The sequence below is a fragment of the Heteronotia binoei genome, chromosome 21, assembly GCF_032191835.1.
Source record: "Heteronotia binoei isolate CCM8104 ecotype False Entrance Well chromosome 21, APGP_CSIRO_Hbin_v1, whole genome shotgun sequence".
NCBI lineage: Eukaryota > Metazoa > Chordata > Lepidosauria > Squamata > Gekkonidae > Heteronotia > Heteronotia binoei.
The window spans coordinates 176,858,757-176,919,998 of record NC_083243.1 but is presented as its reverse complement, the minus strand read 5'-3'; the positions used below and the strand labels follow the sequence as shown (position 1 = coordinate 176,919,998).

At 46.0% G+C, this 61,242-nt stretch overlaps 2 protein-coding genes across 2 annotated transcripts; one reads left to right on the top strand and one right to left on the bottom strand.

The window, feature by feature from the left end:
- The first annotated feature begins 5,665 nt into the window (after nucleotides 1-5,665).
- On the top strand, nucleotides 5,666-25,239 carry LOC132589893 (sterol 26-hydroxylase, mitochondrial). Its single transcript, XM_060262678.1, has 9 exons — nucleotides 5,666-5,913; nucleotides 6,978-7,168; nucleotides 10,933-11,132; nucleotides 12,282-12,479; nucleotides 13,273-13,436; nucleotides 16,279-16,445; nucleotides 17,312-17,390; nucleotides 22,255-22,458; nucleotides 24,153-25,239. The coding sequence occupies exons 1-9, from the start codon at nucleotides 5,692-5,694 to the stop codon at nucleotides 24,294-24,296; spliced, it is 1,569 nt and encodes a 522-aa protein (XP_060118661.1). The 5' UTR covers nucleotides 5,666-5,691; the 3' UTR covers nucleotides 24,297-25,239.
- Nucleotides 25,240-43,697: 18,458 nt separating this feature from the next.
- Nucleotides 43,698-56,975, bottom strand: LOC132589715 (olfactomedin-like). Its single transcript, XM_060262442.1, has 4 exons — nucleotides 56,797-56,975; nucleotides 51,632-51,841; nucleotides 48,924-49,095; nucleotides 43,698-44,605 (listed from the first exon to the last, which is right to left on the bottom strand). Exons 1-4 carry the CDS (start codon nucleotides 56,860-56,862, stop codon nucleotides 43,698-43,700), a joined length of 1,356 nt encoding a protein of 451 aa, XP_060118425.1. The 5' UTR covers nucleotides 56,863-56,975.
- Between the last annotated feature and the right edge of the window lie 4,267 nt (nucleotides 56,976-61,242).

The window sequence follows — 61,242 nt, the reverse complement described above, 5'->3', positions numbered from 1 at the left end:
GAGAGTAGTTTAAACTTTCTTTAATGCTTCCATGCATAAACGGGCTTTACCAATTAATTCCTACGCTAGATCCTAACAACCAAACAGGATTCCAGCCAGACCAGCCAGCCCTTTTCCAATAGACAAAGTCTGCTCATTGCCAGAGACAAGCCTATCAAATGGCTACTCTGATCTGTCGGAAGTAGAGCCAAACTATTCTGCCACACTACCAAGCAGAGCTACCTTTCCCTCTATCTGCTCTTTTCCTGAGCCAGACCTGAACTCTCACTGCTCTCTCTCCCTGAGACAGAACTGAACTTCTACTCCTGCTGTGTTTCCCTCCAATATGTCAAAGGTAATTAGATGCTGAAGCAGCACTCCCTTAGGCTTAAGTGAGTGGCTGTTTTCCCCTTCAGGGGCGCGAAAGCCTTCTGTCCATCACAGTGACAAATTCCACAGTAAAACCCAAGAGGGATTCAGGCTGTTGGGGGGTCAGAGAGCAATTCAGATGATCCCCCCTCCCCACTGGAAGTCTTGCAGAATAAACTCATGCGTTGCCTTCTGTGCTACTTTATAGAGATTCCTTGACTGTCACAAATTTGGATTGCAGCTGGAGGGGGAAAGCAAAAAGTGCCTTCTCCACTCAAAAATCATAAGAACATAAGAGAAGCCATGTTGGATCAGGCCAATGGCCCATCCAGTCCAACGCTCTGTGTCACATAAGAACATAAGAGAAGCCATGTTGGATCAGGCCAATGGCCCATCCAGTCCAACGCTCTGTGTCACATAAGAACATAAGAGAAGCCATGTTAGATCAGGCCAATGGCCCATCCAGTCCAACGCTCTGTGTCACGTAAGAACCTAAGAGAAGCCATGTTGGATCAGGCCAGTGGCCCCTCCAGTCCAACACTCTGTGTCACATAAGAGAAGCCATGTTAGATCAGGCCAGTGGCCCATCCAGTCCAACACTCTGTGTCACATAAGAGAAGCCATGTTAGATCAGGCCAATGGCCCATCCAGTCCAACGCTCTGTGTCACATAAGAACATAAGAGAAGCCATGTTGGATCAGGCCAATGGCCCATCCAGTCCAACGCTCTGTGTCACATAAGAACATAAGAGAAGCCATGTTGGATCAGGCCAATGGCCCATCCAGTCCAACACTCTGTGTCACATAAGAACATAAGAGAAGCCATGTTGGATCAGGCCAATGGCCCATCCAGTCCAACGCTCTGTGTCACATAAGAACATAAGAGAAGCCATGTTGGATCAGGCCAATGGCCCATCCAGTCCAACACTCTGTGTCACATAAGAACATAAGAGAAGCCATGTTGGATCAGGCCAGTGGCCCCTCCAGTCCAACACTCTGTGTCACGTAAGAACCTAAGAGAAGCCATGTTGGATCAGGCCAGTGGCCCCTCCAGTCCAACACTCTGTGTCACATAAGAGAAGCCATGTTAGATCAGGCCAGTGGCCCATCCAGTCCAACACTCTGTGTCACATAAGAGAAGCCATGTTAGATCAGGCCAATGGCCCATCCAGTCCAACGCTCTGTGTCACATAAGAACATAAGAGAAGCCATGTTGGATCAGGCCAATGGCCCATCCAGTCCAACGCTCTGTGTCACATAAGAACATAAGAGAAGCCATGTTGGATCAGGCCAATGGCCCATCCAGTCCAACACTCTGTGTCACATAAGAACATAAGAGAAGCCATGTTGGATCAGGCCAATGGCCCATCCAGTCCAACACTCTGTGTCACGTAAGAACCTAAGAGAAGCCATGTTGGATCAGGCCAGTGGCCCCTCCAGTCCAACACTCTGTGTCACATTAGAGAAGCCATGTTGGATCAGGCCAATGGCCCATCCAGTCCAACACTCTGTGTCACGTAAGAACCTAAGAGAAGCCATGTTGGATCAGGCCAGTGGCCCCTCCAGTCCAACACTCTGTGTCACATAAGAGAAGCCATGTTAGATCAGGCCAGTGGCCCATCCAGTCCAACACTCTGTGTCACATAAGAGAAGCCATGTTAGATCAGGCCAATGGCCCATCCAGTCCAACGCTCTGTGTCACATAAGAACATAAGAGAAGCCATGTTGGATCAGGCCAATGGCCCATCCAGTCCAACGCTCTGTGTCACATAAGAACATAAGAGAAGCCATGTTGGATCAGGCCAATGGCCCATCCAGTCCAACACTCTGTGTCACATAAGAACATAAGAGAAGCCATGTTGGATCAGGCCAATGGCCCATCCAGTCCAACACTCTGTGTCACGTAAGAACCTAAGAGAAGCCATGTTGGATCAGGCCAGTGGCCCCTCCAGTCCAACACTCTGTGTCACATTAGAGAAGCCATGTTAGATCAGGCCAGTGGCCCATCCAGTCCAACACTCTGTGTCACATAAGAGAAGCCATGTTAGATCAGGCCAATGGCCCATCCAGTCCAACGCTCTGTGTCACACAGTGGCAAAATTTATATATATATATATATATATATATACACACACACACACACACACACACATACACACTGTGGCTAATAGCCACTGATGGACCTCTGCTCCATATTTTTATCTAAACCCCTCTTGAAGGTGGCTATGCTTGTGGCCGCCACCACCTCCTGTGGCAGTGAATTCCATATGTTGTTGGATCCAAGCACTACAGGGAGGAGAAGGGAGATCAGCAGAACCTGTGATGTGTTTCATCAATGGTAGCGAGAACCACATTGTGCTGTGCTGATGGAATCTGTCCACCAGGTTTAGGGGTGAGACTCAATAAGGTTGCAGGGCTTGGTAGATAAGCAGGTGGAAAAGAGGACATTTGGTTTGTGCCCCACACATGCCATTAATTGGTCACTGGAAACTAGAAGCCTAGATATGAACAAGCCTAGATATTTGACCCTGCCAGGTACCTAAGACAACTAGGGAAGATGAGCTCTCAATTTCCATCCTCCAGAGAACTGCTTTGGTATGCCAATATGTATGCCAGTTTGTTTTATGAACTGGGGTATGAACTGACCAGGAGGATAGATCTTTGAGTTGTACATAACTCACTGAAGATATTGACTCCGTGTACAAGTGCAATAAAAAAAGGCAAATGCTATGGGGATTATTAGGAAGGGGATTGAAAACCAGTATCAAAATGTCCCTGCATAAATGGATGGTGCAGTCTCATATTTAGAATATTGCATACAGTTCTGCTTATCATATCTCAAAAAAGATATTATAGCATTGGAAGAAGCGCAGGATTAGGCAACTAAAATGATTAAGGGGATGGAACACTTTCCATATGAAAAAATGTCAGAACTTGAAGAACTTCAAACGAGGCTCATAACTCTGGTTAAAGTCTAAGCGTTTATTGAGAACTGTGTTCAGGTAGAAGATGAGTTGATTCTGATAACGGGTTGAGCAGTGGTTAGATTCTTTAAGCTATTCTAGTTACAATAACAAACTGGTTCCCACCCTTCAGGAGGCCCTGTTCAGTTTCCAAGGCTCCTTATCGTTGGGAGAGGAGAGGGGGAGGCAGAGCTTCAAAGGGTACTGGCAGATGTTTCCCAAGGACTCCCCGTCACCCTCCGGTGATCACAGTTCACTTGGAATGCAAAGCATTTGGGCACGATGCTAGATACAGAGCTGGCTATTTCTTAACAGTTACAATATGGATTCAGCTAGGCTAAGCAGGCACAACAGTCAATAGGTTCAACAATTACAAGTTCTGACATACTGCCCCCCCTAGGCCCTCGCCCGGGGCTTGTGTGGATACAGTAGGTGGAATTTTTTAAGCAGTTGTGGGGCAGACACATCACTGGCTTTGACCCATTCATCGCAACTAGGGGGGAAGCGTTTCCACCATATCAGATAGTACAACCCCACGTTGGACCCTGGAGTCTAGGATTTCCTGCACCTCATGATGGCTCTGGCCCTTCATGCGGGTAGGGGGTGGTTCTGGAGGGCGCGGGTGCCAGGATGTGGCCCCAGGGTCTTTGCGAAGAAGGCTGCAATGAAACACCGGGTGTAATTACAGTTACAATTATAAAATCATCATTAAATCATTAACAACTTATATTAAAAAAGGTTTAAAAGGTTAGGGCTCTTTAGCTTGATGATGATAATAACAATAATAATAATAATAATAATAATAATAATAATAATAATAATAATAATAATAATATTTTTTATTTGTATCCCGCCCTCCCCGCGAGGGCAGGCTCAGGGCGGCTCACAGCATACGAATATAAAATACAATAAAACCATACATAGTAATTACAGTTACAATTATAAAATCATCATTAAATCATTAACAACTTACATTAAAATTAACATTGTGGTGCTATAACTTAGGTCTTTAATAAAATTCAGCGGCTAAAACATGTCCAGCGAGACTTTCTTGACTCGGTATTAGGTGAAGGCTATTTTGAAGAGGTAGGTCTTACAGGCCCTGCGGAATTGGTCTAAACATTGCAGGGCCCATACCTCCTCCGGGAGTTGATTCCACAGCAGTGGGGCTGCAATGGAGAAGGCCCGATCCCAGGTGGTCTTCAATCTGGCCTCCCTTGGCCCAGGGATATTCAGCTGGTTCTTTCCAGCTGACTTCAGCACTCTCTGACAACTGAGGGTGAGGGTTTAGAAGGGGGCGGTAGAAGTTTACAAACTCATGCATGGGATAGAGGAGGTAGAGAAAGAAGCATTTTTCCCTTTCTCACAATACAAGAACTTGTGGGCACACAAATTATTGGTGCCCACAAGTTTAGGTTTAGAAAGGATAAAAGGAAACGCTTTCTTACCCAAAGAATAATTAACAGGTGGAATTCTCTGTCACACAACATGGTGGCAGCTAGAAGCATTGACAGCTTCAAGAGGGGATTGGATAAAAAAATATGGAGCAGCCGCCTGTCAGTGGCTATTAGCCACAAGGTAAAGATGGAACACTGTGTTTGGGGCACTGTTTCTCTGTATTCTTGAAGCTTAGGGGGCTGTGGGGGGCTTCTGGAGTTCTGTCCCCACTGGTGGACCTCCTGAAAGCACCTGGGTTTTGGCCACTGTGTTACTGAGTTTGGGACTAGATGGGGCTACCGGCCTGATCCGACATGGCTTCTCTTATGTTCTTATGAAGGTGCTGTGATTCTCTAGTTATTAATTCCTAATTTTAATAACTAGAGGAAGAATTGAGGAAGAATCGCACCAACCCTAAATCAGACTTTTCCCTGCAGCCACTGTGGCCGGACCTGCCTGTCCCGCATTGGTCTTGTCAGCCACCAGCGAGCCTGCAGCAGACGTGGACTGTTGCACCCTTCTTAAATCTTCATTCGCAAAGCCAAGCCGAGAGAGAGAATTCCTAATTTAAAGACCAATATAGTATCCTTGGAAAGGAAGCTAGGATGAAGTAGGTTTAGGTTTTTAATGCAGATCTCCCTCAGTGGTACTGTAGCCTCGGGAACAGACTTGGGGAATAGAGACGAGGAAACAGGGGAAACCCATTTGATGGGTTTTTTGTTTTTTTTTCATTCTCATCCTGCCTGCTAAACGTCTGAGCGAGCGTTTCATGTCCCCTATTAAAGAACCAGGAGCTCTCAGACTCAAAAAGATAACTACATCCTGCAAGGAAGGTGTTAATTTTCTCAGCAGGCCAGTAGGAGGGGCTCCAGGGTTAGTCGTTTGAGTTGACTGGGGGAAGAGAGAGAGAGAGAGAGAGAGAAATCTCTTGCTCCGTTCTTGTGATGAGTGTTTTGAGCCGCGGGGTCCTTGGGTGGGCTAGATGGAGATCGTCGCGACCCAAATGGACCGAGATCTGTTTCCAGAGGAAGGAGGCCACTGTGGGATCCACAATGGCTGGCGCAACAAGGCTCAAGACTTTCCAAGAACTGCCTGGCGCCGGGTTCTGGAGCTTCGTATACTGGAGCCTTTTTAGGGGCTATATTCTGCACACGCACGAGTTACAGGTATTCGGGACTTTGGGAAACGACGCAGTCGGGACTAGAAGTCTGACTGATAAACGTCACAAGCTGCTGGATCGCAAGGGGTGCTGCCAGAACCCGGAGTGGCAGGTGGAAGTAAAAAGGTTAAGGTAATCCCGGTGCAAGCACCGGTCGTTTCCGACGTTGCTTTCACAACGTTTTAATGGCAGGCTTTTTTACAGGGTGGTTTGCCATTGCCTTCCCCAGTCATCTACACTTCCCCCCCCCCCCCCCCCAGCCAAAGCTGGGTGCTCATTTTACTGACCTCGGAAGGCTGAGTCAACCTCCAGGCTGCTACCTGAACCCAGTTTCCATCGGATCCAACTCAGGTCCTGAGCAGAGCTTGGACTGCAGTACCGCAGCTTTACCATTCTGCGCCACAGGACATTTTACATTAGGGTTGCCAAGTCCAATTCAAGAAATATCTGGGGACTTTGGGGGTGTAGCCAGAAGACTTTGGGGGTGGAGTCAGGAGATGTTAGGGGTGGAGCCAAGATCAAGGCTGTGACAAGCATAATTGAACTCCAAAGGGAGTTCTGGCCATCGCATTTAAAGGGACGGCACACTTTTTCAATTCCTTCCTTCCGTAGGAAATAATGAAGGATAGGGGCATCTTCTTTTGGGGCTCATAGAATTGGACCCCCTGGTCCAATCTTTTTGAAACTTCGGGGGTATTTTAGGGAGAGGCACTAGATGCAATACTGAAAATTTGGTGCCTCTACCTCCAAAAACAGCCCCCCCCCAGAGCCCCAGATACCCGTGGATCATTTCTCCATGATTTTCTATGGGAATAAATCTCCATAGAGAATAATAGAGTTCCCAGCAGACATTTCCTTCCCCTCCCCCCGCTTTCTGACGACCCTGAAGCGGGGGGAGGGCCTCCAAACCAGGGGATCCCCTGCCCCCACCTGGGGATTGGCAACCCTAATTCCTAGAGATTAACCCATGCATTCATAAAACCAGAAGCAGATGGGATTTGTTTCTAATCACATGCAAGGGAGTTTATCCAATTGGTTACAGTTCTGCCTCATACTTGTGGTTCATTCCAGGTGATATATAAGAAGCTATATGGACCCATGTGGAAACTTGCAGTAGGCAGAGAGAAATCTGTTAGCATCGCATCCCCTAAAATCATGGAGAAGATGATGCGACAAGAGGGGAAATACCCTATGAGGTGTGACATGGCTGAGTGGAAGGAGCACCGGGACTTGAGGGGTCTAGCATATGGGCCTCTGACAGAGTGAGTACTGGGGCAGCCAGACTATAAATGGATTTAGTCTTCTGTCCACATTGATGGTAGCATTAGTTCTGAAGAGAGATCTGTCGTGGGAGTTCCTGTCTTTGGGGTTAAAGTCTCTCAGGTTCACAGCCTCTGAACATTTCTGGGTTGATTTCTGAAGGGGGAACCCCAAGTGTGAAGGGGAGAAAGGAATATTTTAAGCAGTTCCATGTGATGTAAGAACTCTGACTCTTTTCATCAGATGGAGACTTGTGGTGTATGGGATACCTTCTTAGGTTCAAGGAGGCACTATGGTGGACTGTCCATGAAAATTGTTGAGAATCATCAGTTGCAGCAGCATATGGCTTCTAATTAAATTGGAACACTGGGAGAATATTCTGCTAGTGCTTGCGTGCTTTCCTATTGCAAGCATAACACAAGGCTCTTTTTTAAAAATATGAAGTCCTAGCTTATTCGGCATCATTTCTTCACTGTTATTCCATTAGGATTTTGAAGCTACAGCTCCCCCTTCCTTGGTCTTTGGTATGTTATGGGAACATTTTAAGACTGCAGTTTGGGCTGGCTTGGTTTTTAATTTATGAACATATATAAAGCTGCCTTATATTGAAACAGGCCATGTCCATCAAGGTCAGTGTGAAGAGGGGCTGTGGCTTAGTGGAAAAGCATCTGCTTTGTATGCAGAAGGCCCCAGGTTCAATCCCCAGCATCTCCAGTCGAAAATATATGAAAGACCTCAGCCTGAGGAGGTGATGTGAAACCTCAGCCCGAGACTCTGCCAGTTCGAGTAGGCAGTACTGATATGGATGGACTGAAGGGCTGATTCAGTATAAGACAGCTTTATATGTTCGTAATTATGTTTGTTTGTTTGTCTTGTAATGGGATTTCCTAATTGCACAGTCAGGATACAGCATCGTATCACCAAATAATGCATATCTTGCTGTAAAAGAAAAAAAAGACAGTAGATTCATGTGGGCAGTAGTGTCCCCTCTAAGCTGCATTAGCGTGAGCTAGCTCACAGATTTTTAGCCTTCAGCTCACACATTTTTGTCTTAGCTCAGGAGGGATGACCCCAGAACACGCTAATTTATGCAGTAGCTCACAACTTTAATGCCAGTCGCTCACAAAGTAGGATTTTTGCTCATAAGACTCTGCAGCTTAGAGGGAACATTGGTGGGCAGATGTGTTGGTCTGAAGCAACAGAGCAAAGTTTGAGTCCAGGGGGCACCTTGAAGACCATCACAGTTTAATTTTCAGTACAAGCTTTCATGTGCATGCACACTTTATCCAATGTGCATTTGGTATCTGATGAAGTGTGCGTGCATACAAAAGCTTATACTGAGAATGAAACGTTGTTGGTCTTAAAGGTGCCACTGGACTCACTGTATGGGTATTTAAGGCTCTTCCAGTGCAATCCTAAGCATATATCAAAATCCACTGATTTCAGTAGACTTAAAAGGGTGATGAGACCACGTCATCCACTTTGAAAGAACTGAAGTCCTTTCTACGGCCTCACATTATCACACCCGCCTGAACAGAGAAGCTATTGAGATTTACAAACACCAGCACAACTTTAACAGAAAGGAAGAAGGCATTTCCATCCACCAATCTTGGTACCCAGCTCTGCAAAACACCCTACAGACTATAAATTGCAGAAATTCACAGAACAACCAGCACAACTTTAACAGAAAGGAAGAAGGCATTTCCATCCACCAATCTTGGTACCCAGCTCTGCAAAACACCCTATAGACTATAAATTGCAGAAATTCACAGAACAGCCAGCACATTCCACGGAACAATCAGCACAGTCAACAACCATCTTACTTTTCTTCACACCCCTTCCAACCCTCCCAGCAATTAACACAGAACAATGGTCACATTCAACAGCCAGTTTCCTTATTACTACCCTTCCAGGAAGCCCCACCAAACAATGGGCACATCCACAATCCTATTGCCCTTTCACCACATCCCCTCCAGCCTAGAAATAGCAGCTCTCCAGCAGCCCTGGCCTCACTCAATGCACAGCAGCCAAGAAGGTCAGAGCGCCTGCTCCGGCTGCAATGCCACTGAGGATGTTCTCCGCAGCCAAGAACGAAACGTCTGGAAGAAAAACTCTCTCCAGTAGAACACGGCACCTGAGCCCAAAAGATTCTACAAACCCTAATGATGTTACCAGCCGTGAAAACCTGAAATCTTTGATAGAACTGCTTTGCTCACAAAGCCTTTACAATGGCTGCTGGAAGCTGGCATGAAATTCAGCATCTCTGCAAATTGCATAAATTTTCAGTTTCGTGCCTCTCCTGTCCTGGGATGGCTGCTTTTGAGGTTATTAAAATTTTACTTGACATATATGTTGAGGAGACAAACAGTTATTATTATTGACAAAAATAGGCATATCACATGAGCCTATTCAATTCTTCTTGATAGGTTAGATATGCTTGAGAGGCTTGGACATCAGATCATGTGTGTTCATTATACTATGTAACACAAAGAATCCTGCAGATGCATAACTGCTAGACATGTTAGCTGGATGATATTGTATTATTGTTGTTGTTGTTATTCATAGACTCATAGAATTGGAAGGGACCTCCAGGGTCATCTAATTCAACCCCCTGCACAATGCAGGAAATTCACAAATATCTCCCTCTAAATTTACAGGATCTGCATTGTTGTCTGATGGCCATGTAAATTGTTTAAAAACCTCAAAGGAAGAAGAGCCCACCACCTCCCAAGGAAGCCCATTCCACTGAGGAACTGCTCTGTCAGGAAGTTCTTCCTAATGTTGAGCTGGAAACTCTTCTGATTTAATTTCAACCCACTGGTTCTGGTCTTCTTCTTCTTCTCATTATTACTGCTATTACTATTATTACTATTATTTCAATTTAATGAATCACCTCATCCCAGCTAGCGCCAGGCTGTAGGCAATGTACAACAATAAAATACGTGCAATAATCAGCAAAGTCAGTGCTGATATGCAAAGGAGCTCCTGCTACAAAAAAAAGCCCTGACTGTAATGCAGAAACAACAGTGAGCAACATTAATGGTAATTCACAGAAACACAGCAGTGCTGGAGTGCCAGCTAATATCCTGTTTCAAAATCTTCTTCGAACTGTGTCCTTGTACTATGTAGTTTTTCAGCCAAACTGAGCAAAAAATGTCCTGTATGCAATACAAGTTTTAGGTTACATTAACAGCAAAATTGAAGAGGTGGTTCTGTGTACAATACGTGTAACTTGTACACAGGACAATCGTTTCAGTTTGGCTGTTAATGTAAGCTGCAGCTCATATCACATATAGGACTTTTTTTTTTGCAGTTTGGATGTAAGCGACAAAGCATAAGGTCACAGTTTGAAAAATAAGATTTCGAAACGGGATATTAGCTGGCATTCTGTCACTGCTGGTTTTGTGCATTACCGTTAATGTTGCTCACTGTTGTGTGTGCATTACAATGAATGTCTCTGTACAATGTTCTGTTTTCATGTGCTGTAATTCACATTTTTTGCTTATGTATAAATTATTAATTGCCTTATAAACGTTTATGACCTCTGGTGCTTTGCACATCCTTTTCTCTTCTCCATTCAGAGGTTTCTCCTTTTTTGTGTTTCTGTTTGTTTGGACGTGGGGGACCTTGAAACTGTGGCATATGGAAGAGGGGGACATCATGACATAGCTCAGCCCACCTTTCCCAAGCTGCCAGAGAGAAGCTTTCCCTCTTTGGTCTGGTTTTGCCTGACCTAGCGCCTAAGTAAGATGACCTCTCTCCACAGGGAAGGGGAACGCTGGTATCACTTACGCCAGGTACTGAACAAGAGGATGCTGAAACCGTCAGAGGCCATGTTGTATGCAGATGCCATCAATGAAGTGGTCTCTGACCTGATGGTGCACCTGAAGAATGAGAGGGAGAAGAGTCCTTGTGGGGTGGTAGTTCAGGATGTTGCCAACCAGCTCTACCGATTTGCCCTGGAAGGTATTTTCGAATGAGAAATTAGGTGGGTGTGGCAAGTTGGGGGAAAGCACTGATGTGGTGGTACCACTGCTCCAAATGATCCACGTAGCTAGTGGTAGCTGGCTGAACGACCACCAGATTCTGGACCTATTATGATTCACACAACAAGAAATCACAAATCTTTGTTTTACTTTTCTATAAGGAGAGCCAGTTTGGTGTAGTGGTTAGGTGTGCGGACTCTTATCTGGGAGAACCGGGTTTGATTCCCCACTCCTCCACTTGCGCCTGCTAGCACGGCCTTGGGTCAGCCATAGCTCTGGCAGCGGTTGTCCTTGAAAGGGCAGCTTCCGTGAGAGCCCTCTCCAGCCCCACCCACCTCACAGGGTGTCTGTTGTGGGGGAGGAAGGGAAAGGAGATTGTAGGCCGCTCTGAGCCTCTGTCCTTGAAAGGGCAGCTGCTGTAAGAGCCCTCTCCAACCCCACCCACCTCACAGGGTGTCTGTTGTGGGGGAGGAAGGTAAAGGAGATTGTGAGCCGCTCTGAGCCTCTTCGGAGTGGAGGGCGGGATATAAATCCAATATCTTCATCTACCTCACAGGGTGTCTGTTGTGGGGGAGGAAGGGAAAGGAGATTGTAGGCCGCTCTGAGCCTCTTCGGAGTGGAGGGCGGGATATAAATCCAATATCTTCATCTACCTCACAGGGTGTCTGTTGTGGGGGAGGAAGGGAAAGGAGATTGTAGGCCGCTCTGAGCCTCTTCGGAGTGGAGGGCGGGATATAAATCCAATATCTTCATCTACCTCACAGGGTGTCTGTTGTGGGAGAGGAAGGTAAAGGAGATTGTGAGCCGCTCTGAGACTCTTCAGAGTGGAGGGCGGGATATAAATCCAATATCTTCATCTACCTCACAGGGTGTCTGTTGTGGGGGAGGAAGGTAAAGGAGATTGTGAGCCGCTCTGAGACTCTTCGGAGTGGAGGGCGGGATATAAATCCAATATCTTCATCTACCTCACAGGGTGTCTGTTGTGGGGAAGGAAGGTAAAGGAGATTGTGAGCCGCTCTGAGACTCTTCGGAGTAGAGGGCGGGATATAAACCCAATATCATCTTCTTCTTCTTCTTCTTCAGATAGTGGCTCAACTGTTCCCTTCTCTCATTTCCCCCTCCTCGGCAGGCATTTCATACATTCTCTTTGAGACCCGCATTGGCTGCTTGCAAAAGGAGGTGCCCGCAAAAACACAGGATTTCATAAATTCCATTGGTCTCATGTTTAAGAATTTCGTTTTTGTCAATGCTCTGCCCAAGTGGACCCGGGAGATGCTGCCTTTCTGGAACCGCTATCTGGAGAGCTGGGACACCATCTTTGCTTTTGGTAAGAGAAGTCCCAAATCTACTGAAGGCCTTGCTCCACATCCTGCCCTTTTTCGGAATGCAAGGATTCCTCCAAGCGGCACCCATGCTAGGGAACGCTTTCCCTTATAAAGTGCGTTGAGTCCCCCTTCACTGCTGATATTTCAGCATCGTGCGAAAACCCTTTCCCCCCCAAAAAAAGTGTTTGTTTCCTTTTCACTGTTTTTTAATGTGTGCTTTTATCTCAATATATAAAATCCCAGAAAGCTAATATATCCATGCTATGGAAGTCAAGGAAGCCGACAGTTTGAAACATGGTGTACAGTCCCTGTCCCTTCCTATCACCTGTGTCAAGTCGGCTGAATTCAATAACGAGTCTCTTGCTGAAACAGAGTAACAAGTTTATTGTAAACAGAACTAGAGACCATGGCAGAGATTGAAGGACTGAAATACACAGGCACTAAACCAGCATTTAAGGTATGGATCAAAGGAATTCCTACGGTGGGGGTAATCTATGCAACACATTTTCGCACTAGGATGCTACTCCCTTCATTCCCAGGCCGAAGCCTTGACGCCCCATCCTCCCACAGAGAACAAGGCTGGGAAGGCGCCATTATCTTATTCACATGTTAGCATTTCAAGGCAGACTACACAACAAAGGCCTCTCTAGTGAGGGGGCAGGAAAGTGAGCTAGCAGCAATCGGTGTACACTGTAAAGTACCCAGACTCCTTCACTTCAGAACCAAACTTAATACAGGTATTGAGTAACTCATAGCAGACTTGACAAACTGGTTCCAAAAATGCTTGGTTCCTAGGGCAAAAACTAATTGACAAACGAATGGAGGAAATCGCAGCCCAGCTAGAAGAAGGAGAAAAGCCTAAAGGTGAATATCTAACCTATCTGCTGTCAAGTGGGAAAGTAACCATCAAGGAAGTATCTGGAAGTGTGGCCGAGTTACTCATGGCTGGTGTAGACACAGTACGTTCCTTCTTTTTTATTTTTATTTTCTTTTGTAGCACTGTGGCTGGAAACCAGATTCCGAGGGCTTATTCCAAGGACATGCTTTAGCTGCCTATTGGCAGTAATCCATTTACAGTGGCATTGCAAAGACAGGGATTAACTAGTGGAAGCCCTGGCTACAAATGCAATGCACTTGGCTTCAAACCACAGATCTTCAGAGGTTTCTAGGGCAAACTGCAGAAGTGGCACTGCGCAGAGGAACAGCAATTAGAAAGGGCCTGTACATTATTTTGCCATGTGCTGCAGAAATCCATTGGAGGTTGTTTTTTTCTGATTCTTGCTTTCCAGCCAGTCATCCTTATCGAAGGGCATTTTGAATAATCTCTTTGGTTTTCTTCCTTTTCACAATCCTTCCAACAGGTCTGCTACAAAGTCCATATCACTGTAATGCTGACATGCCCCTCTGACTCCCCTGGAAGTCAGCATTGTATACGCATTATGTAATCCGTGTGCAGATCATCATACAGATATGCCATCAGAAGCCACCAATACATATACATCCTGTAATCAGTGTACTGAACAGTTTACAGGTCTGCTAATATGTAATCCCTGCATTAAATGCTCCCATAACCTTTCTCCAGTAGATGAGAAGATTCACACCCTCCCATCCATGGATCTCACTGATCTGATGATCTAGAACTGTCCAGCAAGGAATCATGGCTTTTAACCAGTTTCCATAGCGTATAATCTCCCTCTCCAAGGTGGTGCCACTTTCTACAGTCTATCCATGAGAAAATCACTAGATAATACTAATTTGAGGAAGAACTTCTTTATCTTCCATACTGGAGATTATTGGTCCAGCAACCTCCCTCATTTTTTATATATTCGTTTGTTAAAATATTTATACGTGCCTTTTTCCCAAGGAGTCAAAGCAGTTTACAAAGCACCAGCAAATTGCAAGAAAAATTAAAGAATAATTAAAATAAAAATAAAACCAACAGCATAATTCAAAATTATCCATAAATAATTGGAATAGTTTTCAAATTCTCAATAGTCCTCTGTAGCCCTTTACCAGAGTGCTCTATCACTTCTTTAACCTCCAAAGAATGTTCTCTGGAATAGGGGACTGTAGCATGCAAAGTTGCCATCCTTACCTTTTCAGGCAAACTTCTCCAAAGCACTGAAAATGCTCTTATCCAAGCCATTGAAGAGCAATCTGGTTTGAGAGAGGCAAAGAGGAGGCCGTCTACGGAACTCTGTTAAGACAAGCCTGTTTGGGGAGATGTGATCCATTAGGTATCAATGTCTCACTTTAAAACAGGCAAAATGCCAATGTGTATGGTTACAGCAGAGGTCACCAGTGTGGTGCCTCTCCTAGTACCCACCAAATTGTTAGAAAGTGAGTGGGTCCAGATGGGCTTTTCTCCACAAGGCTTCTGATTGGCTACTTGGGATTTGATTGGCTGGGCAGATTTTTAAAAACAAGTGTCACCACAGCACAAGAATCTTCACTGTCTCACTGAAAGTAAGCCATCTTTGTTGTTGGCTCTGCTTTCTGCAGCAGCTGTCTTCTGGCAGCCATTTTGTGGCTGCACCCACCATACTGTGTCAGAATTCCAAAGGGGCCCACAGACTCAAAACAGTTGTGGATCCTTGGGTTATTGTGTTGGACTACAGTCTTGAAAACCTAGGTTTGACTTACCATTCTGCCATGGGTAACCTTGGAACAGTGACTCTCTCAGACTATCTCACTGGGTTGTGAGAATGAAATAGAAGAGGGGAGAATGTTGTTTTAAACCACTTTGAATCCCCACTGGTGGAAAGCAGAGTATAAATATATAAGCAATAACAGGCAGACAACCCTTATTGGCATATCTATAAACATATAAACAAGTGCACAGCATCCAAAAAGTTAACCTGTGCTCAGGAAAAACATCATTTTGAAAGCTAAGAATCTGTCTTTCATAAGGGAGATGTAAATACAGAGCTAGAGAAGATGTAACCCACCATGCAAAGAGCTGGAAGATGCACGTCTTTCTCCAAAATGGTTCAGCCTCTTAAAAACTCCTTGTCTACTGGAAGAAAGGGCATACTGAGATGGCGGAAGCAACTTGTAATTTAATGGCTGCTGGACAAGCCTGAACCTGGGCCAAAGTGTTCTCTATCTGTTACAATCACTTTCCCAGTTTGCTGGCCAAAGTAGTCTTTTCCTGCAGCTGTTCTCTTGAAAAATCCATTGCCCTTGATGAAGAAAAGGGAAGCTCTGCAACTCAACACAGAAGCTAGCTTGTCACTTCACTCTGCATACAGGCTTACTACAGCTGCCTTCTACAGAGTCAGACAACTGGTCCATCTAGTTCAATTGTCTTCAGTTTGTAGATTGTGGCCTCAGATGGTGTGTGCATCTCCACTTTGTAGTGCTGCGTTTTTTGCTTTTTGTAAGAACCTGTGGCTTGTTTGATGCTTTACAAGTAGCATATACATTAGCACCACCTTGAAATATGATGGGCTGCATTCTACGATGCCCTTCCGCCAGGCCTTCCATCAACAAAGAAAGGCTTTTCTCCATCTGAGTAAGCCTTTCCACATCACAAAATGTCACATACCATTAGAAGAAGGCTTTTTCCTTTGAAGGAAAACTTAGCAGAAATCAATCATAGGATCCAGCATAGTAGAAGAGAGTCACAGGATTAGACTGTATCATATGCAGGTTTGTTTAAGGGGCAGAGTAAGTGGAAGCAGAAAAGCAAAAACCCTTGATCCTACCTTTTGGACTAATGCTTCATCCCTGCTGTGCACTTTCCTAAATAAGGTTCTCCGTTACTTTGCTTTTTATTCCTACTTAATTTTCTGCTCATAGACATCCAACACATTAGCCTGGACTCTCTACCATCTTGCTAAGGACACTGAGATTCAGGGTGCCTTATTCCAAGAAGTCGTGGGTGTGGTATCCAAAGAACAGATCCCCACTACTGAAGATTTGACCAGGATGCCCCTGCTGAAGGCTGTCATCAAGGAAACACTGAGGTAGTTTCCTTTTCTGTATCATGAAAAGTACACATGTAAAACCTAGGAAGAAAGTGATGTTGTGGAGTTTTCACCAGGTCAATATAAAGGCAGAAAGGAAGTGGCGAACAGTGGATGTTAAGAACCTTTTAAAAGAACTGGAAGGAAATGGCAGTGGCAGGAGAGCAGAGAGAAGAAATAGCTGAGGGAAAATTGTTGAGGAAAGAGAGAAGCAGACCCAACAGTGAAAAACGTATCAGCTGACCAGCATCTCAAACTGACCAGCATCCCAGAATAAGAATGGCATGTAACTCTGGGTTTAGGTTTATTTGATTTGTATCCTGATATAAATTAACTTAGATTTACAGTACTGATGATTAGACTAATCAATTTTTACGTTCACTCTCCAGGATGATGTGATGTTTTGTTTTATTATTGTATTGTTTATATTTTTTTATTTGTGTAGTACCCTGTATTGTCCTTGGTTGTTTGTATAGTGGTTTTGCATTGTGTGTATTGAATTGTTAATAAAACGAAAATTTTCATTAAAAAAAAAAAAGCACTCAAATAGTGACATCCGTGACGGTAAGCAAGCTGCTACCTTCAGAGTGGTAGAATATTTTCATTGCTCAGAAATATTAAGAGGCCTGGATGCAGTGCAATGTAAACACAAACAGGTTATCAAACAGACTCCATTTCCTTCCCTAGTTCTCTTTGTGGGAGTAGTTTGATGACAGAACGTATTTCGAGTTGGGCAGATAAATGTATTGATTTATTTTAAATGCCCAGATTCTTTGAAGGGGCAAAGGTGCAAACCTGTAAGGTAATGAGCTGCTTACTTTAAGGAAGGGGAGACTGCTGGCTCAGTGTGTCTGTTTCGTTTTTAGGCTGTACCCTGTGGTGCCTATCAATTCCCGAGTGGCAGTGAAGGATGTCATCATAGAAGGTTACCATTTCCCCAAAGGGGTAAGCCAGCATAATAACTTCGTTTAACTGTCCCTGAACAACCTTGAGATCTTGCTGCCATTTAAGAAATCGTCAGGTTTGATCAGTATCAATCAGACTTTTCTGAGATGTGCAGAAAAACTTTAATAAGAACATAAGAGAAGCCATGTTGGATCAGGCCAATGGCCCATCCAGTCCAACACTCTGTGTCACATAAGAACATGAGAGAAGCCATGTTGGATCAGGCCAATGGCCCATCCAGTCCAACACTCTGTGTCACATAAGAACATAAGAGAAGCCATGTTGGATCAGGCCAATGGCCCATCCAGTCCAACACTCTGTGTCACATAAGAACATAAGAGAAGCCATGTTGGATCAGGCCAATGGCCCATCCAGTCCAACACTCTGTGTCACACAGTGGCCAAACCACCATCCCCAAGTGCCATCAGAAGGTTCACAAGTGAGTCTAGAAGCCCTTCCACTTTGCCCCCCCGCCAAAGCACCAAGAATACAGAGCATCACTGCCCCAGACAGTTCCAATAGTATACTGTGACTAATAGCCACTGATGGACCTCTGCTCCATATTTTTATCCAGTCCCCTCTTGAAGCTGTCTATGCTTGTAGCCGCCACCACCTCCTGTGGCAGTGAATTCCACATGTTAATCACCCTTTGGGTGAAGAAATACTTCCTTTTATCCGTTCTAACCCGACTGCTCAGCAATTTCATTGAATGCCCACGAGTTCTTGTACTGTGAGAAAGGGAGAAAAGTACTTCTTTCTCTACTTTCTCTATCCCATGCATAATCTTGTAAACCTCTATCATGCCACCCCGCAGTCGACGTTTCTCCAAGCTAAAGAGCCCTAAACGTTTTAATCTTTCTTCATAGGGAAAGTGTTCCAAACCTTTAATCATTCTAGTTGCCCTTTTCTGGACTTTTTCCAGTGCTATAATATCCTTTTTGAGGTGTGGTGACCAAAATTGTACACAGTATTCCAAATGAGACTGCACCATTGATTTATACAGGGGCATTATGATACTGGCTGATTTGTTTTCAATTCCCTTCCTAATAATTCCCAGCATGGCGTTGGCCTTTTTTATTGCAACCACATACTGTCTTGACATTTTCAGTGAGTTATCTACCATGTGTAGGAATGAAGACTCTTGACACGTATTGAGGGTAGAATGCGTCTGCCTCGCCCCTTTGAGCAAGGGTTTATTTATATTGCTGCCTCAATGTGCCAGAAATAAAAAACAGCTTACAGCATCGAACAGACAAAAAGCCCTGACAGGAAGTCATATGTCCATGAAGTCATGTCTTCAAAACCCCCAAGATTTGACACAGCCAGCAATTTATCAAGAATACATGTGTCAGCAAAAGGAAGGAAGAATACGAGTGTAAGATGCCCTTTTAGCCTTTCAGACACAACGTGGGCGGCTCAGGCCGATATGCCAAATGCATGATCCACCCATATTTCTGTCTTCAGGCTTTGTGGGGTCTGGGGCTCAAGCGCGTGAGCCCCACAACCATGACCTCAAGATCTCTCTCTTGGTCAGTCTCTGCCAGTTCACACCCATCAACTTGTATTTGTAGCTGGGATTTTTGGCCCCAATGTGCATTACTTTGCACTTGGCCACATTGAACCTCATCTCATAATGAAGATCAGAAGCAATGAAAAAACATTGGGCATTTTCCCACAGAGCTTACCTCGGAGCGACGTCCCTCTTCACGGCGCAGCGTCTGCGCGGATTTCGCACCAACTGCTCCGCATAACCAGGAAGAGCCGCGGCTTTTGCGTTGCTAACGTAAACTGGTTTTTAGCAGTTTACATCTGCAATGCAAAAGGTCCGGCACTTCCTAGTTAGGCGGAGCAGTTGGTGAGAAATCCGCGCAGACGCTGCGCGGTGAAGAGGGACGTCGCTCCGAGGTAAGCTCTGTGGGAAAACGCCCTTTAATGAAAGATCAGAAGCAAACACTGGTGGCAAGTTACTTTGACAGAACTGACCTTATCAAAACTACGTAGGTATTTACGGGCAGATAAAATGCTTCTGTGTTACGCACCCAAACTTTGTACGCTGTACGCATTTAAAACAATTCCCAAGCCTTCACAGTATTTAGTTCAAGTTCATGCTCAAATCAAGGTTAGTTCTCAGTAGGCAGGAGCATCTCTCCGTACCAGCCCAGTTCATTTCCATGGATACCAGATAATGACATTAGTTATAATACTCTGAAACTGACACTCTGCAAACCCTTCATTATGAAACAATTCCAGAACTTCAAAACAGAAATCTGGTCACATGATAACTATAAGATGAATAACATATCTAGTGAATATGAGATAAAAATATACAGGGCTTTTTTTGTAGAAAAAGCCCAGCAAGGATCATTTGCATATTAGGCCATACCCCCCTGATGCCAAGCCAGTCGGAACTGCATTCCTGTGCGTTCCTTCTTAAAAAAAGCCCTGGATATATACCGTATATGAATAGAACATTGATATAAAAATAAACGTGACAACAACCGTATGTGAAACAAGTAAAGACACGATTAATAAGCAATGACAATAACATGAGGATTAGTCCCTCCACTTTCCCCAGAATCATAGCCCATAAAAACTCATGACAGCAATCCAGTTGCTGACAGAAATCTATCCAGCCACCTGAACTCTTGCTGACAAATTTATAAATAATCTAGCGGTTAATCTAATTAATTTTTCTCTGTGCCAACATTTTAATGCAGGGGTCCTCAAACTTTTTAAATAGGGGGCCAGTTCACTGTCCCTCAGACTGTTGGAGGGCCGGACTGCCGTTACTGTACAAGGCTGCGGGCTGTCAGTTCTCCGTCTTCTGCATCTCTCTCCCTTCCTCACACCACACACCCCGGCCTGGGAACTCACCTCACCTCGGTATCACCTCACACTCTGTCTCCGCCGCCTCAGCCCAGTGCCGGAAGTGTGCGTTGCTAACGCGAGTTTAGGTCGAACGTCACTTCCGGTCTGATTTTGCCATAACCCGGCGAGCCGCATAAACGTCCTCAGCGGGCCGTAGTTTGAGGACCCCTGTTTTAATGCATCAGAAGAGTCAGGAGCCCCATGTGAGAGAATGGAAGGTTCCTTAGTGAATCCAGAACTGTTTGGATAATTCTGAAACATTCATACGATTGAGAAATAAAGCCAAAGGGTGTTATGTAAATAAGCCAGATAATACAGCTAGTTTTCTCACAGGATAACATTACTTTCTAAGTGGAAATGACCATTCCTGTGAGCGAGGTGGACTGAGGTTTTGGCTTTATGTTCCAGATATCCCTGGTTTCTAACTACCAGAAGGTGTTACCAGGCGCAACAGAACTTTACAGTAGTTTTCGTGTTTCTCCTTGAAGTAATCAGCATTGGCCACTAATCTGCACTACTGTACTGAGAAAGACCATTGGGTTATTTCTGACAATGACGCTATTGTTATTTAATGCTGGTAAATTCAGCCTTAGTTCTGCAGGCTTAGAATAGGTTGCCAGGTCCAACCCAGGAAATATCTGGGGACTTTTGGAGCGGAGCCAGGAGCAAGACTGTGACAAGCGTGATTGAACTCCGATGGGAATTTGGTCATCACATTTAAGGGGACTGCACTTCTTTTAAATGCTTTCCCTTCATTGGAAATAATGGGGGAAATGGTCATCTTTTTTTGCGGGGGGGGTGGCTCATAGAATGGACCCTCTGGTCCAATCTTTTTGAAACTTGGGGGGAGGGTTAGGAGAGACATGCTGTGCTGAAAATTCAATGCCTCTACCTCAAAAAACAGCCCCCTCCTGAGTCCCAGATTGATTGTCCATTATACCCTATGGGGACCAATCTCTATAGGGTATTATGCCGTGCCTGGTGGACATCCCCCACCCCACTTTCTGCTAACCCTGAAGCAGGGGGAGACCCTCCAAATGAGGGGATCACCTGCCTGCAACTGGAATCAGCAACCTTATAAAATCCACTCTCAAGTATATCAGGGATGGCCAACGGTAGCTCTCCAGATGTTTTTTGCCTACAACTCCCATCCGCCCTATCCAGCATGGCCAATGGCTGGGGCTGATGGGAGTTATAGGCAAAAAACATCTGGAGAGCTACCATTGGGCACCCCTGAACGGCAGAGCTCTGACTGCTCCACATTCTTTACCATGTATGGTTTAACTTGCTTAGTGCAAGCGTTCTGGGTTCCGTTATGTGGTAGACATTGTACTTTGAATTTTAACTGCTTGATGTACAAATGTGAACTATTCAGACTTTTCTAGTTTTTTGGCCTACACCTTTTAGCTTTGTGGGTTCTGTGTGCTGAACCAGAAAAAGCGTTATGGTTTCCAGTAGACAGCCAAAGGCATATAAAATGTATAACACTTGATCACTGAGGGCATGGCACAGAAATGTGATTGTTTCTGAACTCCTGACTGAGTACGATCTATCCTGTTTTTCCCGGTTTTTATTTCTGTTCAGTAAATAAGGGCTAAAAACTTGCTTTTGCAATTAAATGACTACAGCATTTAGCACCTATTTTATTATATATTTAACTTTTAAATAATTTTACTGTAATTGATATTTAAAATTGTTTATGTTGTTTTATGATTCATGGGATTCCCATGCCTGTCAGCCGCCCTGAGCCCGCCTCGGCGGGGAGGGCGGGATATAAAAATAAAATATTATTATTATTATTATTATTATTATTATTATTATTATTATTATTATTATTAAATAAATAGGAAAAAAAAAGAGATTCACAGGCTTGTAAATATGTCATCACATTTGTGCTGGAGTATAAAATCTCAGTCTTGCAGATGGACTCAACCAGCTCTGTCATAGTAAACTGATTGTTTGCTTTGCTCTGCATTCTTGTTGGTTCTGTCTCTAGACATTGTTCTCTTTCTGTCATTTTGCGCTTTCTCGCGATGAGGCCAACTTCCCAGAGCCCAACAAATTTGTGCCGCAACGCTGGCTACGAGAAGAGCACACTTCAGCCCATCACCCCTTCAGCTCCATCCCCTTCGGCTATGGGATCCGAGGCTGTGTGGGACGTCGCATTGCTGAATTAGAGATGCATTTGGCTCTTGCCAGGGTGAGTAACTGAGATGGATGATGGTGCGAAACCCAAGCTGCAAAGGGAACTACTTAACCCAAGCTGCAAAGGGAACTCCTAGTCTTTGGGAATTTTCCAGTATAAAGAACCAGCAATGCTCCTTGCTTTTGAAAGCAGTAACAATGAAAGTTACACAGAGAATTGTTGCCCTTAATAATCAGCTTAAGGGGACTTCTGTGTGGATATTTTGTTCCATTGCTCTGAAACTGGAGCAGTGCTTTTATTTGGGGGCAGTTGAAGTATCTATGCAGCATTGCCTTCTATTTGTCACTTTCAAGGGTTTTCCTTGCTTTGTTGTGATGTTTCCCAAACATGTTTTGGTGTGGTCTTTTCTGAAAGATAACTGTCTGAATTTGCATACCACAAAGAATGGAAGGTGTGCATCTTTCAACTGCTTGCCCATACTGGTGCCATTTTACTACCCTCATCTTAGCTGTTGCATTAATGAAGGCAGTTTATGACCCCTGCATCCAACTCATGTTGAGGCTTGGCTTCAATGTCCTCATGCCCTAAGACTCTTGCTTAAAATATGTCCCCCTCCCTGACTGGATAGGGTCAAGGGTGGAATTCTAGCAGGAGCTCCTTTGCATATTAGGCCACACCACCATAATGTAGCCAATCCTCCAAGAGCTTACAAAAAAGAGCCTTGTAAGCTCTTGGAGGATGGGCTACATCAGGGATGTGTGGCCTAATATGCAAAGGAGCTCCTGCTAGAATTAGGGGTCCCAAATCCCCTGGTAGGCCTGGAGACCCCCGATTTGGAGCCTCCTCCCCCCGCTGGCCATAAAAGGGAAAGCGGGGGAGGGGAGGAGGAGAACGGCAGCCCTTCCCACCCAGCCCCGATCGCAGCAGCCAGAGCTCTTCCGTTTTCTCAGGCTGCTTCCCGCCCCCAGTCAGCTGGCCGGTGAAGGGAGGGGAGCCCAGCCACGCCCCCAAAGGACCATGTGCCTTTGCACCTCCGGAGGTGAGTGAGTTCTGTCTCCTGCATCAGATTTCCCAGAAAGGGGGGGGGGCGGGGTGGAGGGGGGTGGAGAGGGAAACGTCTTCTCATAGGGTATAATGGGGAATTGATCTGGAGGTTTCGGGGGCTCTGGGGGAGCTGTTTTTTGAGGTAGAGGCACCAAATTTTCAATATAGTATCTAGTGCCTCTCCCCAAAGTATCCCCCAAATTTCAAAACGATTGGACCAGGGGGTCCAATTCTATGAGCCCCAAAAGAAGGTGCCCTTATCCTTCATTATTTCCTATGGAAGGAAGACATTTAAAAAGGTGTGCTGTCCCTTTAAATGTGATGGCCAGAACTCTCTTGGAGTTCAATTATGCTTGTCACACTCTTGTTCCTGGCTCCGCCCCAATGTCTCCTGGCTCCACCCCCAAAGTCTCCTGGCTCCACCCCCAAAGTCCCCAGATATTTCTTGAATTGGACTTGGCAACCCTAGCTAGAATTCCACCCCTGGATAGGGTATTTTTCAATGCCTATTCATGTAGTATGAAAAATGTTCCTGATCGCTGCTTGTTGCTCTAGTACATTTACTCAAGGATTGTGCTAGCCTTTCATGTTGCAACATTATGCTGGGGAAGTTATGGAAACTTGAATTCCTCAGAAACCAGCAGTGGCTTCTTCTGTCTTGGAGCTGACAACATTGTGTCTAAATCTCAACCTTCCTGCTGCAGATCATCCAGAAATATGAAATAAGACCTGATCCCCAAGGAGGTGAAGTTAAACCCTTAGCCCGTGTAGTCTTGGTGGCAGACAGACCCATCAACCTTCAATTCCTGGACAGACAAACAGACGATTCTTCACATGCCTTTGGATAGACAGCAGAAAGGATCTCTCCTACAGCTTTAGGGTGCCTAAATTCCTATCTTGTGTGTGTTCTGTTCCTGATCTAGTGACTTTCTTCCTTGAGTTTGTAACCATGGAAATGTCTTTTCACAAATGATATATAGCCATGCTGAGAGCTTTGAGGGGAAATAAAAGGATAGGATGTCCATTTTAAAATAAACTGTATTCCTACTAAATACTTTTAAGCTTTAAGAAAATGAAGAAACTACAGTCTTTGGACTTTGCCATCATGCTTTAAAAATTACCGTATTTTTTGCTCCGTAAGACGCACTCCCTCCCCCCCAAAAAGTGGGGGGGAAAGTGTGTGCATCTTAAGGAGCGAATACTGCAAAAAATTCACACAAACGCCTCTAAAAACTAGGTGCGTCTTATGGTCAGGTGCGTCTTATGGAGCGAAAAATACGGTAATTGTTCTGCCTTCCTTCTCTTTGTACTTAACATCCAGCCTGATGAAGAGTTCAGGAGAACTCAAGAACTGCTCACTTTTTTGCATTTTTTGTTTGGTCCTAATAAAAGGCAATACACTACTGTTGTCTTTGGCATTTTCCTGTGGACCAGGGGATTTACCTACAGTCTTTCTTAACACTGTGTCAAGTTCCCTTGCCATTGTTTTCTTGTTTCCAAATGTGCCTAAGAAATGTATGCTTAGCTTTGTCTCTGAGAAACCGAAAGTTATATGCCTCCTGCGAAAGAGCCTGGCACTCAAGGTGTTTCACAGAATGCTTTGTAGTGTGAGAACACTTGAATTGTAACAAATGCTTTTGAATTAATCTTGCGCCCGAGCCAAAAAGGCACGCCTGTAACAGTCATTGTGATAGTGTATAACTAACCCACCTGAACCTATATACCAGTTTCGGCACTGGACCTGTCCAGTGTCATCTTTTGCTATCTTACAATAAACACTAATCTTGAGAATGGAGAGTCGTTATTATTGAAGATAGACCCAGCTCTGACACACTGGTAACTGTGGTTGTGTTTTCTGAAACTTTTTCCTGTCTGATAATGAAACCAACTTGAACGTAGTATACTGCTGTGCATAAAACCACAACAATGGACTGCTTATTTGTTTATTCATAATCAGCCTTTCTTACTGAGTCTCAAGGCAGATTCCACAGTTTAAGTCAATAGGATGAAAGACACCTAATAAGCAGTGCAGTAGGACTAAGACTGCATAAATCTGAAACAAGCAGAAATCCAGAACAAAGCATAAATATTAAATATGACGTTAAACAGAATGCAGAAAAGGATATTACATAAATAGAAGCACAATGCAGCGAGAGCACCAGAATATACACAGCAACAGATAATGCATACTATATGCAGTAGTATATTCCACAGCTACTTCCTGAACTATTCTAGTATAATATAGCCCTGTTACCTTTACAAAAATACCCTCCTGACCAATTCTGTATGTGGAATGACAGAAGTATGGAAGCCTTCCTGACCTCCTCAGGAAAAACATTTCACAAGGCAGCTGCCTTTACCTAAAGCAAGTAACAAGCAGCTAGGCAAAAAAAAAAAAATGATCAAAAATGTTATCTCCAGACCCATATCCTTCTACCATTATGCATACATTCACTGATCTCATAACTTTTGCAATGAATTTACAATATCTAGGTGTTATGTTCCAACTGTGTTGACTTAATGGGTAGCATTGGGCTTCCAACATCCTACTGGGCAATCCACATTTAATAATGGGCAGTATGGTTTCTTCCAGACTTCAGCTCTGCTGCTGCTGGGTCTTATGCTATTTGATAGCATTGTTTTATCTCATGTGATCTGTAAAGAAATGTATTTTTTTCCTTTGGAGGTTTGAAATGAGCAAAGCCTTCACTCTGATTTTTAAAGGGTTTTCTCTCTCTCTTTGGACAGAGAACTTGCAGGAAGGGGAAGGGAGTCAGTTCAATTGCTTTCCAGACTTACCTCAACCTACCTTCATACAAATGCTAATAGGTCTAGAAAATGGGATGGTCAAGTCCCCCCCCCCCCCAATCCCCAAGCAGGGAACAGAGATTTGGAGGAATTAAGACTAGAAAGTCTTTAGGAAGAAACTTCTAGAGACTTCAGGAAAAGCTTCTTTGTCCTGGCCTGACCATGTCAGTGGGAGAGGAAAGAAAGAAATTAAAACTTTTGGAAGCAAGGAGGAATCTCTTTTTGGGTGTTGAGTCCATCAGAGCCAACAGAACTCTTAACTGAGGTCCGGAGGAGGCAGCCATTGCCATGTGCTGGCCTGGACAGCTAAAGGAAGCTGCACGGTAGTGGAAATCTGTAGAGATCTATAACATCCTAAGCTAATAAACCTGTCCTATATTTCACATCTGATAGGTCACATATAGAGAGAGGAGCAAAGGGATTGCGTTTTACCCATTTCTTTTGAATCCCTTGCCTAGTCTCATGCTTGTAAACATTTCCTTTTTAATAAATCCTTTATAACTTTTTATTCTGGTAGTGGTTCTCTGTACCACATAGACCTCCACTGTCTTATGCTATTTTAAAAGGAACACCAGAGGGAAGGCAGTCAGTTGGCAAGTGGTTATTCCTCCAGGGGTCACAAGGCAGTAAATTGTCTCTGTTGTGACCAGATGCTGGGCAGTGGGAGCCATAGAGGCAAGGCCTCAGAACTTAGAAGGAGGCTGGGAGCCTATAAGGGTCAGGTGATGGTGGCAGGTTAAAGCCACAAGCAATAAAGCAAGAAGGGGGAGGGGAAAAGAATAACAGAGCCAACATACCTTGGTCCCCCTGATATTTCACAGACCAGCTTTACGGGGGACCCTAAAACAATTAATTACCAGTGGAATTCTACCATGCTTGACAGATGTTGGGAAAACCTTGGAGGGAAGCTAGAACAGTGCCTGCAGGATTGTTCCTTCACATGATCTGCTGAGAAAGGTGGGCTATAAATAAAAGTGAATAAATAAAGCCTAGGTGTTGGGGGGGTGGGGGAGCAGAAGCATGTTCAGAATGAAATCTAGTTGCAAGAACAGTTCAGACCTTTGTAGGTAAAGTCTTTACTCCAATTGTATTTCAGGTCTAATTTACTTGAGTAAGAAGCATAGTGGCAGATTTAAGGAGTGCTGAAGACCTTATCAGTATAATTCTGATTATATAAAGCGCAGGCATCTGTTACTGGGAGGGGAGTTGTCGGAGGTTTTATTTTGTTGGTTTAAATTGTATTGATTTAATTGTGACTTGTTAGTGTCAAGCATGGTAGAATTCCACTGGTAATTAATTGTTTTAGGGTCCCCCATAAAGCTGGTCTGTGAAATATCAGGGGGACCAAGGTATGTTGGCTCTGTTATTCTTTCCCCCTCCCCCTTCTTGCTTTATTGCTTGTGAAGTAGAGTAGAGAGAAATGAAACTGACTTGAGAAGAAGCAATCGGCACCTTCCCATACATTCCTTTTTGGGAGTGTGAAACATCTGGGGAAAGCAAGGACGAGATACTGATAACATTGTGAGAATGTAGACATTTACGATAGTTTATGTGTTAGCGCCTCGCTTTCCCCCACCCTTGGGAATCCTTTGAAGTATGTCTTAAAAGTAATATAGCAATGTATTTTTGGCATTACTCTCAAGAACCTGTATCGAGAACATATCAGTCTATCAATAAACGTAGTTTTGTATCCACTTGACTCGTCATTGAAAACTGCATGCTTGACAGTTAGACACCTAGGACCACGAGGAAAGGCAGGATATAAATATTTTAATAATAAATCCTAGGCAGAGTTACACCCTTCTAAACTGGCTGACATCAGTGGATTTAAAAGCATGTAACTGTTTAGGATTGCACTCTTGCTCCTCTTGCTCTTGTGCTATGGATGATAAACCTTGACTTCAGGATGTGAGACTGAGAGAAGATGAGATAGTTCCTGATTTAGTAAAGCTGGTGGAATGCCAGCCTGGCAGTGTTGGAAACCTGGGCCTCCAGGATCACCCCCTGACTCTGGGCAGAAAGTGCTAGGATTTGGGGCTTCTAATCAGAATCTCCCTGACTCAGCCATAGAACCTCCATCTTAGAAGGATTTAGTCTCAACTGGCTCCGCTTTAGCCACCTCACCACAGTCGCCAGTCCCTCAACCAGATTAGCTGGGATGTATCTGGCTTGTCGGCCAACAGCAAATACACTTGGGTGTGTCATTGGTGTATTGATGGCAACCCAGTCCGAAGCTTTGTGCCAGTTGGGTGAGGGGGTACCTGTAGATGTTAAATAACATCGGGGAGAGGGTGGCTCCCTTAGGCACACCACAAATCAGGAGGTGCCTAGGGGACACCCTCTGTTCCATACCATCCTCTGTCCGCAACCTTGAAGAAATGAGGAGAGTCACTTCAGGAGAGTCCTGTGAACTCCTACACTGGCAAAGTGGTGGGCCAAAAGATTGTGGTCAACTGTGTCAAACACTGCTGTGTGGCCAAGCAACAATAGCAATGCCAACATTGAAGTCCCCAAGTACTGTTAGTGTCAGGAACTCTAAGGCCAGCTGGCTACCACCTCCAGCAGACTGAGCAGGCTATCTGCTGGCGCGCTAGGCAGTTGGTACATCAGACAAATGGCCAGACTGTCCTCAGAGTCCCACACCAGGTCAACACAATCAATACTGGCAGTCCATACCATACCAAACCTTTAATGGCATAATAGATTCAGATAAAAATACACAGAATATAAACATTTAAACATTGGAGATAAAATCAAGATAAAACCGAGCTTACAGATGCATTCAAACATGGTCAGAATTAAATTTAAGGATGTCACAGCCTCACTAACCACCCCCTCAGTATCACTCAATAAATAATAACAGGGTGGCAGAATAGACAAATCTGGAGAAAAAGAAAGCTTGCCAAATAAATCTTTACAGAGGTTATGGTATAAAGAACACTCAAGCAATATATGCTGGATTGAGTCAGGGGTATTTGCTCCACAGGAGCAAAGTCTGTCGGCTAAAGGGACTCGCTGATATCTCCCTTGTAAAACTTTGGAGGGAAACACGTTTAGTCTAGCCAACATAAATGCCCTGCGATGACTTGGAGTGGTTAGGTCTGATAGATAATTGGGCATTTTGCCACAAAAAGCATAAAAACCTAAGGAAGCTGGAGAGCAAATATAAGGGTCAGTTGGCCGTAATTTCGTATCCTCCGATTCCCATAGTCTCAGTTTAATACATCTGAAGATATATGACTCATCAGCGGTAGAAAAATCATCTACCTCTAACCCCAATTGATTGAGTTTAGACAGAAGCACTGCTGTCCAGGATGAAATATATGGGTCTCTTTTCATACAATCAAGAAGGCTGTTGGGATCTGTTCTAAAATGAATTTTGAGCCAATACTGGCAGTCTTTGGGACAAGGAGAGCCCTGAAGGAGTAACCCTTTCAAATAAGTATAGCTACCACCACCCTTCAGTTTGAGACTGATGAAGAACTAAGAAACCTAGCAAGGTCAGTTCTTTCAGGGCAACAGCCCAGGTCTCATTCACGCAAGCCAAGTCCATTTCATGCACTGCAAAGTAATCATGCAGTGCAGCTGTCTAATTATTAACAGACCTGGCTTTGCACAACATAAGAACTGAAGGATGGGGCACACCTAGCTCCACCCCAATGTATCTCAGAATGGGACAAAGGTTGGAGCAGGATTGAGCATAACCATATCTCTGTCTCCTTCCTTTTCCATAGCAACAAACACTTTCTCCCACCGCCATACCTCCCTCTACCCCCAGTTACTGGGATCCCCAGCACAATAGAGCCACTCACACCTAACCCTTGGAGTCATTTAGCTCTCTTCCCCACACCTGCACCCACAACCCAGCAGCCCACAGCAAATGCAGTTTAAAACGCAATGCAGTTCAAACAGCAGATTACGACAGTAAAGCTAGCTAAATAAATCCCCAACACTAAAAAAAAAAAAATTAAAAAATCCCCCCACTCCCCTCCCAGTCACATTAATGCAGTACAAGTTCACACTATGTACAAATCAGACGGAGTCATCTCCAATTGTGTTGGGAAAGGTAAAAACTAATTACTAAAAAAACTGGGTGATGGGTTAGCTATTAATACCCAGAATCGAAAGGGAGAAATCAAGGCCATCTCCGTCATCCCAAGCCAGAAACTTAAGGTGGAATTCCTGTTTTCTAAATCCCCAACAGAACTAGTAGCCGCCCTGAGCCTGCTTCGGCGGGGGAGGGCGGGGTACAAATAAAATTTATTATTATTATTATTATTATTATTATTATTAGTTCTTAAATCTAGCAGCAGCCTTTTAGCGCAGGGTGTCGAACCCATGAGGGCAGGATCTGAGATAAATGAGATCTTGTTGGGCTGGCCCTAGGGTTGCCAAGTCCAATTCAAGAAATATCTGGGGACTTTGGGGGTGGAGCCAGGAGACACTGGGGTGGAGCCAAGATCAAGGCTGTGACAAGCATAATTGAACTCCAAAGGGAGAGCTGGCCATCACATTTAAAGGGACAGCACACCTTTTCAATTCCTTCCTTCCATAGGAAATAATGGATGGGGCACCTTCTTTTGGGGCTCATAGAATTGGACCCCCTGGTCCAATATTTTTGAAACTTGGGGGGTATTTTGGGGAGAGGCACTAGATGCTATACTGAAAATTTGGTGCCTCTGCCCCAAAAAACAGCCCCCCCCCGTGCCCCAGATACCCGCAGATCAATTCTTCATGATTTTCTATGGGAATAAATCTCCATAGGGAATAATAAGAGTTCCCAGCAGACATTTCCCTCCCCTCCCCCCACTTTCTGACGACCCTGAAGCGGGGGGAGGGTGTCCAAACCGGGGGATCCCCTGCCCCTACCTGGGGATTGGCAACCCTAGCTGGCCCTCAGCAGCTGAGCATAGCTACAATATGTTCCTTGCTCTTTGTTTCCTCTCTTCCCCCATTCTACCTCTGAGGTCTCAAGGAGGCACAGTGGAATCCCCTCTTACCACCCCATCCCCACCAACATCACTAAAGTTGTGAAGTGGGCCAGGTTGAGTGACTGGCCCTGGGTGACCCAGATGACAGGTCCTGGCTCAGAAGCAATGTTTCCTCTAAACTCCACAGAGTTGTGAGCAGACATTTTGCTCTGTGCGTGCAAAAAAGCTAGTAGCATTAAAGTTGTGAGTCTGCATTTGACTGTCATCTAAATTAGGTTTTTTTTAGAAAATTGCTTCCATAACCTTGTAAAAATCTCAAAATCTTTTAAATTATATTTAAACTATATTTTAAGGGTAATTTAAACATTATAAGAGAAAACAGAATAAAGTCAGATTTCACCCCACCTCCCCTTTCCCACTGTATTTGTAGAATTGTCTCTCTGGAGACACTACATTGGTTAACCTGGCCTCCAGAAAACAGGTCTACCTACCCCATGCCACTATATTGGTAGCAGAGGTGGATCTACTGTGAAACTAAAGAAGTTTAAGCTTTAGGGCCCCTAATCTCAGAGAGCCCCTGAAGCAATTCTTTTTTTTAGTGAATTTTTCAAAAATTAAGGGAGTTTTAAAAACTTTGTTATTAAAATAAGGCTATTTTAGTGACAGAATCATAAGCCAGTGGGTTAAAGTACTTAATATTGACCTTAGAATGGAGCATGCTCAGTGCTGTAGCTTCCCTTAAAGTGGCCAAGTGCAAAGTAATGCATATTGGGGCCAAGAATCCCAGCTGCAAATACAAGTTGATGGAGTGTGAACTGGCAGAGAATGACCAAGAGAGAGATTTTGGGGTCGTGGTAGACTGAAAATGTCGAGACAGTATGCGACTGCAATAAAAAAGGCCAACGCTATGCTGGGAATTGTTAGGAAGGGAATTGAAAACAAATCAGCCAGTATCATAATGACAGTGCATCATTTGGAATACTGTGTAAAATTCTGGTCACTGCACCTCAAAAAAGATATTATAGCATTGGAAAAAGTGCAGAAAAGGGCAACTAGAATGATTAAAGGGTTGAGACACTTTCCCTATGAAGAAAGGTTAAAACACTTGGGGCTCTTTAGCTTGGAGAAACATCGACTGCGGAGTGACATGATAGAGGTTTACAAGATTATGCATGGGATGAAGAAGGTAGAGAAAGAAGTACTTTTCTCCCTTTCTCACACTACAAGAACTCATGGGCATTCAATGAAATTGCTGAGCAGCCGGGTTAGAACAGATAAAAGGAGGTACTTCTTCACCCAAAGGGTGATTAACATGTGGAATTCACTGCCACAGGAGGTGGTGGCAGCTACAAGCATAGCCAGCTTCAAGAGGGGGTTAGATAAAAATATGGAGCAGAGGTCCATCAGTGGCTATTAGCCGCAGTGTTTATAAACAAACACAGTGGCTATTAGCCGCAGTATATATATAAATAAATTTTTGGCCACTGTGTGATACAGAGTGTTGGACTGGATGGGCCATTGGCCTGATCCAACATGGCTTCTCTTATGTTCTTATGTGTGACACAGCGTGTTGGACTGGATGGGCCATTGGCCTAATCCAACATGGCTTCTCTTATGTTCTTATGTTCTTAACAAATTTCATCTACCATGACTGAATACCTTCTGCTCCCTTGAACTTCTGACCTCGAGAGGACTTCAGATTTATTGTGGTTCTTTGACTTTAGTGCTTTAAGAGGACTTTTGGATTCTTTTGCCTGCATATACCTGGGCTTCAAATAATCACAATGACACAATATATATATTTAGATTTCGTTATAATTTATTGTTGTTCATTCTGTTCAGCTATCGAATGCAGCAATGAATAACGAATTTCATGTTTGAGCCATATAGTTGGGGTGCGCTGTGGGCTGAGGGGATGCAGTGTGGCCAACCCTGCTAACTTTCAAGTAGCTTTCATCATAAACTTTTCATAAAGCAAGCTTCAAGGGGAAGGCTTGCCTTCAAATTGGGGAGGGATGGTGGCTCAGTGGTAGAGCATCTGCTTGGGAAGCAGAAGGTCCCAGGTTCAATCCCCGGCATCTCCAAAAAAGGGTCCAGGCAAATAGGTGTGAAAAACCTCAGCTTGAGACCCTGGAGAGCCGCTGCCAGTCTGAGAAGACAATACTGACTTTGATGGACCAAGGGTCTGATTCAGTAGAAGGCAGCTTCATATGTTGTTCATAGGTTCATATGTAACTCTTAAATATGGTTCTTCAGATTGGTAGCAATCTTTAGAATGAGAGTTATTACTTGGAAAGAGGAATGCTGGTTTCCAGCTTGGGATGCTAGCAAGAGTTTCAGGTGCCTTGTTTCCACTTGCTCCGTGCTGTTTTCCATTTCAGAGACAGTCCTTTGATGTTAAGCTCTTTTTGGCACTAGGCACAGATGCAAAACACTTGTTTGTGTGAGGGAAAGCATCAGAGGAATGTGTTCTGCAGTGGAGGACTGTCTCTGCAATGGAAAACTGTGCTGCATCAGTGGACTCAAGGCACATGATTTAAGCCTACATTCCTTCTGCTATCAAACATTGAGTCCAAAAATCAGAGGATCAGGCAAGTTCCTGCCTTAGCACAAAAATACTGGGAGTCAGTCTGACAGAGGGAGCTTTGACTCTCAAAAGTTAATACCCTGAAAATCTTGTTGGTCACTAAGGTGCTCCTAGACTTGAATCTAATACCAAATCCTCACTAGCAGTTGTTTTGCCCCTGGGCTTCTGTTTTCCTCAAAGCAAGCAACTATCGTTCCTCACTGTGCAGCCACATTTTGACTCATGGCTCCCTCCAATTTTTCCCGCGGCAACTTGTTCTCATCTTTTGGAGATCTGAAAGCTGCAAGGAAAGTTGGAGAGAGCCATGAGTCAAAGTGTGGCTGCATAGTGACTAGTGGAGAATCAGTCAGTTGCTCTGAGGAAACCAGAAGACCGAGAGCGGAGCAACTGCTAGTGAGGAACTAGTATTTATGTTCTGCAGCAGGGGTCCCCAACCCCCGAGCCGTGGACTGGGACCAGTCTGTGGCCTGTAAGCAACCGGGCCATGAGTTGTATTATTATTTCATTATATATTACAACAACAACAACAACAACAACAACAACAACAACAACAACAATAATAATAATAATAATAATAATAATAATAATAATAATAATAATAATAATAATAATAATAATAATAATAATAATACAACATTGGATTTATATCCTGCCCTGCACTCCGAATCTCAGAGCAGCTCACATTCTCCTTTATCTTCTTCCCCCACAATAGACACCCTGTAGGGTCTGAGAGAGCGCTCCCAGAAGCTGCCCTTTCAAGGAGAACTCTGCGAGAACTATGGCCATTCCAGCAGCTGCAAGTGAAGGAGTGGGGAATCACACCCAGTTCTCCCAGATACAATCCGCACACTTAACCACCACACCAAAATAGAGTGCACAATTGTAGCATCCCAAAACTATCCCCCCTCCCCCCCCGGGCTGTGTTAAAATTGCCTTCCACAAAACCGGTCCCTGAAGCCAAAAAGGTTGGGGACCACTGTTCTACAGCATGACAGGAGTCTTAAAATTTGCTAAGGCTCAAGAGTGCCACCTACTGTCTGGGATATTGGACACTTAGGTTCCATGAAAATGAGTTATTCACTTCCATTCCACAATTGACCATCCTGGCAGACATAATCCCTTTTGGACAAAGGACGATCCAATTTGGACCAGACCATCTATTTGTCGAGGAAGTCCAGAGCCATTAGCTTGATAGAGGTGGGACTATACTGTATATCACTCTGATTGGTAAAAGCAGCCTCTGACATCAGAGATAGGGAGTTGCATGGGATTGAAGAAATCCACTTGTTATTCTTAGAAAGGAGGCCACCTTTGGTCCAACTCCATTTAGCATAAATATCTGGACATTTGGTATTTTCCCTTGTCTTCTGTTTTCAGTCTTCAGTGGAAACTGGGTCCACAGGAAGTTGGGTAGAGGTTAAGGACTCCTTTGACTTAATTTTACTGCAGGGAACTTGGAACATGCTCTGAAAAACCTGCTACAGGGTAGGTACATAAGAACATAAGAGAAGCCATGTTGGATCAGGCCAATGGCCCATCCAGTCCAACACTCTGTGTCACACAGTGGCCAAAAATTTTATATATACACACACTAGGGTGGCCAGACCGTCCCGGGCGCCCGGGAATGTCCCGGTTCTGGCCCCCTATTCCCGCCTCCCGGGCTGGCTATACCGGGACCATTTAGAGGTCCCGGTTTAGCCAGCCCCGGAGGCGGTGGGCCGCGGGCGCCGGCGGGGAAGGCGGCGAGTGGGGGAGGCCTCTCTGTGGCCTCCACTGGTCGCTGGAAGCCCTCCAGAGACTCTGGAGGGCCCCCAGCGACCAGCGGAGGCCGCGGAGAGGCCGCGGAGCAGCCGGCGCTGGTCCCGGAAGGCCTTCCAGAGACTCTGGAAGGCCTTCCGGGACCAGCGCCGACCAGCGAAGCCCTCTCCGCGGCCTCCGCTGGTCGCTGGGGGCCCTCCAGAGACTCTGGAGGGCCCCCAGCGACCAGCGGAGGCCGCGGAGAGGCCGCGGAGCAGCCGGCGCTGGTCCCGGAAGGCCTTCCAGAGACTCTGGAAGGCCTTCCAGGACCAGCGCCGACCAGCGAAGGCCTCTCCGCGGCCTCCGCTGGTCGCTGGAGGCTTGCCTGGGCTTGCCTGGCTGCTGCGCCGCTGCCCGCCCCCGTCCCGCTCAGCTGCTCGGCGGCTGGGCCCTCCAGTGCAGGTGGAGGCCGAGGAGGGCGTCGGAGAGTCCGGCGCTGGTCGTTGGAGGCCCTCCAGCGACCAGCGCCGGCCTCTCTGCCGCCGCCGCCCGACTCGCCGCCGCCGCTGGACTCTCCGCCGACCGCCACCCTGGAAGCAGGTAAGGGGGCCAAAAGCAGGGGGGGGCGGCCTTCCTTTCTTCCCTCCCTCTTCCCTTCTTTCCTTTCTTCCTTCCTTCCTTCCTTCCCTTCCTTCCCTTCCTTCCTTCCCTCCCTCCCTCCTCCCTTCCTTTCTTCCTTCCCTCCCTTCCCTCCCTCCCCCCCTCCCTCCCTCCCTCCCTCCCTCCCTTCCTTCCTCCCTCCCTTCCTTCCCTTCCTTTCCCTTCCCTTCCCTCCTTATGTTCTTATGTGACACAGAGTGTTGGACTGAATGGGCCACTGGCCTGATCCAACAAGGCTTCTCTTATGTTCTTCTGTGACACAGAGTGTTGGACTGGAGGGGCCACTGGCCTGATGCAACAGGGCTTCTCTTATGTTCTTATGTGACCAGAGTGGTGGACTGGATGAGCCATTGGTCTGATGCAACAGGGCTTCTCTTATATTTTTATGTGGCACAGAGTGTTGGACTGGAGGGGCCACTGGCCTGATGCAACAGGGCTTCTCTTATGAAGCAGCCTGTCGGTTACTTCCGGGTTCCTGTCCTGCATCTCGACCTGTGTTATTAGTGACAGGCTGCTTCGGCGGGCCGCTGCCCCGGCCCCCTGGGTCCCACAATCATGGGACCGATGCCACAGGGACGGGCTCGAAACACTCTATAACCCCTCAAAAGAACAGCAGTCTAGCTCGCTTCCCCCGAGCCCTGCCGCCATAAGCCTCAAGGGGGCTCATTTTGCGGCATCTCCCGGCGGGAGGGTGGCACCCGCACGGGACACATATCAAATGAAAGAGGGGGGCGCAGGGCTATCAGAAACAGCCAGCGGAGGGAGTCGGGAGACCACCCCACTGGGGGATCCACACCCCGAAAGTGATGAAGGTGGCGCAGATAGAGCCAACAGAGCAAACAGGACAAAATAAATAGGCTGCATTATGCAGCACAGTTGAGAAAGTGCCTTATCCCATATGCTGATGAAGTATATACAGGATTTGAGAACAAAATTGTTTCCGGCGGTGATATTTGGGGGATTTTTGGGGACGTCACAGGAAGTGCTGTGAAGTCACTTCCTGTTTCCGGCAGTGGCATTTGGGGGAAATGATGTCATTTGGGGGAAATGATGTCACAGGAAGTGATGTCACTTCCCGTTTCCGGCAGGTGACGCAGGGAAATGATGTCACAGGAAGTGGTGTCACTTCCTGTTTCCGGCGGTGGCATGACGTCACCGGAAGTGACGTCACTTCCTGTTTCCGGCGACGGGGCGCGCTTCGCGCGCGCACCCCTGCCTCCCCCCTTCCCCCCCAAGGTGTCCCTGGCTGGCCTTCAGACATTATGGTCACCCTAACACACACACTGTGGCTAATAGCCACTGATGGACCTCTGCTCCATATTTTTATCTAAACCCCTCTTGAAGGTGGCTATGCTTGTGGCCGCCACCACCTCCTGTGGCAGTGAATTCCACATGTTAATCACCCTTTGGGTGAAGAAGTACTTCCTTTTATCCGTTTTAACCTGTCTGCTCAGCAATTTCATCGAATGCCCACGAGTTCTTGTATTGTGAGAAAGGGAGAAAAGTACCTCTTTCTCTACTTTCTCCATCCCATGCATTATCTTGTAAACCTCTATCATGTCACCCCGCAGTCGACGTTTCTCCAAGCTAAAGAGTCCCAAGCGTTTCAACCTTTCTTCATAGGGAAAGTGCTCCAGCCCCTTAATCATTCTAGTTGCCCTTCTCTGGACTTTCTCCAATGCTATGAGTTATTCACTTCCATTCCACATTAGACCATCCTGGCAGGTAATTTGTGCTCAGGTTAGTTAGTTCAACTATATTGCTTTTCATTTGAATATCTTGGTGCTGTTGTTGCTATATGCTTTCCCTTGAATTTTGTTTTGCCCTTTTCCACTCCTTTTTAAAAATCCATCCACCCTTTCCTTTTTCTCCTCTCTTTCACAATGAAACTTTTTGTAAAAAAAATTATTTTTGCTTACTTAGTACAATTTGTTTATTTGGGATATTTCTCTTAATCTCTTTCTAGAGCTGCCAACTTCCTGCTGGGGCAGGGGATCCCCCAGTTTGGGGTCCCCCAACCTGCTGGCACGGAGTGGGCCGCTGGGGAATCCCCACCCCAAAAAGCTCCATTGTGCTGTGACGTGCCTGGTGAGATGATGCCATCCAGAAGTGACGTCATCATGCTGGGCTGGGGACACTCTAACCTTCAAGTAAAAACTCTATGGTACCATAAAGTTTTTACCCAAATCCTATAGCATCCCCAGTATGACATGCCCAGCATCATGATGTCACTTCCTGGTGATGTCATAACAGCGTGCATGAAATAATTATCCCCCCACTGAAGCCAAGGTAAGACTTGGCAACCCTATCTCTTCCCCATTTGATAGACTGCATGGGCGCTACAAGTTGATCGTAAGTTATTTTGTTATTGCTCTAGTACTATACTGAAAGAGTGCCTTCTTAGTGGGTCAATCTAGAAGTTCTTGGAAGGTCCTGGGTGGTGGCAGCTGGTTTACTGGGTACTTTCCAGGGAACCCTTGGTCTACGGGAGTTTCCTAGCAAAGAAAGGCACCAGTTTCTTCTTCCTAGGTTGACGATATGTACCATGGATCATCACTTGCCAATATGTGGGAGGCTCACCAGCATCTCCATGGTTTAGGACCCCCTCCCTTAATACATCTGATACCATCCCAGTTCTCTGTCTCTCTCTCTGTATTTATATGTTTACAATACGAAATTAAAATGATCTTGGTTTTCCTTCCTCTACCCTGTTCCCTTCTCCACTGATTGTTTATATGTAACGCGAGAGTATCTCTAAGTGTGCATCTATGTGTGTGGTTTATGTCTGTAACATATTTGTTGATCAAAGTGGGTAAAGAGGGGTGATTCCAAGTGCATTCCTCTGCAGTTCTTCCCAGTATAGAGAAAATACTGACAACCAAACACTGTGATATGCTGGCTAACATATTAGGGAAAAAAATTATCAAAAATATTTTTATCACAAATCTTACAAAGCTATTTGTCACATTAGAAGGAAGTGCACTAATACAAAAAAAAAAAGTCCATCCAATGAGCACCCAGTTTAGGCTCATTTCATCAAATTCTTTCTCAAGGATATTCCTGTACACATCAAGGTTTTTAGCCTCCTGTTATATTTCAGTGTATGTGTTTGTAGCAAATCTGTCCTTAACTTTTTCTTAAAACAGATCCAAAGCCTTCTGGGTTTGACTGGTAAATGCTGTCTGCAACCTCTTTGTTTCTTTCAGGATACATACATTTGTGATAAAAGTACTTCGGGTAAAATTTTTACTAATATGTTAGCCAGGAGACCACAGTGTTAGGTTGTCTTTATTTTCTCTATTATGAACTGTGATCCCATGTTGTTGTTGTTTCTTCTTCCCAGTCTAGCAAATTAAGACATATCTCCTCTTTGGCCAAAAATTGGCTCCCAAATTAGCTTACATACAACTAAAAACTCTGGCGTCCAGGTAAGCATGAATGAGTGTCCGTTTTGAAAAATAGCAGGACCCATTATGGACCAGACAGCTAGACTGGTATAATGGCACATCTACCCTGAAATGTGAGAGATATCATTCCTCATACAGTCACAATAGTCTGTGCCCTCAAACATTGAAATAATTGGATGTCAAAGGAGAAACAAAACTGCTTTCATCCAGAATGGTTTGCATGGAGAATTCCAGTTTATATTTTTAATATTCCTGCTTATATTTTTAATATTTGTTTAGTCTATCGCCCTTCAACGGGTAGGATCTACAGCTGGGACACTCACTCCCCCGGCTAAAGTTAACAATTCCAGTGGCGCAGTCGCCATTTGCTTTTTTGTTTTATTTAGGAATTTTAAAAGAGGATGGAAGAAGGTATGGGGAGAGACTAAAAGAGGGCTAGGAAGAGAAAGATGGGCTTATATGGTTTATAGGTAGTTCCCATATTAAAGACTGGCTTCTGGGCCTGCAAATGCAGCCAACTGCACCAGCCTTCCCCTCCCCCCCCCCCCGCTTTTTTCTTGTCTTCTCTATAAAGGCTACATTTTAAAAATACATCCTGTGCGATAAACATTAATGTGCAGACTTTTGAACTAGTGCTGAATCACTTCTGTATAGAACCATTCAGCACTGAATTTGAATCAGGTCGCTGCCTCAGAATATATTTTGACTATGCAATCACAGCTAAGGAATTTGCTAAATGATCATACAAGGTACTGATCAGAATATATTTTGACTATGCAATCACAGCTAAGGAATTTGCTAAATGATCATACAAGGTACTGATTAGAATGCATTTCTTATATCAATGAATGACCACAGTCCATTCCCAAACATCTTTGATTAGCGATGTTTCCTGATCAAAAGTTATTGTTTAAAACATTCAAGGTTATAACTGCCCTAAGTTCAAGAAACCAGAAAATGATTCAAGACTATTTTAAACAAAACTAGAGTTTCAGTAGATTACTTGAAGTAAAACGTCCTTGATGTGAAGCTGGTGGGTCTAAAAAGTTAGATTGCTGCAAAAGATATGCATCTTCTCTCTCCTCCTCACGGAGAGCCAGTTTGGTGTAGTGGTTACGTGTGCAGACTCTTATCTGGGAGAACCGGGTTTGATTCCCCACTCCTCCACTTGCACCTGCTAGCATGGCCTTGGGTCAGCCATAGCTCTGGCAGAGGTTGTCCTTGAAAGGGCAGCTGCTGTGAGAGCCCCACCCACCTCACAGGGTGTCTGTTGTGGGGGAGGAAGGGAAAGGAGATTGTGAGCCGCTCTGAGACTCTTCGGAGTGGAGGGCGGGATATAAATCCAATATCTACTTGATTGCTGCATGCATATATGTTCATCATTTGATAGCTTTACCAAGAGGTTGTGATAGGCTTGCCAACCCTCCCGCCCTGGCGGGGGACCCCCGAGTTTTGAGCCTCAACCCCCACTCTCAAAAAATCTGGGGGCGGGGGGGTGGGTGGGGAGAGAGCTGGGGGGCGCCTGGGCCGGGCCTTCCCACCAGCCAACAGAACAGACCCGGGAGCGGAGAGGAGGAGGCGGCAGCTAGTGGCCTGTCCGCGCCGCCACCAACCGGCCCTCGCCGGCGGTCCCAGGCAGCCTTCCCTCCCCTCCCTTTTTCTCGGGGCTGCTGGCCTTCGACCAGCGGCTGCTGGGGCCGGCCGCCGGCGAGGGGCTTCGGACGGCGCGGGCAGCTGCTGGCCCCGGCCTCGGGGCTGCCGGCGGTGCTGCTGGCACTGGGCCTGGCTGCGGGGCCCTGCTTTCCACCACGCCGCCCCACCACTGCCGCCTCGCCCCGGCCCTGCTGCCCCCTACCCTGCGCAACGCCTCCTCTCCCCTCCCTTTCCCTCGGGGCTGCAGCGGCGCAATATGCGCACAACCGCACACTGACACGCTCTGCTCCGGTTTCCACGGGGAGCGTCCACAAAGGCCGGCAGCAAGTGGCCACCCTCCCAAGGGCCCGGCTGGGCTCAGCAGCACCATCTCCCTCCGCCCCTGCCCGGTCCCTTTGCAGGCTGCGGAAGCGAGAGCAGCGGCGGGCCCTCGAGGGGAGCAGCCTAGGAGAAGCGGCGTCTCCAGGCCAGCGAGCAGCCCGCCCGCCTCCCCTTGCAGCTGCCATTGCCATTTGCGGGGAGAGAGGAGAAGCCCCTCGCTTCAGAGGCAGCAGCCTTACCCAGCCGAAGGAGGCCGGCCTTCCCCGCCTCGCCAGGCCTGCTCGCCGCTCTGTCCCCTGGAGGAGCCCCGGAAGGTTTCTTCCCTCCCGGAGAAGGAGGCGGCCAGGCTGGGAAATGGCAGCCTCCTCAGGGGCAGCTATCACCTTTTATTCCAGGTATCACCTTTTATTCCACTCCAAGGAGCCTGGCTGGGTTTTTCTGGGCGCCTGGAATTGGCGGGGAAATAAGGTTGCCAATCCCAAGGGGGGGGGGCAGGGGATCCCCCGGTTTGGAGGCCCTTCCCCCCCTTCAGTGTCGTCAGAAAGTGGGGGGAGGGGAGGGAAATGTCTGCTGGGCACTCTATTTATCCCCATAGAAAATCATGGAGATTTGATCCGCATATCTGGGGCTCTGGGGGGGCTGTTTTTTGGGGTAGAGGCACCAAATTTTCAGTATAGGATCTAGTGCCTCTCCCCAAAATACCCCCCAAGTTTCAAAATGATTGGACCAGGGGGTCCAATTCTATGAGCCCCAAAAGAAGGTGCCCCTATCCTTCATTATTTCCTATGCTAGGAAGGGATTGAAAAGGTGTGCCGTCCCTTTAAATGTGATGGTCAGAACTCCCTTTTGTGATTGTCAGAACAATTTTGCTTGTCACAGCCTTGATCTTGGCTCCACCCCTAATGTCTCCTGGCTCCACCCCCAAAGTCTACTGGCTCCTCCCCCAAAGTCCCCAGATATTTCTTGAATTGGACTTGGCAACCCTAGGTTGTGACTTCCATTTGTGAATAAGTTCTTTTAGACCAGACGCCACTGATGGCAATTGTACCCCTAAGCAATCATTTTTATGTACATTCTCATAAAGAGATGAATATATATGTATAGCAGTGTTTTAAAAGCTGTATTGTTATTTCTGAATGTTTGGAGTCAGTGCCGGTATAAAACAGGAGAGATCCTCCAGCACACCCAAATTTCCTTTGTGGTCCTATCAGCCAGTGTTTCAGTTCAACAGCTAAAAGTGTATATATGCCACCAAAATTCATACCGAAATGATTTAAATATATACTTATGGCAAATAAGGATTTGTGAGAAATCTTGCTATAGTGCAGGTGTAAAGGGTGAGTGGCAAGTGATGAGCAGGGAGCTTATCTGGCCTACAGATTTGCATTTAGCCAACACTTAATAAGGTCAAATGTCTAGGGACAATTTCTCTCTTATGCCAATACTGGCATGAGGACTGATGTGCTGGTGATTTCTACTGTGGCACAGCTGTGGCACTGATGGACAGCTATGCTACTGGGTTGCGGAAGGAGTAGCCCAATCCTCTTTGTTCCTTTTGTGCTAGGGGCCCTAAAAACCAGAAAGAGGTAGTGAAATGTGCGCTAGACCCATAGTCTCTAACCTTGATGAACCTGTGGGCACTTTAAGAAACAGTAGTGGAAATCACCACAAAATGGTTACCATGGAAGATAAAACTGATAATAAAATGGCCGCTATGGGGGACAATTACAGAAACTGGAGGTTCATAGCTAAGCATCGACCTATGATGGCAACAGCTATTTCTAAATGGGTGCTTCATGCAGATCCAAAGGTGATGCCTCATGAGGTCTTCTGAAGCACCTCCTGAGGTCTTCTGATGTACCTCCTGCTGAAGAAATACACAATTGGCTCTTTGCTGTAGGGAACATGAGAAGAAGCAAGTGGGCATCAGGCAAAACATCAGTGCCTGTTTCTGTCTTGGTGAAAGGAACAGCTGTACCTAAAACCAACCTCAATTTGTTGTTAAGAGACAATGAATTAATTCTGCGACACCATGTAAACCCATATAAATACTATTGATATTTCCCATGTCTGTTTCTGGTTTTATTTATACATTTTTATACTGCCAATAGATGAGTTATAGGCAACCCTGTCCTTAGCTCTCTGTCATAACATTGCAAATTGTCGCCTGCCTCCTCTAGCTACAACAGCCCTTTCTTTGGGAGGCACAGTGTGATTTGTTTTGGGGGGATGGTAGTTGAACATCATGTCGTAAGTGACAAGGTAGCCATCATTGTACATGTATACCTTGTGATCGTTGGGGTTGTAGCTCACACTTTGCGCTGTGTCCGACAGTTTCTCCATTACAATTTCTAATCTGTTTTCTTTGTTTGTATTGGTGTCGTAGCTATAAAATATTAATTCCTTATGTGCGCTCACTCGCTTGAGGGCATACAGTACCCCACAGATCATGAATGTGTTGGTCACTTCAGGCTTGTTCAGTGAGGTTTGCCAAGTCTTTCGTATTTTCAGAGTCTTAGGATCTACTTTCCCAATGATTAGCTTCCCTTTACTCTTCTCGGTGGAATACGTTACCCACAAGCCCTTCTCGTCACCAGCAAAGTCAAAGTCCTGCCAATTGACACCACTGTAGGAGAACCAGTTGTTGAAAACAGCATCATCCACTTTCGCACGTTTAATGTGATTGTTTTTCAGATCCTGCTTGCACAGGTTCCTGGAGTTGTAGCAGTTGTAAAAGAAGCTATTGTTGTACAAGATCATCCCACTCCCTTGTCCGCAGTTGATGTAGTTCCAGGTGAGCCCAATGTGCTGGGAAAGGCTTCTTTCCACCTGGTTTCTGTATAATAGTAGATCTTTATAGGTGCTGTAGATGCGATAGGTCTCCATTAAACGTTCGTCTGTGTTGAGTGGAGCAACCCAGTATGTGTCTGGATTCTTGGTCCCCAAGGCAAAGTCCTTGCCCCAGCCACCATATTTGTAACTGAACCCTCGCCAGTTGAGTTTCACTATGAATGGTTTGCTAATATTCAACAAGATTTTGTCATCACAAGTTCCTGCCAAGAAAAAAGGGAACAGGAAGAAAATTACACCCCTGCTGCTAAGATGCTTCTTCTCTTGACCACATCATGTTGTTTTCTGTGACAACGGTGCCAAAGACTTCTTGTCTTAGCTAATTCCTTTATCATAATTTATCTTAATGCCCCTGTATAAATCTATGGTGTGGTCTCATTTGGAATACTGTGTGCAATTCTGGTCACTGCACCTCAAAAAGGATATTATAGCATTGGAAAAAGTGCAGAAAAGGGCAACTAGAATGATTAAAGGGTTGGAACACTTTCCCTATGAAGAAAGGTTAAAACGCTTGGGGCTCTTTAGCTTGGAGAAACGCTGACTGCGGGGTGACATGATAGAGGTTTACAAGATTATGCATGGGATGGAGAAGGTAGAGAAAGAAGTACTTTTCTCCCTTTCTCACAATACAAGAACTTGTGGGCATTCAATGAAATTGCTGAGCAGTCGGATTAGAACAGATAAAAGGAGGTACTTCTTCACCCAAAGGGTGATTAACATGTGGAATTCACTGCCACAGGAGGTGGTGGCAGCTACAAGCATAGGCAGCTTCAAGAGGGAGTTAGATAAAAATACGGAGAAGAGGTCCATCAGTGGCTATTAGCCACAGTGTGTATATATATGTGTATATATAAATTTTTGGCCACTGTGTGATACAGAGTGTTGGACTGGATGGGCCATTGGCCTGATCCAACATGGCTTCTCTTATGTTCTTTTGGAAAAGGGTTATATCCCACCATTCTATGATTGGATCAACCTAGAATCCTTTGTCCCCAAGATAATTTTTCTGCATAACGCTGCCAAACCCCTCCTCGCCATGATTGGCAAGCCATTTATTATACATTTTCTTTCTGAAATTCTAACTGTAAAACTGCAAAGCCATGGAAATGAAAAGGGCTCAGTATTAGAGTATTGTAGGGAACTGGTAAAATTGGGAACTGGTCCAGTGAGGAAAAGGTAAGAGAAGCAGGTCTAAGATTAAGGAAAGATTTTGATAACTGTAAACGTTTCATGAGCCTGATATCCTTAAATATGTACAGTGAGGATATTATCTGTGTCACTGTTCATTAAGTTTATTTATTTTTATTTTATTTATCTGAGATTTATATCCCGCCCTTCCCACTAGGTGGCTCAGGGCGGCTTACAACATGTAAAACTAACATATAATATAAAATTAAGCATTAAAATTAACATTACATAATTTATAGTTAAAAATCTAAACATTTGTTATATACATAAAACATTAAAATCATTCAGCGATCTTAAGTTACGCTCAATTCAAATTCGATGTTCAGTGTTCAGTGTTCAGTGCTCAGTGCCGGTCAGTTGTGGGCCAGCCGGAAGAGGGCTGTCTTACAGGCCCTGCGGAATTGGGTAAGGTCCCGCAGGGCCCTTACCTCTTCCGGCAGCTGGTTCCACCAAGATGGAGCCATTATGGAGAAGGCCCTGTCCCTTGTAGCTTTCAAACGGGCTTCTTTTGGCCCGGGGACAACCAGGAGATTTTGAGTTCCCGATCTCAGTGCTCACTGGGGAACGTGTGGGAAGAGACGGTCCCTCAGGTAGGCAGGTCCTAGGCCATATAGGGCTTTAAAGGTAATAACCAGCACCTTGTACCGAACTCGGTAGGATATTGGCAGCCAGTGCAGAGCCCGAAGTCCCGGCTGGATGTGCTCCCACCTTGGGAGCCCCAATAACAACCGGGTGTCGGCGTTCTGCACCAGCTGCAATTTCCGGGTTCGGCACAGGGGCAGCCCCATGTAGAGGGCATTGCAGTAGTCCAACCTCGAGGTGACCGTAGCTTGGATCACCGTTGCTAGATCGTCGCGCTCCAGGAAGGGAGCCAGCTGCCTTGCCCTCCTAAGATGGAAGAATGCGGACTTGGCAGTGGCTGCTATCTGGGCCTCCATTGTTAAGGAAGGCTCCAGAAGTACCCCCAGGCTCCTGACTCTATGCGTCGCAATCAGCGGCGCACCGTCAAAAATCGGAAGGGGTATTTCCCTTCCCGGACCCCGACGGCCCAAGCAAAGGACCTCTGTCTTCACCGGATTTAGCCTCAGCCCGCTCTGCTTGAGCCACCCAGCCACAGCCTGTAGTGCCCGGTCCAGATTTTGTGGGGCGCAGACCGGCTGGCCGTCCATAAGCAGATAAAGCTGGGTGTCATCAGCATACTGGTGACAACCCAGCCCGTACCTTCGGGCAATCTGGGCGAGGGGACGCATATAGATGTTAAATAACATCGGGGAAAGAACCGCACCCTGAGGCACCCCGCAATCGAGCGTGTGCCTACGGGACAGCTCATCCCCAATAGCGACCCTCTGTCCCCGACCTTCAAGGAAAGAGGAAAGCCATTGCAAGGCTAACCCCTGAATCCCCGCGTCGGTGAGACGGTGGGCCAGCAGCCGATGGTCGACCGTATCGAACGCCACCGATAGGTCCAACAGCATCAGTACCGCTGAGCCGCCCCGATCCAGATGCCGTTGCAGGTCATCTACTAGGGCAACCAGCACCGTCTCCGTCCCATGGCCCGGGCGGAAGACGGACTGAAGGGGATCAAGGACAGAAGCGTCATCCAGGAAAGTCTGTAGCTGCATCGCCACTGCCCTCTCGATAAGTTTGCCCAAAAAGGGCAAATTCGAGACCGGCCGATAATGTGCCAATTGGGCCGGGTCTAATGATGTTTTTTTCAAGAGGGGATGGACCACCGCCTCTTTAAGCTGTGTTGGGAATTGCCCTTCCATGAGGGATCTATTTATGATATCCCGTACAGGATATCTAAGCTCCCTCTGGCATGATTCAATGAGCCAGGAGGGACACAGGTCCAATTTACAGGTTGTTGAGCGAGCAGATAAGAGGATCCTGTCAACTTCCTCCAGGCTGAGAGGGCTGAAACCATCCAGAACATAATCCGAAGACAGGCCCGGAGCCTCGGTTTCGCTAACTGCCTCCAATGTGGCAGGGAGGTCAAGGTGGAGCGACGCGATCTTGTCCGCAAAGAAATTCGCAAAAGCCTCACAGCCAATCTCCAATTCTTTACAATTTGGTCTGCCCTGCGGCAGTGTTGTTAGACTCCGAATTATATTAAATAGTTGTGCCGGGCGCGATGTTGCGGACGCAATCTCAGCCACAAAGTATGTTCTCTTTGCAGTTTTGATTGCCACCTCATAGGACTTCATAATCTCTCTATAAGATGTTCGAGTCGCTTCGTCTTGAGTACGCCACCATTGCCTCTCTAGTCGACTGAGTTCCCGTTTTAGTTGTCGCAACCCCTGGTTATACCAGGGCGTCGACTTCAAACGGGAGCGCAGAGAACGTCTAGGTGCGATTTCTTCGATAGCTCTGGAGAGTCTATCATTCCAGGACTCCACCAGACCATCCAAGGAATCGCCAGGGGGCCTGGGATCCCGCAGGGCCGGCAGGAACCGTTCCGGGTCTATCAGGCACCGCGGGCGAGCTAAAATACGCTCTCCGCCTAAACAGGTTTGGGGTGGCACACCCACGCGAGCCTTAAGGGCATAGTGATCCGACCATGGCACTGCTCTGGCAGTAATATCGTTCACTAAAACTCTCGCCGCGAAGACCAGGTCTAACATGTGCCCCGCCTGATGAGTGGGCATTGTGACAACTTGGGAGAGTCCCAGTGTCGCCATGGATGACACCAGGTCCATCGCCTGACTGGAGGCCGCGTCATCGGCGTGAACATTGAAGTCACCCAAGACCAGCAGCCTTGGGTACTCCAATGCCCAGCCCGCCGCGGCCTCCATCAGGGATGATAAGGTGCCGGCCGGTGCGTTAGGCGGACGGTACACCAGCCAGATCGCCAAACCCTCCCCAATGTCCCACATCAGGCCGACACATTCAACACCCCTGATCTCCGGAGCTGGGAGGGCCCTACCTCTCGTATGAGAAGCGCCACTCCTCCCCCCCGCCCACTAGACCGGGACTGGTGAAAGTCCGAGTATCCCGGGGGCGCCATCTGAGAGAGGGCTACGGTCTCCCCATCACGCACCCAGGTCTCGGTCACGCATGCCAGGTCCACCTCCTGTTCCAGTAAGAAATCCCGGAGGACAGCGGTCTTGTTATTAATGGACCTGGCATTACATAACACCAGTGCCGGAGGTGGGTAAGATCGCCTGGCCCCACTACCTGTCACCATCGGGATGGGACGCAGGCAGGAAGGCGGTCGAGCACTGGTTGGTGACATGCCAGCACATCCGTGGCATGGAACTTCCAAAGAAACCTATGAACAATTTCCATTCCAGCCCACAGCAACAAGCCCTACCTCCAAATGTCAGCAATACTCACCAATCTCAGGACGTGTGAGCTGAGCAGATGGCAGACCAAAGTTGGGATTCCCAGCAGCTTCTTCACAATCAGCCAGTTGTTTACGGAGTGTATCAATTTCCCTTAATGTTACCAGCACATTGTTTTCATCAAAAGTTTCCAGCTGCCAAACCATGCTAGAGATGTTGTTGACCTGTAGCGTATGGCACATATTTTATAGAACAGCTCCAGCCACTTTTCCACCACAGCAAATTGTGGAGAAACTCAAGCAGTTCCTCGCTGCCAGAAATCATTGGGAGTGGAGATGAGACACAGATTTAAGCAGCCATTTTTTTGGGAACCAAGACCACCTTCTTGATTTTCATTTGATGTAGGGACCAACCAAGCTCAAGGCAGTTCTATGCTGAGTGACAGTATACTCCAGAGTAGGGCTGGGCATGAACCGTTTGACAAGCCAAAATTCATGTTGAATTCTGGTCAGATTGAGGCTTGGGAGGTGATGTTCAGCATGCATGTGGTCTCGAACAGGGCCAGATTAACAAATAGACCAAGTAGACACTAGCCTATGGGACCCCATGCCTTTAGGGACCTTGGGCTGGTTTGCCTCTCCCCTGCAGCTTTGTCAAAGGGGCTTTTGATAAGGTGACTGCAGGAGATAATTTGCAAGGGAACCCCCCCGAGATTTTGACTGCCTAGGGACCTCCACAGGGTTTAATCTGGCACTGGTCTCCAAAAAAATCTCCAAGCTTTTGGGTGCAGCTCGGGGTGATTCAGAAAATGAAACCCACCCAGAAACATTAGACAACAGTGGGGGTAGTGTTTTCCAGCCTTGGAAACATGAATAGGCACCTTCCAAAGCTTGACAGGCACTGTTGCCCACCAATAACAGAGTTCCTGTTTGTTGCAATGTGATCCAAATCTGTATAATTGTAAAACGAGTGAACATTCCCTTTGTTAAGGCTGTGGTTTTGGATGAAGAGCAGGGCTTTTTTTGAGCAGGAACGCAGTTCCGGCTGACTTGGCATCAGGGAGTGTGGCCTAATATGCAAATGAGTCCCTGTGAAACAATGTTGATGTTAGGGGGTGTGGCCTAATATGCAAATGCATTCCTGCTGAGCTATTTCTACAAAAAAAAAAAAAGCCCTGACAGAGAGGGTTAAGGTTTGCTTGTATGGGATAAAGAGCTTTGCTGCTGGGCAAGGAGCGGGGATTGCTTAGCTAGTTTACTCGGGGGGGGGGGGGGTTGGGTTTTCCCCAGGTTCCTCTGTGTTGCGATTCAGTTTTTGTTTGTTTGTTTGTTTGCTGAAAAGAGTGGAAAAATCAGGACTGAATTCCTCTTTCACATAGCAATCTATTTAGTGAGATTTTCCTGCTGTCTGCTTCCTTGGTGATTTCCCTTCCTTTTTTTTTACATTTTATTTCACGTCCCCCATTTTGGGTTGCAGTAAAGCAAGAGGTTACTATTGAAGGCTTTTTTCGGACTTCTTTTTTTGGGGGGGGGGGGTTGCTCCAGCATTGTTCCCTGCCATTTTATCCCCAGTTCTGGGGAGTGACTCAGGGCATAGGCGTAAACTACGTAGGGGCTCTGGGGCTTGAGCCCCTCCTGGATTTTCCCAGCAGGGGCTCAGCCCCCTCCAGGCAACCAACACAGGACTTGGGGGGCGTCCAATTTAAATTTTCAAGAAGGAGAGATGATTATCTTCAAAGGCATGAATGGGGTGGTAGAGTCCATGTGTGATCTTCCCTCTTGGTTGCAAAGAAGTGGTGTTAATGACTTTACAACCCCAGCTTCTTAGAAATGCTAATCGAGCTAAAACAGAATAAAACTTTGTCTTAAAGGTGTTGCTGGACTCAAATTTGTTCAACTAGTTAATGATTGGGGGGAGGAATAACACTGTATTGCTATGTTGCATACATATTGTTATAGTATTTGGGGGTTCTTTTGGCAGACAGATATTTTGTGCCTTCTTCAAGCCTGTGATTGTTTATATTCATTTAAGTGGATGGTGAACCAGATCCTTTTGAAAATTAATGGCCCCAGCAAGCCTTTTTTTCCTTCTCAAAATGACTACACTCTTAAAGACTTGGTCAAGTAGGTGTGTGTTGACAATAGTTCACCACCCAGGCATGCGGTTGCCAATCCCCAGTTGGGGGCAGGGGATCCCTCAGTTTGCAGGCCCTCCCCCTGCTTCAGGGTCATCAGAAAACAGGGGGGGGGAAGGGAAATGTCTGCTGGACACTCCATTATTCCCTATGGAGATCAATTCCCATAGGATATAATGGTGAATTGATCTGTGGGTATCTGGAGCTCAGAACACCATCCAAGTTTCAAAAACAGTGGACCAGAGGATGCAATTTTATGAGCACATGATATGTATATTTGCAGATCGTGAAGTGACTATTCTAAAAGTGAATTTCAAAAACAGGACACAGCAAGAGACCTCTGAGATACCACTATAACCACTGGCCAACTCCCACCTTTTCCTGGGTTTGGCCTAGTCCATGGGCATTGTTGGGCAGGGGTGCTCCCTCAATTTATGGGGAGGGAGCTTCTCCATAAATTCATAGGTAGTGTTAATGGAGGCCCCTCCCTATGATGTCACTGGATGAAATGCCTCTGGCTGGGCCCCAGATTGTGAAAAGAAGCAGCACTGGAGTTGTGGGGGAGGGGGGAATTCCTGTCATATAGCCATGTGACTTATGGCTTTCCTTGAATATTATTCACCTACCTTGTTGAGCATGTCTTCAATCCCCAAATCAGTTTTATTCAGAATGGTATTCAGCTCTTTGCCAATCTTGTCCAACTCATCGATGGCGTCTTTGACTTTCTGATAGTCTGCTTCATCCTTAAAGCCTTTCCCTTCGTACTTACTTATTGTATCAGTCAGGTTTTTCAGTTTATCCTGAAATTCTATAATTCTGAAGTGGATTGCTGTAATCTAGAGAAAGGTAAGAAACATTTGCAATGTACATTCTTCAGAGGACATGAAAAGTCCCTTTTGTCAATCACCTTTTCACAACCATGGGCTGAGATTAAGAACCAGAGTGGCATGTGCATAGAAGTTAGGGCTTGGATTTGAACAGGGTGGCTGTGGGTTCAAATGACAGCTCAGCGGTCCAACTCCTTACTAGTTTTCTCTGTGTGGGAATCCTTTGGAGGGGAAGTGTTCCATTATAGGCTGCGTTCCTACTGAGGTTTTTATCCACTGTGGCTTCCACTTTTGTTTTTTTGGGAACATCACATAATGTTGCCATCTGATTGTCCCGCTTTCAAGTTTTCCTCTGCTTTGTTCTGATCTTTTTGTAAAAAATACCATTGAAGTTACATGTGCTGTGAATTTTGCAGTCAACCTGTTCAACAGTTGAACAGCCACCAAACAAGAAGCCCACTCACAGCTGATCAGGGGACCAGCTGGGAGACATGTTCTGATTCACCACTACCCCTTTAAAAATAGCTACAAAGTGAAGATGGTGAAGATTGAGGTCAGAAGGGTGTGGATACATTTTCTCACCCCCTGGCCCCTTCGTTTACTGGAACTGGAAAGACCCAGAGTGGAATGGCAGTCCCTGGAACCACATAAACAGCACGGGGTATTCAAATCCCAAAGTAGTTCATCTGGCTCTAAGGACTGTCATTTCAGTCTGAGGCCTGTCATTCCAGTTCTGAAGACCCGATTCTATTCCTAGGGTCCATCATTCCACTGTGGTGCCTGCCATTCAATCTGCAGTCCCTGACGCCATCCTTCTACTCTTGGGCCTGTCATTCCTGTCCCAGAGCAGGCTATCTGGCCCAGAGACCCATACTGTAAATCCATTCCACATTTTCACTGCAACTTTTGTGTTCTGTATATATATAGAACTCATGAAAGTCAGTTGGCATTCCTGGCTCCCATTATGCCCAGTGGGCATTCTGGCATCTCCCATTCTTCCTTCTGGCAGCTCCCATTGTTCCTAGTGGCCACTTGTTTTATGTATCCCTCCTTGTTAAATTGATTTGGCTTGAATTCTGTACTTTGACCTTAGTTGTGTTAGGTTTGCCACATTACTCCATGGTTCTGTTGGGATTCTCTGGTTTTGTATTGGTTATATTGGGCTTTTTGGTTCTGTTTGCATCAGGAGGCTTTTATCCAGTGGTTGTTTTGCTTGCTGTTGTATCTTTGGCTGTTTTTGCCCTGGAGACAACATGGAATTCTCCCACCCCATATGAAATAATGGAAGACAACTGGGGCAGGGGCACTTTGTTTAGGGGCCCATAAAAATAACATACTCCCCTACAGCATTGGACCTGGGGCAAATAACCTGTGCAGAAATTACCTTTGCTTCCATTTGTGCTCTGCTTTTAGTTGTAAGTAAAGGAAATCTCATTAAAAACCAGGTCTCATTTTGGGCAGGAGCTCACAGGAGCAGAGCTGTAGAACCTCTAAATGTTATTGTGCTCTTTCTTTCTTAAAGAGAAAGTTTGGTGTGGAGAGGCAGTTTGGTGTAGTGGTGAAGTGTGCGGACTCTTATCTGGGAGAACCGGGTTTGATTCCCCACTCCTCCACTTGCACCTACTGGAATGGCCTTGGGTCAGCCATAGCTCTGGCAGAGGTTGTCCTTGAAAGGGCAGCTGCTGTAAGAGCCCTCTCCAGCTTCACCCGCCTCACAGGGTGTCTGTTGTGGGGGAGGAAGGTAAAAGGAGATTGTGAGACACTCTGAGACTCTTCGGAGTGGAGGGCAGGATATAAATCCAATATCTTCTTCTTCTTCTAAATCCCCCCCCCAAAAAAAATTTGCTTCTGGGCTCCTTTGTTCAACCCCCCTGAGAATTTTGCTGAACTCTAAGATTTGACAGACTTTCTAATATTTCCCCCCCACAAAAAATGGAAAAATAACCAGAACATATAAAGCAAACAGATGGAAATCTTCCTCATACCATAGTGGCCACATAGGAGAAAGTACATAAGAACATAAGAGAAGCCATGTTGGATCAGGCCAACGGCCCATCAAGTTCAACACTCTGTGTCACACAGTGGCAAAAAATTTTATATACACACATACACTGTGGCTAATAGCCACTGATGGACCTGTGCTCCATATTTTTATCTAAACCCCTCTTGAAGGTGGCTATACTTGTGGCCACCACCACCTCCTGTGGCAGTGAATTCCACATGTTAATCACCCTTTGGGTGAAGAAGTACTTCCTTTTATCCGTTTTAACCTGTCTGCTCAGCAATTTCATCGAATGCCCACGAGTTCTTGTATTGTGAGAAAGGGAGAAAAGTACTTCTTTCTCTACCTTCTCCATCCCATGCATTATCTTGTAAACCTCTATCATGTCACCCCGCAGTCGACATTTCTCCAAGCTAAAGAGTCCCAAGCGTTTCAACCTTTCTTCATAGGGAAAGTGCTCCAGCCCTTTAATCATTCTAGTTGCCCTTCTCTGGACTTTCTCCAATGCTATAATATCCTTTTTGAGGTGCGGCGACCAGAACTGCACACAGTACTCCAAATGAGACCGCACCATAGATTTATACAGGGGCATTATGATACTGGCTGATTTGTTTTCAATTCCCTTCCTAATAATTCCCAGCATGGCATTGGCCTTTTTTATTGCAAACGCACACTGTCTTGACATTTTCAGTGAGTTATCTACCACGACCCCAAGATCTCTCTCTTGGTCAGTCTCTGCCAGTTCACACCCCATCAACTTGTATTTGTAGCTGGGATTCTTGGCCCCAATGTGCATTACTTTGCACTTGGCCACATTGAACCGCATCTGCCACGTTGACGCCCACTCACCCAGCCTCAACAGATCCCTTTGGAGTTCCTCACAATCCTCTCTGGTTCTCACCACCCTGAACAATTTAGTGTCATCCGCAAACTTGGCCACTTCACTGCTCACTCCCAACTCTAAATCATTTATGAACAAGTTAAAGAGAATGGGACCCAGTACCGAGCCCTGCGGCACCCCACTGCTTACCGTCCTCCACTGCGAAGACTGCCCATTAATACTCACTCTCTGCTTCCTATTACTCAGCCAGTTTTTGATCCACAAGAGGACCTGTCCTTTTACTCCATGACTCTCAAGCTTTCTAAGGAGCCTTTGATGAGGAACTTTATCAAAAGCTTTCTGGAAGTCAAGGTAAACAACATCTATCGGGTCTCCTTTGTCCACATGTTTGTTTACCCACTCAAAGAAATGTAACAGGTTAGTGAGGCAAGATCTTCCCTTGCAGAACCCATGCTGAGTCTTACTCAATAACCCGTGTTCATCAATGTGCCTACTCATTCTTTCCTTGATAATGGTTTCTACCAACTTTCCCGGTATTGAAGTCAGACTGACTGGCCTGTAATTTCCCGGATCTCCTCTGGAACCTTTTTTAAAGATGGGGGTGACATTTGCTACCTTCCAGTCCTCAGGAACGGAGGCAGATTTCAATGAAAGATTACAGATTTTTGTTAGAAGATCCACAAGTTCAATTTTGAGTTCTTTCAGAACTCTCGGATGTATGCCATCCGGACCTGGTGACTTATTAGTTTTTAATTTGTCTATCAGTTGTAGGACCTCCTCTTTTGTCACCTCAATCTGACTCAGGTCTTTCAACACCCCTTCCAAAATTAGTGGTTCTGGGGCGGGCAAAAAGTTCTCGTCTTCCACAGTGAAGACAGAGGCAAAAAATTCATTTAGCTTCTCAGCCATTTCCCTATCCTCTTTCAGTAATCCTTTTACCCCATGGTCGTCCAAGGGCCCCACTGCCTCCCTGGCTGGTTTCCTACTTCTAATATATTTGAAGAAAGTTTTATTGTTGGTCTTTATGTTTTTTGCAATATGCTCCTCATAGTCCCTTTTTGCCTGCCTGATCACAGTCTTGCATTTGATTTGCCACAGCCTGTGTTCCCTTTTACTAATCTCACTTGGACTGGTTTTCCACCGCTTAAAGGAGTCCTTCTTACCTTTTACAGCTTCCATTACTTTGTTTGTTAACTATGCAGGCCTTTTCTTATGCCTGTTTGTGCCTTTCCTAACTTGTGGTATGTATTTTATCTGAGCTTCTAGGATTATAGTTTTAAATAGCGTCCAAGCTTCCCCAAGGGTTTTGACCGTATGTACCTTTCCTTTCAGTTTCCTCCTCACATGCCTCCTCATCTCAGTGTATTTACCCCTTTTAAAGTTAAACGTGGTTGTGGTGGTCTTTTTGGACAACTCCCTATTTATACAAACGATATAAGTATTTTAAACGGTAAAAGTATTTTAAAAAGAATGATGGAAGTAAGGTTTTATTATGACAATTATAATTCAATAAGCTTTTTAAGGTAGATGCTGGTCTGATATAATTTAGTACACCTTCTGGTGATGTCAGGGGTGTGTGACATATGCAAATGTTATGCAAATGAGTTATGCTAATGCTCTCCAGCACTTCTTTTTCCATGCAATGACCCCTGCTAAAAACTGTGCGTCTCCATTGCTTTCTCTTCCAACAGGAACCCAGCCCAAGTAAGTGCTGACTCTGGAATTTCTTACAGCTCAGAAAAGAAGAGGGAACATGCCTCACTATTGAAGATATTGACACAATATGTTCCAATATTGAATACATTTACAGGGATTTCATTCAAGAGGGATTTTGTAATATAAAGTTGCATGGCAACATTTTAATAGTGAACCTTAGTCTTGTAATTCCTACCTTTTATTTTCCCTGGAACATAAGCATACCCAACATCATTTGTGTAAAACAAGGAATAAACTGAGAACAATGGTAGTTGTTTGAGAGTAGGTCTTAATATGTTTTGAGAAACTTTTAACTCCCCTTCCCATAAACAAATGTAAATATGATGCTCTCTTAGGAAGCAGGTGAAACCAGGTGGATGGGGGACCACTTTATCCTGCTTCTTGATGCTACAGGATGCCACTTACCTTTTCTACCTCGTGCTCAGTATCAGTGGTGAAATTCGCAAAGGCATCTTGCAGGAAAACAACCATATGCGTAGGAAAGGCAGTGTCAGGGAGCTCTATACTGCAAACACACTCATTATTCACGTCAGTTGGTGTTCCTACATCATGGAAGATGATATGATCTGCCGTAACCTAGGATACAGAAATGCAAATAGGACACTTTTAAGTTTTGTTTGGGCCTTTCTTGTGTGCTCGCAAGCAACCTTTAAACTTTAAGGTCAAGGTGTCTTGTTAAGAACTATGACCACCTTCTTAAACCAGCAATTTCCCTTCATTTATTACTTGGCTGAGCCATGTTATATGTCTCATCAAAGTCTATTTTGATAAAGGCTCCTGGTTTATATTTGGAAATTCTGAATTATGAGAAATTATGTGGCTTGTAAACAGCCCTGTTTCCTAGTAGTTTAGCCTTTTTTACACTTTATCACGGATGGATTCTTCACTTGCAGCTGCTCTGCCCCCAGGCTTCTGCTTTCCTCAAATCAAGCGATCAATTCCCCACCAGTTACTGCATGAGCATATTTTGATCTGTGGCTCCCTTTAATTTTCCTCGCAGCTTCTCGCTCTGTTTTTTGGGGGGGATTTGGAAGCTGTGAGGGAAATTGGAGGGAGCCACAAGTCAAAATGCAGCCACATAGCTACTAGTGGGGAATTGATCACTTGATACGAGGAAAGCTGAAGCCCATGGGTGGAGTGACTACTAGTGAGGAATCCATCACAATGTGTCATGTTTCACTCTAAATGACATATGTACATCACAGACTTTTAGGAAAACCTGGGAACTATAGCTTTTGGGAGGCAAGGGGAGTCCAAGGAGTTAGGATTACCAACATCAATGTGGTACCTGTACTTCTCCTAGAATTATCAGGGAGGGATGGTGGCTCAGTGGTAGAGCATCTGCTTGGTAAGCAGAAGGTCCCAGGTTCAATCTCCGGCATCTCCAACTAAAAGGGTCCAGGCAAATAGGTGTGAAAAACCTTAGCTTGAGACCTTGGAGAGCCGCTGCCAGTCTGAGTAGACAATACTGACTTTGATGGACCGAGGGTCTGATTCAGTAGAAGGCAGCTTCATATGTTCATAAATGATCTCTAGATTAGTTCCTTTGGAGGAAATGGAAGCTTCAAAGGGTGGATTCAGTGGCATCATGGCATCCCATCCCATTGTGCTCTCTGTCTTCTCTAAACTGCCCTTGCCAGGCACAGCCCCCAAATTTCCAGGAACTACACATGCTAGAGTTGGCAACCCGACTCTTGGAGGAAATGGCTGTTTCAGAGGGCAGGAACTGTGGCATGACATCCGCATGGAGCTCCCTCCACAAACTTCACTCTCATCACCCCCATATCCTCAGGAATTTCTCAAGCCAAAGTTTGCAACTGTACTAGGGATATCAAATATGCTTCCTATGTGGGCTGTCTTTTTAAACAGGGTTTGCACCCAGATATATCTGATCCAAATATATACCCCCCCCCCAAAAAAAAAATAGCTTAATGGTATTTTCTAGGTATATTTAGGTATCTGGATTGCTATTTGGGATTCTTGGCAATATTGGTATCCTGTTCTCAAATCTTTCCAGGCATATTCAGGATTTTAATTTTTAAAAATTTATTTATTTACATCTTAGGTTTCTTTGTAATGGGACGGAGGGCAGCAGCTCTCCCAGAGATATGGGAGCACACATTAAGGGGAGCTTTAACTGTCTGCCAATCCTGATGATTCTCTCATACCCCCCCTAGCTGCCTGACCATGGACAAAGAGGGTCAAAGCCTAGGCTGGCTGCAGCTTGATTCCATTTCAGGGTGAGTTTTTGCAGTGTGCTACCGGTGGCGTGCTCTGGTTGCTCAGCTCTGTCAGGCCTTGGTTTTCTTCTGCTGCCTGCCTGTGAAGGTCCTCTTCTTGTTTCCCGCCAGGAGTGGAGTGGTTTGCACTTTGCTTTAAAATATTGCTTAAATCAGAGGTGTCAAAGGTGCCGCTCCAGCCTCCAGAGGGCTCCTATCAGGCCCACAAGCAACTGACGAGTGTCTGCTTCTTCCTTCCTCTCCTGGTTCCTCCTTCAGTTTCCATTTTTTTTTTTTATTTCTCTGTGTAACGCAGCTGAGCAGAGCTGCCTCTTTCCCCTTCTAAGCTGCAATTCATGAATTAGAAAGAGTGAGACTCCCACACAACTGCCCTTTAAGGTGTAAATTTACAGCTTGCAGGGCAGGCAGGCATGGCAACCATGGGGCCATGTAGGACTGTTGGGTTCAGGGCTTCCCCCACCAGCCAAGTGGCAGGTATCTGTGGGGAGCCCCAGATACCAGGGGATCCCCTACCTCCACCTGGGGACTGGCATCCCTACTTCCATCACCTCATCCTCTGGCTGGGATGGTGCAATGAAGCTATGGTTGCTACGTCCCACTTTCTCCCGGTGGCATTCAGGGCAGGCGTGTGTGCTCACAGACGACTGTTGGGGTGAGCCTTCCCTGCTGGTCTGCTGGCCAGTGTTTGGGGGGAGCCAAAAAAAAAAATCAGGGGATCTCCTACCCCTTCCTGGGAACTGGCATTCCTAAACAAAGAGGCCTTGCAAGGCCATTGAAGCAACACTTGCAACACCACCCACAGGGGTGCCTGGGGTAGGTGCTGGCACTGGGCAGGGGCTGCTACTCAGGCTGCCCTTCCTCCAGCTGTTGTGACTTAGCAGCAGCAGGAGCCTAAATGATCTTTTGGACTGAATTTGAGGGATAAGAGTCATTTTGCTGTCAAGTTCATTCCAGAGGCTGCTGGAAGAACTAGAAGAGAGACTGGGTGCCCTTTCTCTGGTTCCTCCAGAATCCATCAAGTGTTCCTAGGAGAGGAAGGAGAAGAGGCTGGAGGTGACACAAGAGATGAAGGTGCATCCAAAGGTACTGTCACCTGAATCTCTTCTCTCTCTGGCATCTCCTTCTCCCCCCCCCCACCAGTGTGTCTGCCCCTCACCACTCACAGGAGGCAGCTCTGGAAGTGCCCAGAGCTGCAAGTCACTGTGGGTGCCCCTATATCCCCATAGTCTGGAAGCACTTCCAGGGGATGGAGGGTTCCAGTTTTTTTTTTTCCAGAGCCAGCTGTATAAGGAAAGTGGCAGCTGAGGGAAAGAGTGATGCACAACCTCTTCTGTTGCTCTGCCCATAGGTCTCCTGTAGGGAAAGGGTGCCAGATATCTCTGATGGAGATTTCTAGTGTGGCTGGCACTAGTGTGCTGCTAGATGGGCTACAGGAAGGGAAGAGGGTCACTTGCCTCATTGTTGAGTTGATCACTATAGACAGATGGCTCTTATTTATTGTTGAGTATACAGGGTTCTTCAGGCTGATCTAAGATGCCTGTTTTTACTATAAGGCCCCTGATCACACCATGCTAAACAGGGCCATGGTGCCTCTTTATATAGGGCTGTCAAAGACCATGCAAGGGTAGGGTTGCCTGCCCCCAAGTCCCAGCGGGGGATCGCCTGTTTTGGGGACTCCCTCTGCCCTCCGATCCCAGCGCTTGCTGTAAGCATCAGAGCTGAAGCCAGGCAGAAAGGCACTGAGGAAGCACCCACCCCCTCCGCAAACCCAGTGCTTCCTTCGTGCCTGCCTGCCTGGCTTCAGCTCTGACGCTTACAGCAAGCACCAGGATCGCTCCCTCTGCCCTCCGATCCCGGCGCTTGCTGTAAGCATCAGAGCTGAAGCCCGGCAGAAAGGCACGGAGGAAGCACGCTGCCCTCTCCACAGCCGGAGCTCGCAAAGCGCTGGGTTTGCGGAGGGGGCAGGTGCTTCCTCCGTGCCTGCCTGCCTGGCTTCAGCTCTGATGCTTACAGCAAGCGCCGGGATCAGAGGGCAGAGGGAGCGATCCTGGCGCTTGCTGTAAGTGTCAGAGCTGGAGCCAGGCAGGCAGGCACGGAGGAAGCGCCGGGATCGGAGGCAGCGGATTGCCCCCCAGGATGAAGGTGCATCCTATCGTCCGGAGCGCCTTATGGTGCGAAAAATACAGTATATATATAATAGCCACTAAATACGGTATATATATAATAGCTAATAGCCACTGATGGACCTCTGCTCCATATTTTTATCTAGCCTGCTCTTGAAGCTGGCTATGCCTGTAGCTGCCACCACCTCCTGCGGCAGTGAATTCCACATGTTAATCACCCTTTGGGTGAAGAAGTACCTCCATTATCCGTTCTAACCCGACTGCTAAGCAATTTCATTGAATGCCCATGAGTTCTTGTATTGTGAGAAAGGGAGAAAAGGACTTCTTTCTCTACCTTCTCCATCCCATGCATAATCTTGTAAACCTCTATCATGTCACCCCGCAGTCGACGTTTCTCCAAGCTAAAGAGCCCCAAGCGTTTTAACCTTTCTTCATAGGGAAAGTGTTCCAAACCTGTAATCATTCTAGTTGCCCTTTTCTGCACTTTT

Excerpts from the sequence above, each read along its gene's own strand:
- LOC132589893 (XM_060262678.1), top strand. The coding sequence starts at position 5,692 with ATGAGTGTTTTGAGCCGCGGGGTCCTTGGGTGGGCTAGATGGAGATCG. Across the intron at positions 11,133-12,281 it reads CTACCGATTTGCCCTGGAAG|GCATTTCATACATTCTCTTT; the intron begins GTATTTTCGAAT and ends CCTCCTCGGCAG. Across the intron at positions 13,437-16,278 it reads TCATGGCTGGTGTAGACACA|ACATCCAACACATTAGCCTG; the intron begins GTACGTTCCTTC and ends TTCTGCTCATAG.
- LOC132589715 (XM_060262442.1), bottom strand. The coding sequence starts at position 56,862 with ATGGTTGTTTTCCTGCAAGATGCCTTTGCGAATTTCACCACTGATACT. Across the intron at positions 51,842-56,796 it reads CTGAGCACGAGGTAGAAAAG|ATTACAGCAATCCACTTCAG; the intron begins GTAAGTGGCATC and ends ACCTTTCTCTAG. Across the intron at positions 49,096-51,631 it reads TTGAAGACATGCTCAACAAG|GTCAACAACATCTCTAGCAT; the intron begins GTAGGTGAATAA and ends CATACGCTACAG.